Raw genomic sequence first — 72,089 nt, 5'->3', positions numbered from 1 at the left:
TAAGACCGGACACTATAAACTCTTAGAGGAAAACATAAGAAGAACACTCTTTGACATAAATCACAGCAAGATCTTTTTTGATCCACCTCCTAGAGTAATGGAAATAAAAACAAACATAAACAAATGGAACCTCATGAAACTTCAAAGCTTTTGCACAGCAGTGGAAACTGTAAACAAGATGAAAAGACAACCCTCAGAATGGGAGAAAATATTTGCAAATGAATCAACGGACAAAGGATTAATCTCCAAAATATATAAACAGCTCATGCAGCTCAATATTAAAGAAACAAACAACCCAATCCAAAAATGGGCCGAAGACCTAAATAGACATTTCTCCAAAGAAGACATACAGATGGCCAAAAAGCACATGAAAAGCTGCTCAACATCACTAATTATTACAGAAATGCGAATCAAAACTACAATGAGGTATCACCTCACACCAGTTAGAATGGGCATCATCAGAAAATCTACAAACAACAAATGCTGGAGAGGGTGTGGAGAAAAGGGAACCCTCTTGCACTGTTAGTGGGAATGTAAATTGATACAGCTACTATGGAAAACAGTATGGAGGTTCCTTAAAAAACTAAAAATAGAAGTACCATATGCTCCAGCAATCCCACTACTGGGCATATACCCAGAGAAAACCATAATTCAAAAAGACACATGCACCCCAATGTTCATTGCAGCACTATTTACAATAGCCAGGTCATGGAAGCAACCTAAATGCCCATCAACAGATGAATGGTTAAAGAAGATGTGGTACATATATACAATGGAATATTACTCAGCTGTAAAAAGGAACGAAATTGGGTCATTTGTTGAGACATAGATGGATCTAGAGACTGTCATACAGAATGAAGTAAGTCAGAAAGAGAAAAACAAATATTGTATATTAAGGCATATATGTGGAACCTAGACAAATGGTACCGATCAACTTGTTTGCAGGGCAGAAATAGAGACACAGATGCAGAGAACAAACGTATGGACACCAACGGGGGAAAGCACAGGGGGTGGGGGTTGTCGTGTGATGAATTGTGCGATTGGGATTGACATGTATACACTAATGTGTGTACAACTGATGATTAATAAATAAGAAAAAAATTTAAAAAAAAAGAAAGCAGGGAAGTGGTTGTCAGGGTGAGGGCTTGACTGCCAATGAGAACAAAGGAAATTTGGGGCGGCAATGGAAACATTCTATATCTTGATTTTTGTGGTAACTACACTAGTGTCTATACATTTATTGAAACTCAACAAGCTATACAACTTTCAGTGAGCTGTGCATTTTATTTTGTATCAATTATACCTCAATAAAATCCATAAAAAATTCCTAGCAGGATGGGTGTCATCTATGTGAAATCTGTGTGAATCTATGTGAAAACCCCCTTGCTACTTGTTCCTCTCAAATACCTTCACCTTTCTGAGAGTAGAGGTAGTTTTGCTGTCAGCTAAACCTGAATGAGAGTTATCCTTGCCACAAAATGCTATGTTAACATTTTTCTGAAAAAAAAAAAATGTAGGCTCTGCCATTGACTTTCTGTGTGACATCAAGCATGATCCTTCACTTCCCTGAGACTCAGTTTCCACATGTGTAATGTAGAAACAGTATTACAGGGAAAGTTATACAACAGAGCTTATTTGAAAGTAGCCAGCTTGGAGCTGGCCAAATGGTGCGTGCTCAATATATTTGTTTGATTTCTCCATTCCATCAATGAGGATTCTTTTGACTGCAAGTAGCAGACAATACAACTCAACTTATTTAAGCAAAGGGGAGTATATTGGCTGAACAGCTGAAGAACACTGGTTTTAGGGAAGGCTGGATCCAGAGGGTTTGCATCCATACTACACCCTGGACTTCTCTCCCTCTCTCTGTTCTGTATTCTACCACATCCAGCCTCATCATCTGTCTCCACATGGTCCACTCCCTCCCAGCACCTCCAGCCACTCTCTTTGGGCCTCATTCTCATATCACAGCATCCTGGATGCACTCTCTTGTGTTTCAAATTGGGACCCATGCCTATCCCTGAGCCAAGACCTCTAGCTAAGGAGATGTGCTATGCTGATAAGCCAATCACCCTGGAGCTGAAGTCTGACTCAATCCCACCTAAAACAAATGGCTGCTATGAAACAGTATAGAGGTAACTGTTCCAAATCAGGGTAGACAATGGATATTGTCAGAAGAAGGAGGACAATGGATATTGAAAGGCAATAATCAAATGTCCACTGAATGCATTCTATCAGTCAGGGTCTCATTCAGGAAAACAGAAACTACACACGTTAGTTTAACAAACAGGATTTAATCTAAAGAATTTTTAACTGGGTGGGTATTAGAACACTGGAATGGAAAAAAGAACGCTAAGCCATCAGAATGTAGCCACTGCAGGAATCAGCCTCAGCCCTATGCAGCGGGGGAATGAAGGGAGGGGTCTGCGTTCATTAAATCTTAGAGAACTGGGAGAGAGAGCACAGATTGGATAGTGCTGGTGTCTCAGAGCTTGGAGGAGATGGCTCTTGGATCTTGGACCCAGAACTCTGAGGAGGGGCACCCCATCTGCAGTGCTAGTATCTCTGAAGAGGTGCAGTGAGTCTGAGTTTGGGAGTGTCTAAAAAACTTGGCCTCTGAGATGAGGAAGCAAGACTGTGATGTTGCCAAAAAGAATAGGAAGTAAACAGGAAGGGACATGTCCCTCCTTCCTTGTTCAGCCTCTCATTTCCCCCAGACCCTGGCAAAGCAGAAATGTGGCTTGCAGAGTCCTAGAATCACAAAGCAGAGTACAGAGAAATTGGGTTTGGTACAGAGAGATAATTGCTAGCACACAAACAATTCACAAGATCAGGGTATCAGTGAGAACAGTTTGGCTGCAAGCAATGGATAAAAACTAACTTAATTAGCTTAAACAATGGCAAAATTTTCTTACTCACCAAAATATAAGTTCCCAAGAAGAACAGCTCCAGGATCACTTAATTCAACTATTCAATATTGCCATAAGGGATAAAGTTCTTTCCATCTTTCCACTCTGCCATCATTTTTTTTTTTGGCTGTGTTGGGTCATTGCTGTGTGCAGGCTTTCTCTAGTTGCAGTGAGCGGGGGCTACTCTTCATTGTGGTGCGTGGGCTTCTCATTGTCGAACACGGGCTCTAGGCGCGCAGGCTTCAGTAGTTGTGGCACGCGGGCTTAGTAGTTGTGGCTTGTGGGCTCTAGAGCTCAGGCTCAGTAGTTGTGGTGCATGGGCTTAGTTGCTCCGTGGCATGTAGGATCTTCCTGGGCCAGGGCTCGAACACGTGTCCCTTGCATTGACAGGCAGATTCTTAATCACTGTGCCACCAGGGAAGCCCCCACTCTGCCCTCTTTAGAATGTGGCTTTATCTTCAGTTAGTTTTCCTCATGGCAACAAGATGACTGCCAAAATTCCAGACATCACACAGGAAGGCATTACAGAGCCAGACATAGAAAAAAGTACTTTGTGAAAAAAATCTCTTTTTAGTGGAAGGAAACTTTTCCCAGAAGCCTCCCGGCCGAGTTCCTCTTATATCTCATTGGCCAGAACAGAGTTACATGGCCATATGGAATCAATCATCAGCAAAAAAAGAAACTGAAATAGCAAATAATGGCATAGAGTAATTAAAACTTACTCCTGGGTGACATGTGGGGAGAGTAGATAGTTAAATAAAATTGAGACTTGAGCCAGAGGTGTAGGTTATATGTTTAACAACCAGTACTCTGAGAAATATATATATACATATATAAAATAATTTTATTATAAATACACTGATAGAAAGGATGTGTAGAACAAAATTTTAAAATTATAATGAATTATAAAATACTCTATTATATCACATAGGCAACTGATTCTCATAAGATGTTACATTGGTTTTTACCAAATTCCTGTATTCTTAGCCAAACTATGATTGCAACTGATCAGCAAGTTTAGTTCTAAAAAAATATTGATTGATACATTAAGACAAAAGTGAAATAACAAAGATGTATATTTGAGCTTCACTCAGCCAATAATGTGAGCCATTTCTGTAAATGAACTAAATCTCTATCTCAAGCTCCCATTTCACTGAGGTGGTTGAAATTTTATCTTAGTTAATTAAAAGTTCACCTACCCTCCCATTTTCTTGGGGTTGAATCCAAGTCCCAAGGCATGTTAGAAGGGCCCATCAATCTTTCGTTAATTCAAAGAGGTTGCTATTTTCACATTCACATACCCCTATGTAAATGTCAATATTTATATATCCCTCATTTCTGTCTGCCAGCACTGTTTGGATCTATCAGCTCTGTTTCCATAATCCATACCTGAGAGCCTGAGAATCTCTATGAAGCTAAGACTCCATCTCCCTAGACTCATTAAAGTCTGCCAGGGAAGCAAGAGGCAGGTTCCCACTCCCTGGAACATATTAATATCTGGATTTTCAGCATTTTCCTTCTTCTCTGCTCTTCCTTCACCTTGATGAAATCATTCCCAATCTGGGGAAGGAGTAAATCCTACACTCCTTAAATCCCCTGATCCACCGTTTAGTAGACAGTGTAGTGAAAACAGGCTCATTCTTTAGAGAAAAATGAAGTTGAATCCCTACATCACACTATATACAAAAGTAGATTCTAGATTGATTAAAGACCTAAGTGTGAAACATAATATTGCACAACTGAAGAATTAAATATTGGAGAGTAATTTTACAACCTAGCATTGGGGGAGACCTTCTAAAACCAGACCTCAAAACATAAGGTAACAAGTAAGTGGCTTTAATTACATTAACATTAAAGATTTCTGTTCAACTACTGTATAGCACAGGGAACTCTGCTCAAAGCTCTGTGGTGACCTAAATGGGAAAGAAATCTAAAAAAGAGGGGATATATGTATACGTAAAACTGATTCACTTTGCTGTACAGCAGAAACTAACACAACATTGTAAAGCAACTATACTACAAGAAAAATTAATAAAAATAAAATAAAACCTTCAGACAAAGAAAAAAAATTCTGTTCAACAAAACACACTGTAGACAAAGTTAACAGAAGGATGACGAGTTGGGAGAAGATATTCACAGTGTTTACAACAGACTAGGAACACATGCAAAGGAACAAAGACAGAAAAACTGCTTTCAAAAAAGAAAAGCCTGGCTTCCCTGGTGGCACAGTGATTGAGAGTCCCCCTGCCGATGCAGGGGATGTGGGTTTGTGCCCTGGTCCGGGAAGATCCCACATGTCACGGAGCAGCTGGGCCTGTGAGCCATGGCCTCTGAGCCTGCGCGTCCGGAGCCTGTGCTCCGCAGCAGGAGAGGCCACAATAGTGAGAGGCCAGTGTACCGCAAAAAAAAAAAAAAAAAAAAAAGGCAAAGAATATGATCAAGCAAGTGCTAAGTAGATAAGAAGATTCTCAAAATCACTGATAACTGAAGAACTACAAATCAAAACAATAATATAGAACTTTATTCCCATCAGACTGGCAAAGATCAGAGAGAAGGATAATGGTAATTCTTGGTGAGATGTGAGGAACAGGAGACTTTTTGCACACTGCTGGTGAGTGTTTAGATATTGCTGCCATTCTGGAGAGTTCTCTGGCAGTACATATCTAAATTAAGTGTGCTTGTATGTGCAGAAATCTCACCCCTCCGTACGTTCCCAGAGTCTTTATTAAATAGGACCATAACTGGACATATGAGAAGGCGTTTATCACAGAGTTGTTTATGGCACTGAGAAGTAGAAGGCACCCTGGTGCCCATCATCAATAGTGGATGAGTAAAATATCGTGGCTTTACTCCAAGGAATTGTATCCACAGTTAGAAGGAACAAAAAAGATATGCACACATGGATGGACCTAGAGATTACCATACTAAGTGAAGTGAGTAGGAAAGAGAGAGACAAATGCCATATGATATCACTTGTATGTGGAATCTAAAATATGACACAAATGAACTTATCTATGAAAGAGAAACAGACTCCCAGACATAGAGAACAGACTTGTGGTTGCCAAGGGGGAGGGGAGGTGGGGGAGGGATGGATTGGGAGTTCGGGGTTGGCAGATGTAAACTATTACATATAGAATGGATAAACAACAAGGTCCTACTGTATAGCACAGGGAACTGTATTCAGTATCTTGTGATAAACCATAATGGAAAAGAATAAGGAAAGAAAAATAAAGGAAGAAATAAAGGAAAAGAATAAAGGAAGTTGGCCCAGAACAGCTTGGTCGTTTGAAGGGGACCAGAAAGGGGGTTGGTGGAGGAGACCGGTTAATCAGCCAACCAGCTGATCTCTCAAAATATTATCCCACTGCAACTGTTTCAGTCTTCTTGGTAAGCATTTTCAAACCCATAAAAACTATTATGTAGAGAATGGATAAACAACAAGGTCCTGCTGTGTAGCACGGGGAACTATATTCAATATCCTGTGATAAACCATAATGGAAAAGAATATTAAAAAGAATGCATGTGAGGGGCTTCCCTGGTGGCGCAGTGGTTGAGAATCTGCCTGCTAATGCAGGGGACATGGGTTCGAGCCCTGGTCTGGGAGGATCCCACATGCCGCGGAGCAACTAGGCCCGTGAGCCACGACTACTGAGCCTGCGCATCTGGAGCCTGTGCTCCGCAACAAGAGGCCGCGATAGTGAGAGGCCCGCGCACCGCGATGAAGAGTGGCCCCCGCTTGCCACAACTAGAGAAAGCCCTCACACAGAAATGAAGACGCAACACAGCAAAAATAAATAAATTAATTAATTAAAAAAACCTCCTACCCCCAACATCCAAAAAAAAAAAAAAAAAAAGAATGCATGTGTGTGTGTGTGTGTATATATATATGTATATGTATAACTGAATCACTTTGCTATACAGCAGAAATGAACACATCTTAAATCAACTATGATTCAATAAAGTAAATTAAAAAAAAAAATCCAGAAAAAGAAAGTCTATTCCATCTTATCATTTTCCTATGACTTGGGTGAGTCTGTTTTAAATGAACCTCAGTGGCTGCTACATGCAGTTGTACAGTCTGTGCACTGCACAAAGATGCCCCTGAGCAAGGGAGTGAGGGGGAGCTAGAATCCATCAGGGACTCTGCTTATAAGCTGGGCCAACCTGGAGCTGTTTTAATCACAGGTAGGAGAGCCTTTCGGTAATTTGTCTGCCAGACAGAGTGACCTTTTGTAACTTCTACCAAGGTATTATATGTGCCAGCTGGGGCCCTGAGTCTCAGACTGATCAACATTATATCAACTCAAAGGTTTCTTTGTAGCCTCTGCTTTTAGGACAGTCCTGAGGCTATTTCACTGGCCTTTCCCTCTGCCTGGAACACTCTTCCCTGATCTGGACTAGCTCCTTCCCTCCTTCATCAGGGTCTCTGGTCCAATGTCACCTCCACAAAGACGCCTTCCCTGAACATGCCCTCTAAAATCAGCCCCCTCTCCATCCTTACCTTGCTCTATCCTCTTATCCAGCTTTCTTCATTCCACTTTTCACTCCCTGAAATCCTGTATGTATTGGATTATTGTCTGTCTCCCATGGGAGTGTAAGCTCCCCCAAGCAAGGGACTCATTCTCATTCACTGGTGCCTGTCCAGTGCCAGCACAGAATAGACGCTCAGTAGATGTACGTTGGATGGATGAATGGATTGGACCTAAAGGACGAGCAGGATGTCATATTCTTCTCAGAAAAGTTACAGAAAAGGAACGGCAAGTCCTTAACCTGAGCAAAAAGAAATGTGAAGTATTATTTCTTCCTTATTTCTGCCCTATTATGTTAAGATTAATTTGACTAATGAACCAGTTTCTTAAAACGCATAATGGAGTGACTCAGCTTTCTCAGAATAATCAACATTGTGTTTAGCCTCCAAAACCTGTTTAAGACATAATTGGCTTCCAAGTGATATTCAGCATTGCTTTATCTTAAAACAGAGCCAATTCATGATGTGTTTTTCAGATGCTTTGTGTGTGACACACTGCGTTTTCACTCCCAAACAAGAATGCTTTTAGGATTATTGTCTGCATATTTGAGGTACAGAAGCCTAAGACCTGTCTGCCTGCTGCCCACAGGCCAGCCCCCATCTTGGGCAGATGGCAGGTCAACTCTGCAATTACCCACAAAGATCCCTGTAGCCAACCCCCCTCACCTCAGGAACAGGAGGGGCCACTTTTAATCAACTGAAGGATGAATCTGTGGGTTTGCTGTTTGGTCCATCCCTTTACTGCCATGACCCCCATCCCTGGCTTCACACTGAAGCATTAAAAATCCAGATTCCAGGTCCTGCCTTTTAAGATCCTGAAGTCATTCATCTGGGTTGTGGCCCAGGAAATTGGATAAAATTGGGAATTTTTTAAAGATCCCCAGGTGATTCCAAGCTACAGCCTTTTAAAAGATTCCTCATAGGACTTAGGCAAACAGCATGAAATCCCACTCTGCCAGCACTCTGCCTCCATAAATGCCCTAAGCTGCTCATTTGTCCATTTTGCTTTGCTGGTCCCTTAGTTTTCCCTTCCTGGGCCCTGGCCCTGGCCCCATTCTCTCCTTAATCTCTCCAGTGAAGGAACCCATGAGGATACTCTTTCCAGCTTTGACCTCACCCCTCCCCGGGAGGATTCCTACATGCCCTCTAGCTATTCACCCCTCTCCTGTCTGGGTGCCTCTTCTCCACCTATCCCCACCCCTTGAGATCTACAGGCAAGCCCACCCCATGCCCATCGTTCCCCACATGGGCCACAGCTCTCCCACCCATGCCCAACAAGTTGGCCTCTATGTTACTGCACATACTGCTCCCCCTGCAAAGAATGTCCTTTCCTGCCCCTTTACCTTGCTTTCTCCTACTTGTCCCTTAAGCCCTGGTTCACCTATTACCTCTGTCAGGAACCCTTCCCTAACATGTACACAGAAAAGGCCAGTTGGTCCTTCCTCCAGGCTCCATGTCTGCTGCTGAGACCACCTGGCCCTGCCTGTGTTGGGCCCTGAGTGTCTTACCAGCAGGGGGACTGTGTCTAACTCACCTCGGTGGCTGCTGTACCCTCATGGGCCTTAACCTGATGCAGCATCAGAGAATGTGGTGAGTAAACCAACAAACAAATGGGACATCAGAGAAAACTAGGACATTTGCCTTGGTTTTCAGGTGCATCTCTGTTTGGGCTACAAGCAGTCATTTAACATTCCTATTTTTAACTTTCCAAAGTAAGAATGATCAGAATGCAGATGTTGCATGAAGAAGTTTGAAGTACAAGAAGCAAATGAGTGAAAAATGTCCTGAATCCATCCCACAGATGTTTTTTGATTGTCTTACCTTGTATTTAAAATAACTTACCAACAGTCAAGAATTAGGAAACTCTACATATTTTGTGGATTTCTGGTTTTTCTTGAAACAAATCAGTAGATGTGGCCCCTCCGAGCTCATACTACCATGGCAACAATGTGCTGGGCTGGGAGGACTCTGCACTCTCTGACAGATGTGCCCCGACCACTCGGCCCAGCTCCATGCTCTCTTCTGTTCTCATCACCAAGACGAAGACCAAGACACTCAGGCCCTTTGAGCTCCAACCCCTGGTCTCCTTTAACCTTGCGATTAGCATGTACTCCACCATGCACTGTGGTGTTAAGAGCATTTAACCTGGAATCAGGCAAACCTGCAGCCATAGAAGCTGTGTGGTGTTTAGGTACATTACTTCACAGCTCTGAGCGTCCTTCTTTGCCTTCCAGAGCTCACAGACAAGAAGAGGAGACAGACCATGATCATAGAAATTTATGTGATGAAACAAGTCCTCCTACAACATTAATACCAACCATTTATACCAAAGTGTGTACCCAGTGGAGAGTACAATAAAGTGCCTGACAAACTGAAGGACAGCTCCCTAGAGGAGGTGTCTTTCACCTGGGTTTTGGGGGATGTGTAACAGTTTGTCCAGGAATCAAGACTCTCTGGGGAAAGGCATTCCAGACAAAAGCTGTACAAAGGCAAAGAGGAAGAAAACAACCTGGTACATTCTAGAAACAGTGAGTTGGTCGATAGGCCTATATCAGGGTGTAAGGCAAAAGATGTAACGGATTGGAGGTTAAGGTCAGTATCAAAAAGCCGTGAATACCATACCAGGGAGGTTGGACTTTATCAGGAGGCAAGAACCAACTTTCACATGGGGAGTGACGTGAGCTTCAGATCTTGGTAAAATCACTCTGGAGGCAGAAATTAGGTGAAAACACATGCCCCAAACATGTGAACCAAATGCAAAAAAAGAACTGCTCTTTTATCCATAAAAAGATTGTACATGACTGTTTATATCACAGCTGCTTTATTCATAATAACCCCAAACTGGAAACACTGTAAATGTCCATCAGTTGGGAAATGGACACAAAAATTGTGGTCTATTCATATGAAGTGGAATTCTACACATTAGGAAAAAACAAACTACAGCTACATCCAACAACATGGATGCATCTCAGAAACATGCTGAGTGAAAGAAACCAGACACACATGCAAAAAAGCACATACTCTATGATGCCATTTAGGTAAAGTTCCAGAACAGACAAAACTAATTAGAACTTAGTGCTAGACATCTACAGAAAAGTTTTGATGTGGTGCCGGTACATGACCACAGCTCAGCCAATCAGTCACGTGTGCCCAGGAGGTGGAGCATCCATTCCAGCAGTGGCTGTAGTAAGCAGTTCCAGGAGCATGAGTAACCCTTGTGTAAGCTGCAGTGTCCGACATCCGGGGTGGAGGCTGTAGGGTCCTCACCACAGTGGTGCTGTGGCGTGATTTGAGCGGAGAGGGTAACTGAAGCAAGCATTGTTCAAGGAGCTCAGAGCACAGTGGCAGATAAGGCAGACAGGATCCCTGCCCTTATGGTGGAACATTCTAGTGGAAGAGACAGAGAAGAAACAAGTCAACAAATAAGTCAACAAGGTGATTTTGGATAGTAATAGTGCAGTAAAAGAAATAAAAGGGTGATGAGCTCCAGTGGGAGTGGGAGGGGCTACTCCTACTCAGGTGGTCAAGGAAGGCTTCTCTGAGGAGGTGATATTTGACCTGAAAGCATTCCAGGCATCTAGACTAGCATATGCAAAGCACCTGAGATAAGTTGGCCTGTTCAGAAGTCAGGAAGCTTAGTGATATTAACATGAAACCACAGAAATAGTACAGGACAGATCATGAAGGTCCATAGGCTATGATGGAAAGTTCAGATTTAATTGTAAATAAAACTGGTAGCCATTGAGGATTTTTTTTTTTATTTTTTTTGCAGTACGCGGGCCTCTCACTGTTGTGGCCTCTCCCATTGCGGAGCACAGGCTCCGGACGCGCAGGCTCAGAGGCCATGGCTCACGGGCCCAGCCGCTCCGCGGCACGTGGGATCTTCCCGGACTGGGGCATGAACCCGTGTCCCCTGAATCGGCAGGCGGACTCTCAACCACTGCACCACCAGGGAAGCCCAAGCCATTGAGGATTTTAAAGCAGGGCAAGAATTGATCTGATTCACATTTTCAAAAGATCAGGGGATGACTTGTTAGAGGCAAGAGTGAATGGAGATATAAAATCAGGGGAAGTGTAATATGATAGTTAGTTTTATGTGTTAGCTAGGCTAGTCTAGAAACCCAGCTATTCAATTAAGCACTAATCTAGGTGCTGCTGTGAAGGCATTTTGTAGATATGGTTAACATCTGTAATCAGTTGACTTTGCATAAAGAACATTGTCCTCCATAATGTGGGTGGGCCTCATCTAAGCAGTTGAAGGCCTTAAGAGCAAAAATTGATTTGCCCAGAGAAGTTCAGCCTTTCAACACTGCAGCATCAATAGGAGTTTTCAGCCTGCTGGTCTGTCCTATAAATTTCAGGCTTGCCAGCTCCCACAATCATGTGAAAAAATTCCTTAGCAAAAATAGATAGGTAGATAGAAAAATAGATAGATAGATATAGATAGGTAGATAGATAGATAGCTATAGAGATAGAGATGTATCCTATTGGTTCTGTTCTCTCAGTGAACCCTGACTAATACAAGTAGTTAACCTCTCAGTGTTTCTCTGAGGACTAGAAAAGATGTTTGTGAAGGTGCCTACTATGTGCCCAGCTCACAGTGGGCACTCAATGACTGTTATTCCCCTATGTTCCTTCTCCTATAAGCCTCAGGAAGAACAGAAGTTTGATTAGGTCAGAAAAGAAAAGAAAATCCTAGAAGGAAACATACTAAAAATCTCCCAGGGAGAGAGCTGAGGAACAGCATGGAGTGTGAACATGAAGTTTTCCGCACCTCTCAAATTCATATGATTATGCATTTCTTTTATCATCACAAATAAATTTGCTAATTGAATCTGGAACTTAAGGTTTTCATTTAAATATTAATTTAAAAGAAACATATTAAGTCTCACTGAATTCCCTGTTCTACCATGAGGAAACTTTCACCTTGTGATATATTCTGCAATATCTTTGCAGCTCATGGAACTTTTGCTATGCTCAGAAATGTCCCCCTATCTTTGCTGACTTAAGCGTTGTTTCGTTTTTGCCATGCCCTGAACAGTTCAAAGTCCATATTAAAATGCCAGGGTTTTGCAACCTTTGTCAATGCTAGACTAGCAAGAATACCCAAGCCCTCAGTTTCCTTATCAACAAAGGTGAAAAATACTACTTTAGCTTCCTTGGAAGCTCTTTCTGAAAGATGTTTATTTAAAACAATGGTAGGAACACATGTGGACACCTGCTTTTTATTCTTTAAAACTTAGCTCATTTCTTCTTCCTTCATCTGCCTTCTTTTCCTTGATTTTTCAAATTTGATTTCATTCAGCTCAAATGTCACCACTTCTGTGAAGCCCCCAGTCAGTTAGAGACAGAACTCCAACTCAAAAGAGCTTATGATTTAAAAAAAAAAAATCTGTATGTGGGTGGATTTATTGGCTCTTATAACTGGAAGCCTAGGAGGTAGACCTAGCTTCAGGATTGGCTGAGCCCAGGGCCTGCAGTGATGTCATCTGAACTCTCTCTCTTGCCTTCTTTCAGCTTACTTTCAATTCTGCAAACGGGCAAAAAGAGCAGCCCTGGCAGCCCCTGATCCACATTCTCCCAGCTTAGCAACCCCTATAGGGTCAGAGGAGGGTGATGACTCCTCTTTTTCCCAGTGTCTACATATAAATTCAGGGCGGGATTCTGTTTGGCCGAGCTTGGGTCACATACCCATGGCAGTGGCAGGCATGAGAAGAGAAAAGTCCCATGACTGACAATCTGACCAGGATCAAATGAAGTGAGAGAGAGGAGATCCCCAAAAGAAACTGGGATGCTGGGAAGGCAAAATACACACAAGAAGAATTTTTGAAAAAGAAAGCCCCCAATTCTCCACTTATCTATATATCACATCTATTTATAATGTCACTTTGCAGCTTATCCCATCAAGAGATAAAGAATCTGGGCTGGTCTTGTGACTTGGTTTGACCAATAGGCTAAAGCAGAAGTGAAGGCAGCCTTGAGTGCTCTCTCTCCGTAACTTTGCTGGGAAAATGAAACCTGGAACAGAGCCAAGTCAGTCTACATGTCCTAGCTGGAGACCCAGACAGTGCGAAAACCCTGCCAAGACCCACAAAGCCACCAACTGAGGAAGACTTGCAGAGCCCAGCTCTGATCAGGCCAACTGCCAGCCAACCCATAGACACAGAAACAAAAATAACCTTTTCTTTTCTGTATACTCCTGAGGTTTTTAGTGGTTCTGCTATAGCATCACTGTGGCAACAGATAACGGATACACTTTGTACCTACCAGACCTCTCTCACATCACCATTCTGCGGGCAGAGCGGGGCATCCCTCCTGTGCTCACGCACTTACATAACCCAAAGTATGCTGTTGCAATGTTTATACTGAGTTGTAATCATCTATTGTAACTACTTGCATATATATATATATATATATATATATATATATATATATATATATATATATATATATATATATATATATCCTTGACACTAAGCTCTTTGAGGGAGGAATTTGTTTTAAATCTTTTTGAGCCCAACACTTGGCACAGAGTGTAGTAAAGAACAGAAACCAGTTAAACGTTCCAAGGAATTCTGAGGATGAGGAGTCCCACCAAAAAACTATCTGTGAAACCTATGCTGAGTGCTCAAATCCCTAGTCAGGTTGAATTATTTTTTTTAGGTATCAGGGTCATTTGTTTTTCCTGCTCCATGAGTTGCATGTTTCTTGTTTTTTATTTGTTATCTATTGGATTGTTTCTCTTTTTTCTTATTAATTTGAAAAATTTTAATATTTTCTCCATATGTATTCTTTGCCAGATCCATGTATTGAAGATATTTCCTGCCAGTCTGTGAACTCTTTCCCTTTTATTATGCTATCATTGGTGAACATGACTTTTTTAGTTTTAATGAGGTTTAACTTTTCAATCTTTCCTTTATATTCCATCCATTTTGTGTTTATTTAAGAATGCATCCTTAGCCTCAGTCATAAAGATACCCTCCTATATTGTCTGCTAAAAAGTTGGGAGTTTTGTTTTTCATATTTGGGTCTTTAATCTGCCTGAAGTTCAGTTTTTTATATGGTTTAAGGTAGGGGTTCAATTGCCCCAGCATCATTTAATGAATATCTAACCTTCCCGTTCACTTGGGATGCAGCTAATAGAAGGTTTCTGTATGTTCAGGGTGTGTGTCTGGTACCTCTTATTTGCCTGCACAATTTGTTGATCCCTGCACAAACACACAACCTCTCTGTGTTCATAGGATGAGTCACTCCATCCTGCTCTTTTTCTTCAAAATAGTTTTGGCTATTTCTGGCTCTTTATTTTTCATATACATTTTACAGTCACCCTGTCAAGTTATACACCAAACTCTTATACCCACTAAAGTTGACAGAATTTTGTTTGGTATTGCATTATATTTTTAGGTTAATTTGGGGAGAATTTACGATTTTAAAAATGGAATCTTCCTATCCATGAACATGATGTAATTTCACTACTTATTAAATTTCACCTGTCTTCAAGATATACCCGGAATCCAATAATTCTCACCGCCTCTCCTGTTACCAACCTGGTCCAAGCCACTGTCATCTCTCCCCTGGTTAGCCCCGGGTAGCCTCCCTACTACCTTCTCTGCCTCCACGTCATCTCCTCTACAGCCTATTCACACAGCAGCCAGGATGATAATTCTTGTTTAGACATAAATCAGGTCATGGCCCTTGTACCACCTAAAATCGCCTTGTAGCCCCAGTGGTGCCAAATTCCACACTTTGGGAAACAATGGTTTGAATGAATGAATGAATGAGAGGATGCTGACTCTACGTAAGACCCTGGGAATTGAGAAATGATCAAGTAAGGGGTCGGTCTCGGGGAAACCAAAATGGGAAACATGGCAGAGCCCCGCACCATGGTGAGGGTGAACTTGGGAGTTCATGATGGAGCCAGAAGCAAAAGCGCGGGCACAGAGGATCGCGCCTGGACCAGGCGGAGGCTACTTCCAGAGCGCAGCGACTGCGAGGGCGCGTCCGGGGCCTCCCGCGCGCGGCCGCCGCCCAGCCCAGCCGGGCCTCTGGGCTCCGCACGGGGACGCGCTCTGAGGGCGCGCTCCGGACGGCGGCGGCGCGCAGGGCCGCCGTGGCGGGAGAAGCGCTTCCGGTGGCGGCGGAGGCGGCGCTGAGCGGGTCCCGAGAGCGGCGCGGGCGGTGGCCGGGGGGGAGCGGTGAGTCGTGGGCCGCGGACCCGGGTGCTGTGGGTTGGAAAAGTGCAGGGAGCCTGGCGGAGGGGCGCAGGCTGGAGCGGGGGCGCGCTCCCGCGGCCCGGCTGCCGGGAGACACCGGGGCTGGGAGGTCAGAAGCCCCCTCGCCATGCCCGGGACTTCCCGGGCCAGGGGATCCCTGCACCTTGGAGACCCCTGCCATCCCAATGCCTGAGCTCCCCACCTCCAACAGCCTGACCTCCTCTGAGCTCCCCCTGAGCCCCCGCGGTGGAGTGGGTCTCCCGGCATGGGAGGGGGCTCACCCATCCACGCCCACACGCGCCCTGCCACGCTGTCCCCGCGGCCGCGTGACGAAACTCGCCGCGGGGAGGACACCCAAGATGGCTGCCGCGGGGACAGGCCACGGCGGGGACTGACGCGAGCGATTGCTAGGTGGTCTGGTGGCACCGACCCCCACGCCCGTCAAGCTCCTAGCTCCTGGCTAATCCTCCTGGCCCAGAGGGGGGGCTCGGAGATCAGAGACCACCTGGCCCCTGCCCTAGAACTCGCAATCTAGTAGGGAAGAGAAAAGCAGGTAATGGGAACAGGAGTGATCCTGCCCGGACCTTGCATTTCCGTGCTGACCGCCTGAGCTTTCCCACTTGTCACGAGTCTCTAACCTTCTCAGAATGACAATAGCCACAATGCCTAAGAGTTTGCAGGTGATAAAGGTCCATCTACTTTTACATTCCTCCAGCCCCATGAGGTACTTGGCCTTGCCTTTCTGATCCAGATGGGGAAGGAAACTGGGGCTCAGAGAGGTTGTGTAACCTGCCTAAAGTCACACAGTTGGTCATCTGTAGTCTCATCTTACATGTTACTTCCTCAGAGATGCTCTCCCTTGGCTGTGTTGTTTGATGCCCCTTCATGCACACATCCTTTGTTAGATTACCCCTGTGATTTTTCCTTAAGAGAATTTGTCACCGGTTGAAATTAACTGTTTACTTGCTTGTTTGATTCTCTGCTTGAGATCAGGGCCTCTGTTTGTCTTGCTCATTTGTCTGTTCCCTGCACCAGGGACACCCTCACTGAATATTTGTTGAGTGCCTGAATGAAAAAGCTCAGTATGAGTGACTTCAGAGCTCGGGCACTTAACCACTCCATGGGCAACTGCCTTCTGAACCCCCATGGCATTTTGTTTTTACTTTTCTCAAAGTCATATCTCTCTTCTGCCTCATCTTCTAGATTTTTACTTGCGTGTCTCTAGCTTTTCTCTTCCTTTGCCCATCCCCAGTTTTCTGAGCTAGCTGCTTCCATGTTCCAGGCACTGTAATAGGTGCAAGGCAGGTATACAGGTAAATAAGGAGACTTTGCAGCTCTTGTGGTGCTGAACTTGCCATGTAAGAGCTGTAAGCTGAGAGGGAAATCTGGGAGGATAAGTGGAGGCTCCACCAGGAGGTTCTGGGACCTCAAGCAGCTCCTTTCTCCCCTCAGGACTGCAGTTGTCTAGTTTGAAAAAAATGATGGTGTTTGGAGAGGAGAATATATCTGTTTCTATCCAGCTCTGACATATGATTGCTTTAAATATGTATTCAAGGCTTTGCTTGAGCAGGCAAACATTTAAGTCCCATGGGCTTTCAAGAAAGGGATATCTGTGGTTGCAGTTGTCCGAGAAGAAGCTGTATAGCAAGGAGTAGATGTAATTCAGGATCAGGAAAATACTTAGAATGCTTTTAATATTCTGTAAAAGTTTTATGAAATCCCATGTGGATGAGTATAGAAAGATGTTGTCAGAGGGAGGGGACCCCTTCCCCCTCCTCACTTCCTGCAAAGGAAGCTGAGAAGACAACCAGAGCAGCAGTGACCCTTAGAGCAGATCCATCATACAACTTCTTTGCTCTCTGATGCTTTAGAATGAAATATGGCATCTACATCCTACTAAGCAAGCTGTGGTTAGATGCATTCTGTTAGAGTATAATTGTGAATAGAACCAACCTTTTGTTTGAGGTTAAAGGTAAGAAATCAGCACTAAGTCATTTTTTTTAAAAGGCTGACTCTTGCCTAGACAGTGAAAAATTATTGTCAGAATACATATCAAACCTATACTTAATTATACAAAGTTCAAAGTTATTAAGTTTTTAGTTAACTGCTATTACTTTGTGAAATATTTTCATACACAGTATATATAATCTGTTACTTGATTCTTTAAAGTAGGTGGGAAAATATTCAACTGAATATGTTCAAAATACTACAGTTTGGGAGTACTTTATTATTTTTACAGGCTGATACCACCATCTCAAGTAAAAACTAATAGAATTTTTTTAGAAAAATGGATAAGAACTTCACTCATCATAAGAAATTGATTAAGAAACCCAAAGTTAATCTTGAGGTTCACCAGAATATGAACAATGATTGTATTGTTACCTGGGTGTTTTAAAGTTCATAGAAGAATGGGATCTGCCTTATGGATGGAGAGTGGAGGCAGGGAGTATGGTGGCAGGGAGACAGACAGAAGGCAGTCATTCCCCATGGCTTCCTGATTCTACACAGGCCCCATGTCTCCATGCAGACCTGTCCCTGGAATAAAGGAGGGTATGCAACAGAAAGCCATTGCTGAGTGGAAATGCCCTTTGAAAGAATCTACTTCTTAGCACAGGATTCAGCTTTCTGATCTATAATTTGATCTCTTGTGTGGCCATGCCCATAAGAAAGGAATGCTGTGTGTGGACGACCAGCACAAAGCCAAAGTAGGAAATGTGCTCCTTCAATGAACGTGATTGCCCTTGCCAGACACATCACTTCTGGCCCCACAAGGGTAAGAAGTGGGGTATAAAGTCAGGCCGAACTGCCTTCTTGGGCATGGCACTTGATTTCTCTGAGTAACTCTGCAAAATAGGGGGAAATTTCTTAGAGAGCTGAAGTGAGAATTTAGCAGTCTAGTAACGCATGGAACACCCTGTGTCTGGCACACAATGGACGCTCAGCCATGTCCCCCTATAGTGACCTTGATAGGGTATATCACACCTCTCTGGCCCTAACTAAATAAACCAAGAGCGACCAGACTCTTTTTCAACTCTTTCAAATGCAGTAAACACTGCATTGTTAGTTAAAACATAACTAACAATAAGTTTCCAGCTTAATAATTTAATTATCATTGTTAATCTTTAGCCAGGGTTAAAGGTCGTTCTTACCAAGTCCCTGAGAAAGCACATTCCCTGCTAGTTTGTTTTCTGCGAAGTTTTGGAAAATTCTTCTTTTTTCCAGTAGCTAAGCATTTTCTTGTCATGTAGCTAAAAGTTTGACATAAAGCTTATCTCAGAGAAAAGTCATTTTTCTTAGGCATCATGTTCAGGAAGCTCAGGAAGCCAAGTGCCACTCCATTCCCCACCTCACCACCCCCCCCACCACCAACCCCACCAATACTACCAGCCACTGTGTTTCTGGGCAGGACTAGAGCCAATGAGGGCAGGAGGTTCCTTGCATGGAGAATGACATGTTAGTAATGACCCTACCTTTGTTTAGCCCTTTACACTTAATAAAGGTCAAAAAAGCCCTCTTGCACACCTCAGTTTCCTAATTCTTCCAACTGTGTCAGCCAACTCTCATCTCCATCTTACAGATGAGAAAATTGAGGTTCAGAGAGGTGAGATGACTCACCCAGTGACATGCTTAGACAGGAAGAGACAGAGTCAGGACTCTAATCCAGATTGCAGTGGTTCGAGTCCAGTTCTCAATTCCGTGGGTTGTCAGGGTAGGTCCTCAGCGGACCAGGCTACAGGGCAGGGAGCCTTCCTCGACAGAACCCAGCCAGCAACCAGCCTGAGTAGCCATGGAGTCATCTAAATGTTTATATTGCCCCTGAAAGAGGGTAAGAATCTTCCCTTAACTGGTAGGGCATTTGGTTGTTTATCTATAAGTTTTATATTCTTTCCCACATAGTGTTTCCCAAACTTAGCTGATCATAGGATACCCCTGGTGTATTTCTCTTTTTTTCTTTTTTTTTTTTTTTGTGGTACACGGGCCTCTCACTGTTGTGGCCTCTCCCATTGCGGAGCACAGGCTCCGGACGCGCAGGATCAGCGGCCATGGCTCACGGGCCCAGCCGCTCTGCGGCATGTGGGATCCTCCCGGACGGGGGCACGAACCCGTGTCCCCTGCATCGGCAGGCGGACTGTCAACCACTGCGCCACCAGGGAAGCCCCCCCTGGTGTATTTCTTAAGGATCGCCTTCCTAGGCTCCACCCCCGCTTTACTGAATCAGGATTTCCAGGAGGCTGCTTTCCAGGTCAGAACCACCTCCCCAAGGAGCAGGGATTCTGGAGCCAGTTAATAAAACGTCACAGTCTGGCAGCACCGCTTCTTTGTAACCAAACCCTTATGAGGGTTAGATGGGGTAATATAAGGAGGGCTCTTAATGATATGTGGTTATTAAACATTAGTGTTATTATTAAGCAACATCCTAATTTTGCTGATAAAGATGCAGAAACTTGGGGCAGTGGGATAATGTGTACAAGGTCACAGAGTCGTCGGTGGAGCTGTCATTGGAACTCAGGTCTGTTGCCTCCACAAGCATAAGCCCCTAACCACTACACAACACCCCTTCCCTCATCACCTCCATCGGAGGATTCCAGGTTTATAGGGCAGTTAGGGAGATGCGGCTTGGAGCCAGAAATTCAAGTTCCACTAACCAACTGGTTCAGTAAACTTGTTTGGCAGTGAAACTGATCACCGTTATCTAATTGGAACAGACTGTTTACCAGCCATGAAGGCTTGTATGTGGTAGGAAGTGGTCCTGGGCCTCTGAGTCAGGGGGTGGTCCTCACCCTTGCATAGCTGTGCACTGTGTAACATCTAACCTAAAAGGGAGACAGTATTGCCCTCCCAGAATTGGTGATGAAGGTTGTGATATAACTTAAATAATGACTTGAAAAAAGATGGAGTTAAGTACGTTTCCAGTAGGCCTATAATGTGTAATACAGTATTATGACTAGAGAATCTTTGTCATGGCACTCATTTTGGCTTTAAAAGCTTATAAATTTTGTGACTGAGTTATTGTGGATGTTAAAGCAGGTTTACTTCATTGAAATAATGGATATTTTTGAAAAGTGTGTACAGATTTGGATATGAGAACCATTCATATCACAGTCTTCAGTAAGGTTTACCCAGGTTACTAATCTGATAACTCAGTTGAAGACTGCATGGACAGAGGTGGGTGATGTCCACCCATAATAAGCTCTATATGAGAAGGGTGTCTATATGTACATTTGGGGAAATTTAGGCTGTATTCATTAGAATGTGTTTGCTTTTCTGTTTATTTACTGCATGTTGGGTCTTTCCAAATCCAGGGCCAAGCCAGTGCTGGGTATAGGAGAGGCCTTCAGTGCATATTGAATGCATATATTAATTTTGTTTATGAATGAATGAATAAAGAAAACTTGGGGAAATTCATTTTGATGAGTTTTGATGAGGCTTCATGATACTATATTTTTACCCAAAACCCCTTAGCCAAGAGATTGAATTTTAACAGGATTTTTTTCCCCTCTAAGAGATTATTTCTATCCCCTTTGAGGGGTTAATTAATGTATTAATGTATATAATCTGTAAAATAATATCTTTAGGAATGACTCATTTAAATGCAATCTAATGCTATAATTATTAATGGCCCCAGATAGCTGTCATTCTTAGTTTATGGATTTTGTCTTTAGGTAACAAAGCCTTGACTTTATTTCTTAGCCTAAGTGATGTCAGTCACTACAGAAATTTTTTTTGAATCCCACTTTTTTTCTCATACAAAAAAAATTTTCATACCTTTACAATCCAAATTTTTCTTTGAAATCATTCATTTAAAAAAAAGATTCTTAAGTCAGAATTAACACCTCAGTTGGTCAAGTGTCAAAAAGCAACATTATAACTATTTAAATATACAGAGACCTCCTTTCACAGGTCGGTTCCTGTTATCGCCTCTGTTCCAGAATCTTCCAGCCTCCTTTGCTTCTCTACACCCCCTATTCCATCATTTCTTCAGGTCATGGAAACTGAGTTTGTTGAACATCAGAAATCTACTGATATGATTATGTGTAAACCATAACATTCCACAGTTGACCATCCACAGCTATTCAGTCAGCTGGTCACTGGTTAGTAAATTTCTCCTTGGGAAGCTCTTCACTTAATCTATCTGTAGCTGTGATATTTCCACCTTTCCTGTGTCTCCTGTCTCTCCTTCTATAGCCTCTCTAAACTTCTGAAGATATTTCTGCCCTTCTGCATAACTGTCAAAGCCTCAGATAGACGTGGCAGAGAGAAGATCCTCCCACTGATGTCTTCTAAGTGCATCCATGGCATCTTTCACTTGCATGGCTTGTTGTAAAGCTGATAAACTCGCACATCCTTGAACACATTGTTTGGTGTCCCATGTAGTCTGTCCCTTGGAGGTGTAACATTTTCCCTTATCCCTGCCACCCCTGAAATTGGACGATATATACATATATGTATGTATATATATACATGTATATACCTTGTTCTCGGAAACTTTCTTTTGAGCCGTTGTGGCTTCGCAATCATCCGTATGGTCCCCAGTATCATCACTAGGGCTGTACAGCAGAATGACTTACCCAGTCTACTTTGCAGAAATTCTTAGCTGAGAAGCACTTGTTCTAAACTGTCACCATATATTGTAATGAAATACTGTCAGAACTGCGTGGTCAGTGGTGCTTAAGAACTCTCTGGAAAGGTATCTGATCTTTGACCAATGTCAGCCTTGGTGAGGAGACAGAGAGGAAAGTCCAGGAGCCCCAAGTTCAGGGATGGCTGTGCTCTTCATGCATAACCAGACAGTGGGGAAACCAAATCCATTTCTTCCCCTACCACCCCTGGGACTTCACTTCCTTCCCACGAAGGTGCCCGCGGTGGCCCCAGCCCCACAGCCTGGCCCACTGCTCGGTACCGAGTGTATGGGGTGGATGACCCCAAAGCACAGACCCCGGCAGCCGGTGGGCGCCCTGGATGCTGCAGGTCGCCAACCAAGTGACCAGCCCACCAAGCCCTGGCGATGAGGCAGGTAGGAAGGCGATGTACCCCAGGGACCCCCACATAGCAGCCAAGGCCATGGGGGTGCCTTGGCCCCGGAGGCCGCTACTGGGTCAGGAGTCCCAGCCGTGGCCCCCTGCCTCTTGGCCGGATGTGCAGAGCTGCTCCCAGGTCCACAACTGGAGGGAGACCAGTGATCCAGGGCAGCAGCGCCTGGATGCACTGGTTTTTTAGTGCAAAATAAGAAATAGTTTTTTTGAAAACTTGACCCCTAATTATAGAAATTGATTATTTTTTTAGACTGGGAAAAAAGTGAAAACTGTTCCTGGGCTTGAAGGTTGGTGTGTGAAAATACTTGTCTAATTGGAACATGGCAGTCCTAGTCAGTAATTAAAATTTTATCTGGTTTGAGATCAGCTGTTTTTGTAAGAATGTTCGTATGGCATTCCTGATTAGCCTTATGGTTTTGAAATTGGTGGGGGCAGGACAGGCTCTCAAGTCTAGTTGGTATTACTTATGCCAGTATAGAGTTCTACTAAAATCCTTTTTAAATTTTTTTATTTATTTATTTTTATTGAAGTATAGTTGATTTACAATGTTGTGTTAGTTTCAGGTGTACAGTAAAGTGATTCAGATATATATATATATATATATATATATATATATATATATATATGTTCTTTTTCAGATTCTTTTCCCATATAGGTTATTACAAAAGACCAAGTATAGTTCCCTGTGCTATACACACAGGGAACTATAGGTGTAGGTCCTTGTTGTTTAGTTGATATATAGTAGTGTATATATGTTACTCCCAAATTCCTAATTTATCCCTCCCCCGCCCCCGCTCCTTTCCCCTTTGGTAACTGTAAGTTTGTTTTCTAAATGAACTTATTTACAAAATAAAATCCTTTTAAGTAGGGAAAAAGAGTGCTGAATTAGTAGCCTATTGCTATTTAGCATATTACCACAAGTGTACCTTAAAACAAAACAACTATGTATTAGCTTACTGTTCTGAAGTCAGAAGCCTAAAATGATTCTGTATTGCTTCTGGAGGCTCCAAGGGAGAATCTGTTTCCCTGCTGTTTCCAGCTTCCAGAAGCTGTGCACCTGCCTTGGCTCGTGGCCCTGCATCACTCCAAGCTCTGCTTGTCCCTTGTCACATCTACTTCTCTGCCTCGCCTGCCTCCCTCTTTCTCTTATAAGGACCCGTGTGATTATCAGGCCCCCCTAAATAATCCAAGGTGGTTTCCTAGTCTCAAGAGCCTTAACTTAATCATACCAGCAACCCCCTTTGCTGCGTAAGGTAATCTATTCAGAGTCTGTGGAGGTTGGGAGGTGGACATCTTCGGGCGGGCACGATTCTGCCTACCCCAAGTCTATACGAAGTGGATCAGTATGAGCGTTCAGTGTTGGAGTTTTGGTGGGCTTGGCCTGTAGCCTGATGATAAGCCTGCTTCCTCCCTTGCCAGGGAGATAAGGGGGTAGCTGTGAGTGACATCTCAGAATCTTACTTTCCTCTTCTGTGAAATGTGCACAATATGCGTAAAGCACAGCGTTGTGAAAACTGACATAGACTATTCTGCCACTGGCACATAGTAGGGGCTTGCACTCTTAGGCAAGCATCCAGCCCAGTTCCTTGTATGTAATAGCAACTCCGAAAATGTGGGGTTTCCTTTCCCCATCTATCTCCTTTTTCTTTGCCTTTTTAAGAAGTGACTTTGTACACACTACTCTATATAAAATAGATAAATAACAAGGTCCTACTGTATAGCATAGGGAACTGTATTCAATACCTTATAATAACCTATAATGGAAAAGAATCTAAAAAAGAATACAGACACACACACACACATACATACACACATACATACATACATAGGTATGTCTATATATATATCTGAATCACTTTGCTTTACACCAGAACCTAATGCAACATTGTAAATCAACTGTACTTCAATTAAAAACAAAAAAGAGACTTTGTGACACCTCCACAACATTCTTCTCACATATACTATGGAGGCACCAGAGGGTTAGCGTAGCACAGAGCTTCGTGGTGTGAGTAGAGCTGTTTTTATTTAAAGGAAAAAAAGAGGGCTTCAAAGATACCAATTCTGTGCAGACATTAATTGCTGTACTTTGGCAGGGGGGTGGGGTGGGAGGGGAATAGCTAAAAGAGAGTAATAGAGTAGAAAGAGTGAACTGGCTGACCAGTGCTCAGGAGTCCAGTCTGGCTTTGCATCCTCGCCCACTTCCTTCTGCCACCAGCACCAGGAGCACACCCTGGACAAGTTATTTCCCCCTCCGTGCCTCTGTTTCCTATATGATGAGAACATTGGGTGGATTATTCTTAAGATCCTCTCCAGCTCTTATGCAATAGAACATTTTTATTTTATGAAGCACCATGTTGTGAAACCAGATCATGTTTTCAACAGCTTGACCTAAAGTTTGCCCTATGTTTAACAAATTGGAGATGGTTTATTATTAAGAACTAGAATTCTATGAAAGCTAAATTTTAATTTTTTGTTCGTGCTATTGTTATATAAAGTGTGAAGGGGAAATAGAATTATACTTTAAAAGGAAGATATATTGCTTGGTACTTAATTTTATGAGAAAAAATCAGTATCAGATATCCGCTGGGAAGCATTGCAGATTGCTCAGGCCTGGGGGAAGGCATAGGCAGCACAGAGAAAGATGCAGGGAAGGAAACAGCTCCCAGCTTCATGTAGAGTCACAGCTTGGTGCCCAGAGAGCTGGAGGTCCAGACCCAGAGTGCCTGCAGAATCACATGCCCAGCCTTATGTAAGACCTCCTAGGTCTGAATCTCTAGAAGGGGGATAGTATTTGTCTTTTTCAGAAGCTCTCCAGGTGATTTCAATGCGTTCTGTTGGTTAGGGACCACCAGTCTGTGCCGGTGGCCTTGCAGGAATAAACAGTGCCCCAGAGAGGGGGCATTTAATGTGCTGTGCATTCACTCCCTACTTGCCATCACCATTGCTAAGAAGTTTTAGAATTTGCCAAGATAACCATCTTTGCAGCGTTCCCATTCCCTAGATGGCCCTTCAGAAGTTGTATCCCCCTCTTCACTAGCCCAAGATGGGAGTAACCAACTACCAAGGTGTTCTTCCTTTTGGCCGATGGGACTACAGATAGACTTACTCCACCTGTCCTCCAGGACACCACACTCTGCTGAGTTCCTACCCACTGGTCACTCTTTCTCAGCCTCCTTTGCTATATCTTAGTCTTTCCTGACCTCTTAACATTGGAGGTCTTGGATCTCTTCTCTGTTTACGTTCACATGCCTGTTGCTGTCCCATTGCATGAGTTTCAGTCGTCTCTGCTCACAGATGAAGATCTGCAGACTAAATCTCTCCTCTGAACTCTGGACTCTTGTATGCAACTGCCTCCTGGACATCTCCACTTGGAAGTTCCCTAAGCATCACAAACTCCATCCATCCAAACCTGAACTTGCTGTTTGATCCCTGACCCCTGCTCCTCCTCCAGTCAAACATCTTGGGAGCCATGGCTTTTCTTTCTCTCACTCCCCACATCCAAGATTTCAGGAAATCCTGTTGGTTCCATCAACGAAATATCCAGAACGTCAGCACTTCTTGCCCTTCCTTGCTACCACCTGCGCCACCATCAGCCCTCTCCTTGATGCCTGCAGGAGCTTTACAATTGCTCTTCCTGTATCCACTCTTATAGCCCCACTGCATTCTCCACACAGCAGCCAGAGACATCCTTTAAAGTTGTAAGTCAGATCATTTTAGTCCTCTGATTGGAACCCACCAATGACTCCCATTTCCCTCAGGGTAAAATGCAAAGGCCTCACGGTGGCCACGAGGCGCCAAACAGTGTGATTCCAACTAAACGCCTCCCCATACCTCTCTGACCCCTCATCTCCTGTCTCCCTCCCTCTTCCTCTCTCCACACCAGTTGCATGCCTTCTTGCTGTTCTTTGAAGACACCTGCTGCAGGGTCTTTGCAATGTCTGTTCCTTCTCCCTGGAATGCTGCTCCCCTGGATACGCACATGATTCAGTTCCTCACTTCTTTTAGATCTTGCTCCATTGTTATTTTTTCAATGAGGCCTACCCCAACTTCCCTGTTTAAAAGTGCAGTCTGTCCTCATGATGCTTCCCATTGTGATTTTTCCCCAAACCATTTATTACCTACTAATATAGTGGATACTTGGCTTACCTTGTTTATTGTCTGTCTACCCTTCCATTGCCAACACCCAACATCAGCTCCACCAAGGCAGGAATTTTTGTCTTTTGTTCACTGATTTAGCCCAAGAATCTGTCACATGGTGGGTGCCCAGTCAGTGAACACTAAAGGTAGGAGCACTTTCTAGACCTTAAAGAAAAAACAAAGCTAAAAGTTGTGTCCTGGTCAGAATTTCATCTGTTCTGTATTTAATCTGTGATCTACTAGAGGGTAGGAATTATACCTTCTAGTGGTCCATTCAAAAACAGAAGTGAGTTAGACCAGATTATCTGTCTTTTCTAGTTACATGATTATATGTAGCATTTATTTGGTGACGTTTAAGTATAGAAACAAATTGTGATCTATACGCCTAAGTGTAAATTCAAATTATGACCCTTGGACGAGGCCAGTGTCCTCATATTGGGGAAAATACAGAAATTGGGGGTAAGCATTTAGGAACTTTCATAACAGTATGATAGAGTTCTAGTATATCTGCTGAACCTAATAATAAAAAATGGGGGCTTTTATACGTGTCCCACTTTTTTATTTTATTTTTTCAAAATTTATTTTTAATATAGTTTACAAAAGTATTGGTTCATGATGGGACTGGAAATTAGAACAACCAAAGCAGGTCCTTCACCTCACATAGTTGAAGAGGCACTAATCAAATGGATGCCAGGGCTGACTTAGGAAGCTGGAGTAAAAAAAAAGGCTTGAAACCTTCTGGACCTTTATGAATCATCTCATAGATCTTCAGATTGTCCTCTCCTATAGTGATTTTCAACTTTTTCCGTTTTTACTTTTTCTTCCCCGCCCCCCCAAGCATTAGAACCCTCCCTTTAAATGATCATTGCCATAAAACCCAGATGTAGAGAGCAGATGAAAGCAGACCTGCTCTAGCTGACTATAAACTCAAGGGCTCAGAACCCACCTGCTTGAATCCCCTCCACTCCCTGCAGGTCACTAACATGCCTCAGCAGAGCCCTAGGTCCCTGTACACAAGTCTGAAAACTGTTCTCCTGGATGTGAATTCGAGTTTTTGTTCTACTTTTTGTATGTTTTATAAATAATACATTTGATACATTCTTATTCAAAATTGAGACATTTCTTCATACAATGACACAGCTCTTTGAAGTGCATTATATCCTTACATCCCTGGACTTGACGTTCATGACTTAGAGGTGTCCTAATTTGAAATTTAGACACTTCTCTTATCATAGCCCAGCTGACTGAAAACCAGCAGGGACAAACCTTAGTTAAACAAAGTCATGTGTATTTCAATGAGGGAGACCACACACTGGAGGAACTGGGAGTGTCTCACCAACAAAGGAAAAGATAGGTCTTTCAGAGCATCTTGGAGAATGGTGGAACTTAGGGAAGTTTAATGAAGCAATATTTTGATTGGCTCAAAGCAGGGCTGGGTGTACAGATCTGAACTGTGAAGTAGCCCATGACCTGGAAACTACAAAGTTTCCTTGGAAACTACAGAGTTAAGGAAGACATGGAAGGGGCTTCCCTGGTGGCGCAGTGGTTAAGAATCCTCCTGCCAATGCAGGGGACACAAGTTCAAGCCCTGGTCCGGGAAGATCCCACATATTGTGGAGCACCTAAGCCTGTGCACCACAACTACTGAGCCTGTGCTCTAGAGCCCGCAAGGCACAACTGCTGAGCCTGCCTGCCACAACTACTGAAGCCCATGTATGTAGAACCCGTGCTCCACAACAAAGAGAAGCCACTGCAATGAGAAGCCCACGCACCACAAGGAAGAGAAGCCCCCGCTCGCCACAACTAGAGAAAGCCCGCGTGCAGCAACGAAAACCCAACGCAGCCAAAAAAATAATAATAATAAATTATTTTTTTAAAAAAGATAAAGACATGGAATGTTGTGTCCAGAAACTCCCTAATCTGAAACTCTGCATCTGGGCTGGAAATCCAGGCTCCTTTTCTGTGTCAAAGTGGGATGATTCATTCTTCCTAGTATGATTTCAAACAACAAAGTTTCTGGCAGTCTGTGATTGTGGAGAACAAGGTTTCTCAATGAGATAAGAAAGCAGTGGTCACCCAAAGAAGGGGGTTGTTAGGACACCTTTTAGCTTCAGTGTGACCTTGGGAGAAATATGGTTTCCTGTCAGCTTTGCAGCTGACTTTATCTGTGTTTGTCATCCCAGCCTGATGGGGCTGATTTTTACTTTCTTACTCTCACTGACCAGCCGTTTTACATATACTAGATTCCTCACATCTCTGGGCCTAACATGCTTGATTTTGATCCAGTGGGCCATGAAATGTGTTAATTTGAGATTCTGATAAAGTTCAAATGACAGGTGACTGCACCTGACATCTTAATAGACCAATGATCTAGTGAAGCACTGAAAAATAACTTAATGAAAAATACCTGGAAAAGAAAGCCACTATAAGAACCAATATTAGAGGGCTTCCCTGGTGGTGCAGTGGTTGAGAGTCCACCTGCCGATGCAGGGGATACAGGTTCATGCCCTGGTCCGGGAAGATCCCACATGCCGCAGAGCAGCTGGGCCCGTGAGCCATGGCCGCTGAGCCTGCGCGTCCAGAGTCTGTGCTCCGCAACGGGAGAGGCCACAACAGTGAGAGGCCTGTGTACCTCAAAAAAAAAAAAAAAAAAAAAAGAACCAATATTAGAAATATAGAAAGAGGAAAGAGGTATGAGAAAGCAATTGTTTGAAGTCTTAATAGTGATAAGATTCTTTGACCTGCTAATATCACATAGATCTAGTTTAAGGAAGTCACCAGTTATGAGGAAAAAAATTAATAGGCAAATATACAGCATTATTTTTCATGGGGGAAAAACTGAAAATAACATAAAGGTTGAAGGTGTTGCTAAATACCTGAAATGAATATTTAGTGTCATAGGGAGTGCTCGTGAAATAAGTACAGCAGGAAACAATCAGGATATTAAAATATAGAGTATGATATCAACTTTATTTTTTTAGTTAGAGGATAATATGTATAGAAAATGTCTGCAAGGAAATATATCAAAACATCAACAATGTAATTTAATTATGTAATGTAATGTAATTTCAGCAGGGCTAAATTATAGCAGATTTTGTTTCTTTATTCTTTATTTTCCACAATAAGCTTATATTATTCAAAATACTACAATAAGCATGTATTGCAGCAATACAAAGCAGCTCTAAAAATAAGCATATATTACTCAGCGAAAGAAACTAGTTACTTTAGAAAAAAGTAATGGTTCTTAGCCAGAAAATAAGTATTTTATGAGGAAAATAATATGCTCTATGTTATTACTATTTATGGGGTTGTCAAAATGTGTTTTTCCCACTATGACTCTGTTAGATTGAGGAGGATAATTTTTCATTTTTGATTGGTGGTTTATACGCTGAATAAGGCTGAATGAATCTGAATCTTTTTTTAATTGTAGAATTTTTAGCATGTAAGCCTTTTTGCATAATTAGTCACTTCTACTTGTAGGAAAAACCAATTTAGTAAACCAGAATGCCGCAGTAGTTTGACGTTGGTTCTTTCATCCAGGAAAAGTGTTTCAGACTTCAGACCCTATTATTGTTGATGTTATTTTTAACTTTTTATATTTTTATTTTTTTCTGAAGAATAGATTTCCAGAGTAAGGGATGATGAAATACTATGTCCTTATAAAAAGAACTATGTGGGAAATTATTGAAATTTGGTTAAGATAAATTAAGATTTACAGACAAATTTAGCTTTGGATTTAAATAGCCTTTCTGCCATTTATAGCAAAATTATTTTCATAAATAGGAATGTACATAATTCTTTATTTGAAGATTAGTGTGACTACAAAGTTTCTAAATGTGTAGTGACTTTGTAAGTCTTAACTAGGCCTGTCCTTTTGACCCTCTACAGTCCAGGACAATGTCTGGAGAACTTCCACCAAACATTAACATCAAGGAACCTCGATGGGATCAAAGCACTTTCATTGGACGAGCCAATCATTTCTTCACTGTAACTGACCCCAGGAATATTCTGTTAACCAACGAACAACTAGAGGATGCAAGGAAAGTAGTGCATGATTACAGGTAACATTAACAAGTATGCTTTGGGGCTTAATATATTAATAGATCATCATGTTAGCCTATTGTCTTTAAACCTTCCCTTAGTGATTTTTCAACTTTTTTTTTTGCAATCGAATCCTTTTTAAAAAAAAAAATGTAAGAAATAGGAAGACGTGTTTCATTCCCCACTGTTGACCCTTAACACAGATATCCAGGGTTCGTAGTAACCTGAAAATAAGCCAGCCATCCCTCCAACTCACAGGTGCCAATCCATGAGGTCCCCTTTCTAGAGCCCTGCCTTCTGCTTGCCAATACAACCACACCTGCATCCACAACTTTCTGTCACCAGATGGAGACTGAATCTTACAAAAAGCAAGTCGTCAAGAATTAGGGTAGGTTGTTTGCTTCTTCTCAGATTAAGCCCCAGTGTATAAACCCCACATATAGTAGCTCAGATGGGAAGGATGCTGGTGGCACAGTCTGTAGGTTTGGGATGGACTCCGTCAGTTCAAAGAGCCAGGCATGAAGTGAGAGAAGAGACATGCTCTAAGGCAATGGTCACAACTTTCTTTTTTTTATTATTTATTTAATCTTTTAATACAATTTTTAAAGGTTACACTCCGTTTACAGTCACTACAAAATATCGGCTATATTCCCCGTGTTGTACAATACATCCTTGAGCCTATCTTATATCCAATAGTTTGTACCTCCCACTCCCCAACCCCTATGTTGCCCCGCCACACTATAACTGCTAGTTTGTTCTCTATATCTGTGAGCCTGCGTCTTTTTTGTTACATTTACTAGTTTGTTGTATATGTATGTATATGTTCCACATATAAATGATATCATACAGTATTTGGCTTTCTTTGTCTGACTTATTTCTCTTAGCATAATGCCCTCCAAGTCAATCCATGTTGCTGCAAATGGCAGAATTTCATTCCTTTTTATGGCTGAGTAGTATTCCAGTGTGTGTGTGTGTGTGTGCCACATCTTCTTTAGCCATTCATCTGTTGATGGACATGCAGCTTTCTTGATAAAAGACCATATAAGAAATATTTCAGCCTTCGTGGACCACAGAGGATTTCTGTCTTATTCTGCATGTTCTGCCTATTCTTCTTAGTGTCTTGGGGGTTTGTTTGCTTGTTTGTTTGTTTTCTAGGGCTCTTTTTTTTTTTTTTTTTCAGTACGCGGGCCTCTCACTGCTGTGGCCTCTCCCGTTGTGGAGCACAGGCTCCGGATGCGCAGGCCCAGAGCCATGGCTCACGGGCCCAGCCGCTCCGCGGCATGTAGGATCTTCCCGGACTGGGGCACGAACCCGTGTCGCCTGCATCGGCAGGCGGACTCTCAACCACTGCGCCACCAGGGAAGCCCTCTAGGGCTTTTTGTTTGTTTAGTTGTTTTACAATCCTTTAAAAGATGTAAAAATCACTCTTAGCTAGCCAGCCATACAGACCACAGATAGTAGTTTGCTGACTCCTGCTCTCAGGGAAAGTCAGCCAGAAGCTGAGATTTGGATTAGTGGGAGCTATGAGCCTAAACGTGCCAAGAATAATCCATGCAAGGTACGTATTTAACTGTCACATGTCAGTGAGGCCACCAAGGGCGGTCTATAAACTTTGTTACCAAACACTGAGTCTGGCCAGGTCTTAGCATGTGCAGCCGTGCAGAAAGAGGGCTCCTGAGAAGCAGAAGATCATGGAGCCCTACGAGCAAGTCCTGAGGAACGAGGCAGAGGAAGGCAGCAGAAGCGCATTTCAGAATTCCGGCAAGTCAATGTTCCATGATTCTGGAACAAAAGCCATAAAAAGAGGAGAGGTGGAGATGTAAAGACAGCTAGAGGAGTTGAAAAGAAGCCATAAAAGAGATTGCAAAGCCCCTAAACTTGTAAGAGCAAAATTAAAATCTTCATTGGAGGCAGTGGTGGAGAAGTAATGACAGCAATGGTACCGAGAAAAAGTGGAAACAGAGATGCTGGGGATAAACCTGAGTCACTCTCCAAGGATGAAGATCTGAGGTCGGCACACTTTTTCTGCAAAGGGCCAGATGATAAATATTTTCAGCAGTGCAGGCCCTACAGTCTCATTCTGTGTTGTTTTGCTTGTTCACCACCCTTTAAAAATGGAAGAACCAGTCTTAGCACACCAGCCATTCAGAAATAGGCGTGGGCTGTAGTTTGTCAACTCCTGATATAGATGAAAAGGTGAGAGTGTGAAAAGGATTATATTTCAGGGGGCTAGAGGATGGAGATATAATTTATTGATATATACATTATAATATTGATAATTTATTGATATAATTTATTGATGCTTCTCAAGGAGAAACTAGAAAAATGTGAAAGATGTCATAGTAAGTAGATAAAAGAATTTTCCTGTAATGAGGACAAACATCCACAAATTAGGCTCACCCTGTTTCAGGCAAAGAGACCCACATATGGAGATTTTTTTTTTCTTTTTTCTACAAAGCAACTTTTAAAAATTTCATAAACATTCAAACAGGGGAAAAAAGTTATTAAAAATGAACAAATGACAGAGAAGTCTCAATCTTCTTATCTATGCACTGAGTGCCAGAGGACAGTAAAGGAACATGTGCCGAGTTTCCAGGAGAAAGCATGTAACCCAGAAATTTTATACCAGAGTGTCTCTGTTTACAGAGGCAACAGAAAAATACATAACAACATCAGAAATAAACTCCTCATAAATCCTTCTTGAGAGGTCAGGAGATGAAGCGAAATTGAGTTCAAAAATAAGAAATCCGTAGTATATTGTGATTCCTCAAACAGTTCAAAATAGAATTACCATATGATCCAGCCATTCTACTTCTGAGTATATACCCAAAAGAATTGGAAGCAGGGTCTTGAACAGATATTTGCACACCCATGTTCACAGTGGCATTACTCATAATAGCCAAAGGTGGAAGCAACCCAAGTGTCCATGGATGGATGAATGGCAAAATAAAATGTGGTATATTCACACAATAGAATACTATTCAGCCTTAAGAAAAAAGGAAATCCTAACACGTGCTACAACATGGATTAACCTTGAAGACATTATGCTAAGTGAAATAAGCCAGTCACAAGAGGACAAATTATTGTACAATACTACTTATATAATGTGCCTGGAGTAGCCAAATTCATAGAGACGGAAAATAGAATGGTGGTTGCCAGGGCCTAGGGGGCCGGGGAATCAGGAGTTATTGTTTAATGAATACAGTCTCTGTTGGGGACGATGAAAACATTCTGGAGATGGATGGTGGCAGTATTTGGACAATAACATGAATATGCTTAGTACCACAAAACTGTACAGTTAAAAATGGTTGAGATGGTAAACTTTGTTATATATTGTATTACAGTAAAAAAAAAAAAAAGGAAGGTGTAATATAAATAGACTAGTGACGAATGTCAAAACTGTTAAAATAGAAATAGTTGTTGCATTTCTAGTTATAAAGCAATGTATAGGCAAAAAGAAATTGTAAGTGTTTTGTAAAAACTAGTAATAGCTATCTGAATCTAAAGCCCTAGATTGTAGTATCAAAAAAATTTTTTTTAATTAAAAAAAAGGAAGAGGAATTAAAAGTATACCAAATATTTATCTTAAATAGGAGGTGGACTCAAAAGTATGTATGGTTTGGGTCTTTACCATGTTAGAGAAACGTATTGTAGAATGCTTTTGAGAATCTTTTTTTTTTTTTTTTGCTGTACGTGGGCCTCTCACTGTTGTGGCCTACTCCCGCTGCGGAGCACAGGCTCCGGACGCGCAGGCTCAGCGGCCATGGCTCACGGGCCTAGCCGCTCTGCGGCATGTGGGATCTTGCCGGACTGGGGCACGAACCCGTGTCGCCTGCATCGGCAGGCGGACTCTCAACCACTGCGCCACCAGGGAAGCCCAGTTTTGAGAATCTTAATGGTAACCACTAGTCAAGTTAAATCTTAGTATATATCTTCTAAAACCCCAAAGGCATAAAAACAAAGACAGTGTAATAAGTGTAACTAAAGGTAAAACGAAAAAACTGTCATAGAAGCTTTTAAAATAACGTAAAACGAGATGGAGGAGGCCAGACAACTTAGTAATAACAGTATGTGTAAAAGGGATTAAAACCCTCTATTAAAATCAGAGACTTTACAATTGTGTAAAAACACTTAAAAAGCTCAACAGTGACATGGCATCTCAATCAGAATGCATGAGGGTTGCTAGCTACATGACTTATCTCTGTATGAGGTCATTGTGCATGGAAAAATTCCTTCAAGAATCATTGAGCACCTCACCTTCTTTTCTCTTCACCTTTTAGGGAATATAAAACCCTTAAAGTCTGTGTCATAAATTGCTCCACTGGGGATTAAGGGTAATGCTGCTTTTATCATGTCTGCTCTTATATTCATTATATATCTATATCTATATATATCTTTATATATTCATCAGTAAAACCAATTGGTGAATTAATGGATAAGAAATACCCCAGAGTTCTCCTACCCACTAAGAAACAAATTAGCTGTGAACTCTCAGAGGAGAATAGCTCAAAGGGTTAGTTGGAGTCAAGGAAGTATCATGTACAATGTACCTTCAAGGAATATGAATACCAATAATCTATAGTCCTCATGGGATACCAACGTGCTATTTTAGTATAAATCCAAAGGGAAGTAATAAAAATGGCTGACATTACAAAGCAGGACGAAGGTAACTTCAAATAAAAAGGAAGCTGTATGAAAACCGGACAAAATTCAGTTCAGAGTGAATAGATCAGAAAAATTTGATATTTATAAAATGACCATGTTCGGTATTCATGAACTAGTTAATGTTACATCAAAATATACAAAGAAAAGACTGTTAGAAATACAGACAGAACTTGATTAATCACATCATAATTGTTCAGTACTTTCCTTTAACTGTACAAAAAGAAAAACCAAAAGTAAAATTACAAAGTAAAAATAATGAGAAAATTTAATATGAAAACGTAAGGGATTGTGCCAGAATTGTACTCTGAGTGGAAGTTTATAGTTTTACATGTCTCTGATCAAACCTTAAAGGCTTACAACAAATGAACTGAGACTTCAGCTTAAGAGATTAAAGAACAGCACAAAATAATAAAAAGAAAATAACAATAGCACATGCTGTGTAATGATACTGCCTGAATCACTTCATGTGCATTCATTTAAGCCTCAACAACCCTTGAAGGTAGGTGTTCTTGTTATGCCCATTTTTCAGATGAAAGAACTAAGGCAGAAAAGTCAAAGTCCTGCCACTGTTAAGTGGCAGAGCCAGCATAGAAACTCAGACAGTCTGACTCCAGAGTTCATGTTGTTAACCACTATATAGACTGTTTTTCAAAGAAAACAGAGAGAAGGTCATTTTTTTAAGGTCAGAAATTAACAGAACTGAAAAATACATGAAAAACTCGTTCTCTGATAAGCCCAGAGAAAGATAAGCCTCTGGCACATCTAGTCAATATAAATAAATAAATAAAACTCAAAATATGTAACAGGAGGATAAGAAAGTTGCCTGTGAGAAATAGAAATATAAAAATGAAGGGGATTCCCTGGTGGCGCAGTGGTTAAGAATCCTCCTGCCAGTGCAGGGGACATGGGTTCAATCCCGGGTCTGGGAAGATCCCACATGCAGCAGAGCAGCTAAGCCTGTGTGCCACAGCTACTGAGCCTGCGCTCTAGAGCCCACGAGCCACAATTACTGAAACCCGTGCGCCTAGAGCCCGTGCTCTGCAACAAGAGAAGCCACCACAATGAGAAGCCCGTGTACCGCAATGAAGAGTAGCCCCTGCTCAACACAACTAGAGAAAGCCCATGCGCAGCAACAAAGACCCAACGCAGCCAAAAATAAATAAGTTAAATAAATAATTTTTTTAAAATGAAGCCTACTATGTAGCTCTTTGCTAAAACTTTTAGAAATATTAGTGAAATGTCTAGCCTTCTATGAATATATAAATTACCAAAATTGACTCAATCCAAAATAAGGCAAGGAAAGAGAAAAAAAAAGAAACAAGGAAGAGATGAGACAAATAGAAAACAAAGAACAAGATGGCAAAATAAATAAATAAAAATAAAACTTTCCCACAAAAATCTCCAAGGCTAATTAGCATCACAGGTGAAAGAAATTATTTCTTCACAGAAAGAAACTATATCAATTCCATCACAAACTCTCTCAGAAAATAGAAGAGGGGGAAAGACTTCTTCATCCATTTTATGAGACCACTGATAGCAAAACCAAAGGGATTACAAGACAAAAATTACAGATCAATATCCCTCATAAACATAGACACAAAAAATCCTCAACAGGGCTTCCCTGGTGGTGCAGTGGTTGAGAGTCCGCCTGCCGATGCAGGAGACACGGGTTCGTGCCCTGGTCTGGGAAGATCCCACATGCCGCGGAGCAGCTAGGTCCGTGAGCCATGGCTGGTGAGCCTGTGCGTCCGGAGCCTGTGCTCCGCAACGGGAGAAGCCACAACAGTGAGGCCTGTGTACAGCAAAAAAAAAAAAAAAAAAAAAAAAAAAAAATCTGTATGACTTTGGGATAGGCAAAGGTTTCTTAGATAAGACATAAGCATGAACAATAAGGGAAAAGATATGTCTCTCCACTTCGTAAGACACTGTTTAGAAAACAAAAATGCAATTCACAGACTGGAAGAAAATATTTGCAAAACGTATAGCTCATAAAGGACTTATGTCCAGAATAGATAAAGAATTCTTTTCATTCCAACCCAATATGTTTAAATGGTGAAAAGATTTGAATAGGCTGATGACACTAAACCAAAGAAAATATAGAAATATCAAGTAAGCATATGGAAAGATGCTGAGCATCATTAGTTGCTACGGAAATGCAAATTAAAACTACAATGAAATATCACCTCACACCTGTCAGAATCAAAAAGACAACAAATAACAACTGTTGGTGAGGATGTGGAGAAAAGGGAATCCTTCTGCCCTTTTAGTGGGAATGTAAATTGGTGCAGCCACCTATGGAAAATAGTATGGAGGTTTCTTTAAAAATTAAAAATAGAACTACCGTATGATCCAGCAATTCCATTCCTGGGTATTTATTCAAAGAAAACAAAAACACTAATTAGAGAAAGATATATGTACCCCTGTGTTTATTACAGCATTATTTACAATAGCCAAGATATAGAAGCAACGTAAGTACCAATCAATAGATGAATGGATAAGAAGATGTGGTATATATAGATATGTAAAACATCTCTTACTCAGCCATAAAAAAGAATGAAATCTTGTCATTTCCAACAACACAGATGGACTTGCGTGTATTATACTAAGTGAAAATAAGTCAGACAGCGAAAGACAAATACTGTATGATTTTACTTATAAGTAGAATCTAACAAATAAAACAAATGAACATAAAACAAAAACAAACTCATAGATACGGAGAACAAACAGGTGGTTGCCATAGGAAAGGGGGTTGGGGGGAGGAGAGAAATTGGTGAGGGAGAATAAGAGATTCAAACTCCCAATTACAAAATAAATGAGTCACATGTATACATGAGGTACAGTACAGTGTGGGGATGTGTCAATAACTATAATTTTAATATCTCTGTAAGATGACAGATGGTAACTAGACTTAATCGTGGTGATCATTTTGAAATGTACAGAAGTACTGAATCACTATGTTGTGTACCAGGAACTAACATAGTGTTGTAGGTCAATTGTACTTCAAAAACAAACAAACAGACAGACAAACTCATAGAAAAAGAGATCAGATTTGTGGTTACCAGAGGCGGGGGTTGGGAGAGGGGGAATTGGCTGAAGGCAGTCAGAAGGTATAAACTTCCAGTTATAAAATAAATAAGCACTTGGGATGTGATGTACAACATGGTAAATAGAATTAACACTGCTGTACGTTATATATGAAAGGTGTTACGAGAGTAAAGTCTGAGTTCTCATCAGCATGACAAATATTTTTTTCTGTCTTTAATTTTGTATCTGTATGAGATGATGAATGTTCACTAAACTATTGTGCTGATCATTTCATGATGTATGTAAGTCAAGTCATTATGCTGGATGCGTTCAACTTAGACAGTGCTGTATGTCAACTATTCTCAACAAAACTGAAAGAAAAGAGTATACATTGTAAAGTCTAAAAATGAAAAACAAAACAAAAACCACAATGAGATACCATTTTATACCTACTAGAATGGCTAAAAAGAGAATTGATAAATACCTGTGGTTCATTCACTGAATGGAGTACCACCACTCAGCAATTAACCGGTCACTGATACAGCAAAGATGCATCTGAAAGCACTATGCAAAGTTGAAGAAGCCAGACACATAATACTACTCACTCATATGATTCCATTCATGTGAAATTCTCAAAGAGGCAATACTGTAATGGTAGAAAGCAGATCTGTGGTTGCCAGGAAGTGGGGGAATGACTCCTAAGGGGCCTGAGGGAACTTTTGGGTAGGTGAAAATATTCTATACCATGATTCTGAAGGTGGTTACACCACCGTGTACATTTTTCAAAACTCATCAAATTGTATACTTAAATGAATGACTTTTATAATATTTAAATGATACCTTAATAAAGAGATTTAATTTCTTTTAATGTTATGGGAGCATAGAAAACAAAAAGAGATGCTTTCCCCTTTGGTAACCGTAGGTTTGTTTTCTGACAGTATTTTTCAATTTCATTCCTAAGAACAATTATGTTTATATATATATATATATTTTTTTTTTAATATATATAAATAAATAAAATACCTGGGAATTAACTTACCCAGAAGTAGGAGGCAAGTACAGACCACTGGGCGACATTAAAAGATGCCTTTGGGGCTTCCCTGGTGGCGCAGTGGTTGAGAGTCCGCCTGCCGATGCAGGGGACACGGGTTCGTGCCCCTATCCCGGAAGATCCCACATGCCGCGCAGCGGCTGGGCCCGCGAGCCATGGCCGTGGAGCCTGTGTGTCCGGAGCCTGTGCTCCGCAATGGGAGAGGCCACAGCAGTGAGAGGCCCGCGTACAGCAAAAAAAAAAAAAAAAAAAAAAAATAGACGCCTTTGAGTAACTGGAGAAATATGTGGTAGGCCTGGATAGAAAGTCTTATTGAAAAAAAAAAAAAAAGATGCCTTTGAGTAACTGGAGAAATATGTGGTAGGCCTGGATAGAAAGTCTTATTGCTGTAGAGAGCAGTTCTCTTCAGCTTAATATAGTTTTGGTCAAAATACAATTCTATCCCCTATAAAATTAACAAAATAATTCTAAGAGTTATCTGGAAGAACAAATTACTGGGTGTAACTAAGGCACTTTTGAGGAAGCAGACGAAGAGTAGTGGAGTGAAGGATCATTGCTCTACCAGGTATTAAAATGGACCCTCAGATAAAATGGTGGGCTTGGCAACAGGAGGTGTAGATGATGGGCACACTGTAGAAAGTCCAGAAATCAAGCCTAACATTCACAAAAGTTCATGATGGTAAATATAACATTGAAATCTTGGTATTGGAAGGGCAGACCAGCCAACTGTAATCTAAAATTAAGCAATTTCACATATTCATATCTTAAGATAAATTTCCAATAGATTAAAACTGTGACCAAAAAAAAAAAAAACTATTAGGAAAATGCAAAGAAGTATATAGGTGAACATACCTATAATCCTGAACTGGGTCACGCCTTTCTAGGCAGAAACTTCCCATTTGTTCCTACCTGACTGCATAATAATAAAAATTTTCAGGGTGGCAGATAACATAACTAAACAAAATTATCCACATTGTATAAAGAATACAACAGGTCACCTAGATAATAATAATGGGGCTTCCCTGGTGGCGCAGTGGTTGAGAGTCCGCCTGCCGCTGCAGGGAACCCGGGTTCGTGCCCTGGTCCGGGAAGATCCCACATGCCGCGGAGCGGCTGGGCCCGTGAGCCATGACCGCTGAGCCTGCGCGTCCGGAGCCTGTGCTCCGCAACAGAAGAGGCTACAGCGGTGGGAGGCCCGCGTACCACAAAATAATAATAATAATAATGATAATAATAATAATAATAATAATGCTACTGCTGCTGAGGATTAAAAAAAACATACTCAAGTAGAGAAAAAGGAAAAAAGATATATTTACAGTTTTAATATTTTACATAACTTTTGTCTCAGCAAATGTACTCATTTCTTTCTAAATAATCTTGGATGTGGGAAAAGTTTTATTTATAAGGATATTTACTTCCTTATCCCGTACCAATGGAAAAGGTTAAAAGCAATTAAAGTGTCCAACAGTAGGGGATTGGTATAATTTCTAAGGCTGCCATAACACATTACCACAAACTGAGTGGCTTAATACAACAGAAATTTATTCTCTCACAGTTGCAGACTCTAGAAGTCTGAAATCAAGGTGTTGGCAGGGCCCTCCTCCCTCTGATGGCTCTAGGGCAGAATCCCTCCTTTCCTCTTCCAGCTTCTGGTGGCCCTAGGCTTGTAACTACGTCACTCAAGTAAGGTAGATAGCTAGTGGGAAGCAGCCGCATAGCACAGGGAGATCGGCTCGGTGCTTTGTGACCGCCTGGAGGGGTGGGATAGGGAGGGTGGGAGGGAGACGCAAAAGGGAGGGGATATGGGAACATATGTATATGTATAACTGATTAAATTTGTTATAAAGCAAAAAATAAAAAAATAAAAAATAAAATAAATTAAAAAAAAAAATCTCTGCCTCTGTCATCACATGTCCTTCTTTGTGTGGCTGCACTTGGTCGTATAAAGGCATCAATCATTTGATTTGCTCCCTCCCGCCCCCAGCCGATCCAGCATGACCTCATCTTAACTATGTAATTACATCTGCAAAGACCCTATTTATAAATAAGGTCACATTTTGAGGTTCCAGGTGGACAAGAATTTTAGGGGGGACACTATACAACCCAGTACAAATGATATAGAAGAATATCTAAAGATATAGAGAAATGTTTACAAAATATTATTGAATAAAAAAGGTGATTTGATACAATGCCTTTAAATTAAAAATTCATGTATAATAGATCCAATAAAAGCCTGAAAGGGCATTTACCAAAGCAGTGCCAGTGGTGCTAAGTTGGGAAAGGCTTGAATGATTTTAATTGTGTTAATGAATTCCTGTATTTTCTAAATTTCTTGCAATGAATATGTCTTTCTTTGATACAGAGGAAAAATAGTGAGCCTTTCTTATCTAGGTTTTCAAACTATAGGTTTAAAAATGAATTCACATTCTGATTGCTACAGCTTTTGTCTAATGAGTTAAAAATATCTTAGCATTTACAGAGTTCAAAGTACATTTTTAAATGCCATTTAAACAAAGAATATTTCAAAGTTGAATACTTCCCTATTATACAAGATGCTTTTGTTTTTCCAAATTATGGGCAATTTGAGGTTTATGGGTTTGACATGCTCATTTTAAGTGTTTATTGTCTTTTGTATTATTAGAATTTCCCTGACTCTGTAATAGTTAGATTTGTCACTCCAGACACAGATGTTCTAGGTAAACATAAACTTCAGAATATTCTAGCTACATGTCTTTAGAGCACTGGTGAGATATTTGGAATGAATAATTGCCATGTTATTTGTTGCTGTTTTCCTAGGCAAGGAATTGTTCCTCCGGGTCTCACAGAAAATGAGTTATGGAGAGCAAAGTACATCTATGATTCAGCTTTTCATCCCGACACTGGTGAAAAGATGATTTTGATAGGAAGGATGTCAGCTCAGGTTCCAATGAACATGACCATCACAGGTTGTATGATGACATTCTATAGGTGAGTTCTGGCAATGTAACGACAGTTTGTTTGCTTTATATTCCAGAAGCTTAAAGTACATTTTTTTATGTGAGTGGTTTTATCGAAATAAATGTCATTTCATGTGGAGTTTCATTTTGTATAAATGTTGCAATTCTTGGGGGTTCTTTTACCTTTTCCCTCTGTTGAATAGAACTCTCCTTCTTGCCCAAAAGGAGGTTGAATTTCTCCCTAAATCTTAGACCCAAAAGAAAATGAGAAAGAAAATAAAAAGATCCTCTAAGCAGATTTTGTTTAATCCATTCATATAATATAGGTATAAGTATAGGTGTAGGTGTAGACAGATAGGCTTATACATTATATATGTAGTGAGGAGGGACCAGAAATAGCCTACAAATGGCTTTTTTCCCTAAGAGAAGGGACCTAACATTAATCACATTAATTGAGTGCCTACTCTTTGCTGGGCTTCCTTACAAATTTAAGATAAAATTTAAATAAGTTAGCTCCATCCTCACCCTAACCCTCTTGAGTTTGTTGCTATCCATATCTAACGAATGAGGAAACTGAGAATCAGACAAGATAAAAATCTGCCCAGCCACACTGGTCCTCGGCCTTTGACCCAGAACACACAGTCCTGGACCCAGCGTTCTCCCTTCTCCAGTCCATCTCCTCTCTGGTTACTGATGCTCACGTTGTCCATTCTGCATGCGGCTAGCTCACAAGCGCTGGTGGGTATGTGATGGATCGTTCTGTTTCAGGACCACACCGGCAGTGCTGTTCTGGCAGTGGATCAACCAGTCCTTCAATGCCGTGGTCAATTACACCAACAGAAGTGGAGATGCTCCCCTCACTGTAAAGTAAGACTGGAAGATTTAACTGTCCTCTGCACTTCTCTGGTGTTCATTTGATTCGCTGGTGTTGCTCTCCTGGTTAAAAAAGTATATTCGTACAAATTGTTTATATGGTTTGGAATCCTAGGGAGCCTATTTTTCAGTAGTGTTTCTTTTCCTCCCTTTCTATGTAGGTAACGGTTTTTTGCAGCCTGCCTTTTCAGACATTATCCATGCTGTTAGTGGCTCTGGTAGGAGGACATGGCTCCCACACCCTAGGGCGCATCCCCTCCCTCGCCCCCGCAGAACACACAGCAGGCAGCTCAGGGCTGGCTTGTGTGAAATGACACACTGTACCCCCATCCACCCTGTGGGTGTAGACAGATACCAACATCAAAAGTAGCAGAATCAACAGTGTGATCTCTGCAGAAATCCAGGGGAATTTTATATCTGATTTGTCTTTAAAATAGGACGCCTCCGGAACCCAAAAGAAAGTGAATGGATTTAAAATTTTGCCTCCTGTGAAAAGATGTTCAGATAGGCTAAAGTGATTAGTTAACCAAAACTTTGAGCCTAACTTAATAACACTTCAAAGCATTTTCTTTTTTGTTTTAACTCTCAAATTTCTTTTGACCATCTGTAGTCTTCTATTATCATCCTAGGGAACAAAGAATATTGAAATCTGCAACCCAGCAGTGCTGATCACACCTTCATTTCATCCAATCCTTGAATTAAAATTTATTTTAAAATAAAAGAGAACTGATTGGGCTTAATTGTATTTTGAGGATGAGACTTATAGTATTTTTATACCATAAGATGTCATTTTTAGAATGGCAGCACTGCATTTTTACTTTCAGTATGTATAGTGATATTTTGAGAAGTCTTTTTTTATTTAAGCAAATATGCTACAAATATTTAACCTAATATGCATTTTCCCACATTTGTAGCTCCCTGCACAGTCCCTGCTTCCTTCTCCCCCCACCTCACCACGTATACATGTTCTCTATGTCTACTCATTTGGTGTGGTAGTTAGGTTCTATGTGAAGAATGCCATTTTTGTATGGGTCTGCTTGCTTTTTCTCTGAATATCTCTACTTGTAGAGTGATGACGAATGTTGTTTTGTGGGATCTCCTTTTTTTAATTTATTTTATTGAAGTATAGTTGATTTACAATGTTGTGTTAATTTCTGCTGTACAGCAAAGTGATTCAGTTACACATATATACGTTCTTTTTCATATTCTTTTCCATTATGGCTTATCACAGGATGCTGAGTATAGTTCCCTGTGCTATACAGTAGAACCTTGTTGTTTATCCATTCTATACATAATAGTTTGCATCTGCCAACTCCAAACTCCCAATCCATCCCTCCCCAACCCCGCTCCCCCTTGGCAACCACAAGTCTGTTCTCTATGTCTGTGAGCCTGTTTCTGTTTCTTCGATAAGTTCATTTGTGTCATGTTTTATGGAATCTATTCTTAATCTTCATTTCTTCCAAAAATGTTGGGCTTGAGTTTTCTGACATACACTTGTTGTTTATGTACTATTTTCCCTCTTTTCAGTGAATTGGGAACAGCTTATGTTTCTGCAACAACAGGTGCTGTAGCAACAGCTCTAGGACTCAATGCATTAACCAAGGTACTCAGATTTTTATTTCCATAGCAGTAAAGCTTCTTAATTTGTTCTCACCTGCCTGGCTCTAAGTCTCTCTGTTAATTTCTCAAAATAGTTCAAGTCCTATGACTCTCTTATTATAGTCATTATCTTCGACTGCTTTCTTAAAGTATATCTTTCAATACGTTTGGGAAGGAGTGTCACTAATAACATCTGCCAAGACCCTGGTCTGTACCTGGCACTGTGTATTCAATGCTAAATGCTCACCCACCCATACATCCCACCAGAGGCTGGGTGCCGGGCTGGGTACCTCCAGGCACTCCCCTGAAGAGGTAGAGGAGTCAGCATCTGAACCCAAGACTGTGGGACTCCAAAGCCCCTGCTCCATCAGCCACATAAAGCCATCAAAATATCTTGGAAGTCTGCCTTGTCCCAGTATGCCCAGGCTGGAAATAGAAAAGTACCTCTAGGAAACCAAGTTTTGAACGTACTCTTGGCCCAAGTTTCTATACAAATAGGACTCTGCATTTGTAGAGGTTTTCAAGAAGAAATAAGTACTTGCATTCAGTACTACAGGAAAAATAAGATCTTGCTTTTGGAATTATCTTTTCTGCAGCATGTCTCTCCGCTCATAGGACGGTTTGTTCCCTTCGCTGCGGTAGCTGCTGCTAATTGCATTAATATTCCATTAATGAGGCAAAGGTAAGGTTAATATGCCCTCTTAGAGAGGACTTGTGCTTGACAGTAGGGTCTTATAATAATCTGCTTTGTTGAAACTTAAATAAATTTGTTTTATTTTAATATTTACAGATGAAGTTTTATGAGATCTGGGATCTGCTTCCAAATAATCTGGTTTTGGGGGCGAGGGTGGGTCCATTGATGAAACAAGGTCAGCTCTGAGTTGCTGATTATTAAAGCAGGCTGATGGCCTTATGGGGTTTAGAATAGTCTTTCTACCTCTGTATAATAAAAAGTTTAAAAATAGATCTCAAACTTACGTCTATGCCTAGAAAACTTCTTCTGTACAATAGGTTCTTCCCCCGTTCCCCCAAATTTTCTCTTGAAGTTTCAAATAATATTAATCGATATCTCTGGAAGTATTTTTTAGTGCTGGCAAAAATTAAAGGAGAAGAGAAAATGAGAAAAAAGCATTTTGGAATGGATAACGAAAAACAGGGTAACAGTAGGAGCTATAATTGTAGCAGTAGTGACCATAGTTAAATATCCAATAGTTCCGTGTACTTGTGACTCCTGTGTCCATATAGTTAGTTTATTTTTTATTTTTTTATGTTATTTTACTTTTTTTTTGCGGTACGCGTGCCTCTCACTGTTGTGGCCTCTCCCATTGCGGAGCACAGGCTCCGGACGCGCAGGCTCAGCAGCCATGGCTCACGGGCCTAGCCGCTCCGCGGCATGTGGGATCTTCCCGGACCGGGGCATGAACCCGTATCCTCTGCATCGGCAGGCGGACTCTCAACCACTGCGCCACCAGGGAAGCCCTATATTTTAATAATTATATCTATCTCTCATTTGGAAAGTTGCTCAAATTTGCACCTGAGCTTGGAAATCAGCCTTATCTCTAAGTTAGTGTATTCACCTGTTGAGTCCTATTGTTATTCAAAATGCTACACCTTTTTTTTTTTTACAAAGTTTACTAGCATTATTTTACTTGTGTGTCTATCACGCGAGGAATAAACATGTTTGTGGTTTTAAAAATAGACTTATTAGTGCCAAAAACGACACTGGAGTGGATTTTTGGATTAAGTAGGGACTTGGGCTTTCACAGCTTCAGTAGTGTTTCCAGCCATTCCACGAAGGCACCTTTGAACTTCTTTGCCCGTGTCTTGCTCTCTAGAGAACTCAAACTTGGCATTCCTGTCACAGATGAAAACGGGAACCGCCTGGGCGAGTCGGCAAACGCTGCCAAACAAGCCATCACGCAAGTAGTCGTCTCCAGGATCCTTATGGCAGCCCCCGGCATGGGTGAGTAGAACTTTGCCATCCATTCATTTATTCGGTACGTTTCAATCAAACAAGCGTTGGTGCACCAGTGAGCAATAACCGCAAAGGATCCCTTCCCTTAGTGGAAATTACTTTCTGGCGGGGGAAGCAGAAAACTAACAAAAATAAGTAAAATATGAATATGTGAGATGGTTATAGAGCTAAGGGGGGGAAAAGAGGGTTGGGGATCTTGGGGTGGAAGTGCTATCGAACGTAAGTCCATGTGCCCGACATATAGTGAGGCCAAACGATGCCAAAATGTTGGAGTTTGGAGCAGAGAAAGGTTTATGGCAGGGCCATGCAAGGACAACGGGTGGCTCATGCCCCCAGAAACCCCCGAAGGGTTTCAGCAAAGCATGTTGAAAGGCCAGGTGAGGGAGCGGGGGCACAGGGTGTGTGCTCAACTCATGCACAATTCTCTGATTGGTTGATGGCGAGGTAACAGGACAGTTAACATTATCAATCCTTAGGCACCAGAAGGTCTGGGGGCTACGTGCTCATGATCATCAAGTAGTTAATTTCTTCCATTTGGTGGTGGTTTTTAGCATCTGAAAAACTCGGGAAATATCCATGAGGTACTGTTAGCTGGGTACTTCAGAGAGGAGATGCAGCAGAGGATATGGGGAAGGGGTCTGTCCCAGGAAGACCCCGTGGGGTCCTGCTTGGTTACAGAAGTAGACTAGACAGATTGGAGGGAGGGAGCCAAGTGGTTCCAGGGTCGAATATTCTGGGCAGACGGAACAGCAGGAGAGCAGGGAGCTGTGCCCGGTGTGATGGAAGCATCACAGGAGGCAGGTGAGGCGGGAAGAGAGAGAAGGGGGTGGGAACAGTAGAAAGGAGTAGACGAGGCCCCAGTGCGCAGAACGCAGATGGCCCTGCAAGGATTTGGAGCCCTGGCTTTTAGTCTGAGGGGTAGGAGGCCGTGGAGGGTTTCGAGCACAGGAGTGGTAATAATAATCCGGCTTAGGTTTTAACTGAGTGACTCAGGGTCCTGCGTTGAGAGTAGGCTGAAGAGGGACCAAGAATGGTGGCTGGAGACTGTTCAGGAAGCTGTTGACTACTGCAGGCAAGAGATTATGGTAGTTGGACCAGGGCAGTGACAGTGAAGGTGATGACAATTTGAAGGAAAATAATTTGATCTTTGTAAATCTTGAAAAGAAACTTCCAAAAGTTCTTGAATAGGAATAACTTCTACTGAAGATTTGTTTGTGTCAATTGGAAACCCTTAGAGCATGAACCAAGTTGGGTTAGTTATAGCAGATATTAATATGTGACTCAGTTTTGTCCATAGGGCTTGGACTCAACATGACCAAAAGCAGAAAATCTCCATTGTGATTTAGTTCCGCTGAGAATCTCTGGTCCACTCCTAAGGCTTCTTCAGCTACCCTCAGACCAGGGCTCTCGAGAAGGTTCTCAGACTTACTCAGAAACCAGAGGGCCCGGGAGTACATAACTCTTTGCAGAAAAATATAAATATATATTTTACAGAGAGAAATGAGTATGTTTACGTTCCTTGTCTAAATCAAATGCAAACAGCACTTGGCTATTAACTAAACTGTCAGAAGAAGCATACTTAATCAAGTGCTGTCAGCTTTTCTCACTAATATTTTTTGTTGTCTTTAAATTCCTTTTGTCACTGGGAAAGCTCATCAGCAGACAAGTAGGAGTGGGCAAAGGAAAGTTGAAGCAAAGGGCATGAAAGAAAACTTTGAGGCGCATTCCAGCTAATTGCACTCCAGCTATTTGGTCATCTGATTTAACCACCATTAAGTGATTTAACAAAGAAGCACCTCAGTGCCCTCATGAGACAGTTGTGTGCACCGTAGGGGTGAGTGAATGGTGGAAACCACAGTCGTGAACTGTAGGCCAAGAGTCCCCTGAGTCCAGGACCAGCACGTTATCACTAACCTATGAGGAGGCTGGGGAGGCTGCCCCAGAACACCTGCTGAGCCCAGATTTCCAGTTTGCCGAAATCAAGGTGGCCATTCTGGCTTCTACCCTGTGTGGGCTTTTGGTTTTGTCCTTTCCCATTTTGAAATATGACGCTCCTCTGTGGAGTTCAGCCAGCCCAACAAATTTGTTTCCAGTGGCTTGGTTACTTTCAACATTATTTAGTGCCTGGAGAAGGAACACGGTCTTTCTATCCAGTGAAATCTCTAAAGGTAATTGATATATTGAAATTGATGTGTCAGTTTAGTCTGATCCAAATCATGAATAACTGAACTAACGCTATCCAATGTTTTACGTGCATCATTGCATCTAATCATCCTGGCTAGTTTGATACAATTGTCCCTATTATATAGATGAGGAAAACGGAAAACTGAGGCTCAGAGAAGTGTTTTCCAGGATCACCCAGCTAGCGAGTGGTCTGCGTGACTCAAAGCAGGAATCTTTATACTGGACTCTACGTGGGATGGACACCCCGGGAAGGCTGCATTTGTTTCATTGGTATAGGAGGGAAAAGTTCCTGATGTTTGTACCGTTGCATATTTAATGTTAGATATAAAGTTCTCTTCAAGATCATAAAATTTTCTGGCTGGCAAAGAGCATTGTGTTAGTTTTCAAAAATCTAGAGAATGGAAACAATGGATTTTTTAAAAAAACACTAAGGTATTTTAAAGAATTATTGCAATTACTTTTACTCTGCCCGTGTGAAAATAGCCTAAAAGTAACATAAGCCTTTTGTGAAATTGTTGGGGGAAACAAAAAAATAGTGAGCTGAAAATAGACATGGAGATTTAAGTGGATCTGTCTTTACTTCCAGCCATCCCTCCATTTATCATGAACACTTTGGAAAAGAAAGCCTTTCTCAAGGTAAGCCCCAGTTCTACGCATCCTTATCTCAATCCTTTCAATTTGTTTTCAGACTTCAAACTGAAATATTTCCCACGTGAATAGTGAGGCCAGTGGCAATTGGGCACTTCAGGGAATATTTTATTTCTGATATCAGATATTTGAAAAAGCTCTCATAAATCTTCATTTATTGAATGCTGCCCACTCCTCTTGAGAGGTTATAACCCAGGTACACATTCATTGTAGTCATCAGTCGGATCCCTAGCTAGGTAATAATGAGGAGATGGTGTGAATTTGGAATGATTTGTTTGTAAGTCCCGATACATACTATCAGAAAGGAAAAAATAATCTGGAGTAGTAGCTTCACAGAACACTGAATTTAGTGCCCTGATGTATTTTTCTTTGGTGATCATATCTAATAATCTATTAATCTATCAGCCGCCTCCCCTCAGGGTCTGAAAATATTATAGGATGAAACTGTCACTGAGAAATCTCTGTGCATTGTCTTCATTCTTTTTGTAACTTCCGTGATTTAATGCAATCATATTTATGCTTCATCTTAGCTTTCCAGTTCTTATAACAAGTAGGAAAGAGTGGGATAGGGTGACTCATTTGGCTCCTGCTGTGTTTAGAAACTGACACCATTACACCTGCGGGGAGGAATGGGTCCACTTCCTTGCTGGAGGAGCAGGTGTGTTGTAAACACTGCAGCCCTCTTGGGGTGAATTGTTTTGGGTCTTAGCGACAGAACTCTCACACTGAGAGGACAGTATCGGACTTTGAAAAAAGGACATGGTTCACAGACCAAACACTTCCTGAATGATTTCTGTGATTAGGAGAATTCTGAGTGTCCAACAGGTAAATGTTCATTGACCTATATTCACCCTGTAGGCTCCAGGAGGAAAATTAAGGCCAATACTAAATACTTTCAATACAATCACATTCTTAGAAAAATAAGCCAAGAAAGTATGCTTTGAAAAAATAGTAGTGTTGCGTGCCTCATTTGACTGGCATGTCGATGCACCAACCCCATGTGAGGGAAAGGGGACCCTCTCTTCAGCAGCCCCCTCACAGTCTTCCTTGGGAGATTTGGGTACGTGAGCAGATTATATTCCCTGAGCTTCTTCCTCTGGCAATCTTACATGTCAATGTGAATTGCAAGATAGGGTGTCACAGTGGCTCTGTAGTGATTGAACTATCCCATTGCTCCTGGGAATGTTCCCAGGGGGGGATCCACAGACCCCCGGGCCACTCCAGGAGGCTGCATCCTCAAATGCACTCTGAGTCCCCGTCCATCTCCTGTGAGGGTTTCTACAGCCTTAAGTATAAGATTAAACAAAAATATAAAACAGTTACACTGATTTAATCAGTAAAGCTATTAGTGATGACCAAAATGTAAATGTGACCTCATTTGACATAATTTACCTACTTCGATAAGCCCTTATTTTGAGGATTCATGAAAAGGCTTTGCTGAAGTCTGTTTCTGCTGCAAAATTTAGAAAAGGTGAATTCTTTAAAGCTGCTCAGGGATTAGTTTATGTACTAGAACAGGGACTAGCTCTTGAAATTACCAAATTATGTAAACAGATGAACTCTTTAAAGCTGCCAAGGAATTAGTTTATGTGCTTGAACAGTGACTAGATCTTAAAACTACTAAATTATGTAAACATCTAAAACTCACCAACGTTGACATTTCAGTGATTTTCAAATAATCTAAAAGAAAAAAAAATTAATGCTCCTTCCTCTATCCACCCCTGCTTTCCTTATGGGAAGTAATTTAGGCTTTGAGGGAGAAAACCTATCAATGAACTTAGAAAGGGGGCCATCAACATAATTCTCCAGGATGCTAATAGGAAGTGACCCATCCAGTGGATCCATAACTTTGCAGACATGGAATTGATGCCCTGGGTTCTTCTCCGCTGGCTCTTGATCTGATAAGTCATTAGGATTATAGTCTTTCTGCAAGGGCATATGTTGACCCAGGCAACCTTTGGATTTGCCTGGTTGTTAATTTCTTAAGGTATTGGCATGCCAACTTTGGGAGCAATGGAGAATCAAAAACCATGTTTAATAAACCCAACTTCCCCCTCCCATGGAATTTAAGCAAAATCAGGTTTTTAAAGCAAGACCAGATTTCTGGGTAGATACAAGTCTTGGAAACTGTCATCTCATCATGTTAGTTTGTCTGGCATAAAAGTGAACTTTTGCAAGAGAGGAATACTTTTGCAGGTGTGGGTCATTCCATCAATAATATATGATTGTCATGAATTTGCAGGTGACTGTGAGAGCAGTTGGGAGGCCACCTTCAGTGGCAGTGTCCCCACCATTGAAGCTTTCCCATCCCCTTCTCTCTGCCTCTCAAACGTCACCCAGCACCCAGTAAGCAGAGGTATGTCAGCAGCCCGGCTCTGGAGTGGAGGCTCCTAATCTTGCCAGCTGCCACTGCTGGTGGGACATTATTCCCCGGAGTCTCCCTCCAGGCTGTGGATATTGAGCACACATGGCTGCTTACATGTGAGCTGATCGTGGTGTGGGATTCCAGAAATTCTGTAGGGAAGTCTGCATTCGAACCTACATTCATGCTAAAGAGTTAGGTCACCAGGGAAGACATGTGAAATGAACTTGGTCCTTTACTCTCCCAACTGTCATGCCTTTGAACTCCTGGGGTCTCAGTGTTGTCGGAAAAGTTGCCACGGTTACTCTAATATCTTGGTGACAAACACTGGGCAGGAGACACAGCTGGGCATATTGCATCATTTTCTTGCTGGGACAGACAGAAATTGCTGTAGATACAGCCTGGCATTTTCTTCCATGAAGCAACCAGCAAATGATACAAGCAGTTAGCCACTGTTGCCACACTGCCCTAGGCTTTTCACAACAATACATGAATAAATATTTTGTTTTCCTCCCTTGTTTTTGTTTGTGGTTTTCAGCTTTGCTTGGTACCATACCCTTCAATAATCATATAGAGGTGTGCCACCTCGATTCCCCTCTGCCCACCCCACTCCACCACTTAAGGGCCTCATGTGGAACTGGAAGGGGCCGCTGGCATCAGAAGCCATGGGGCAGGGTTGGGGGAGGCGGTCAGAGTAGCTCATGGGTCAGTCCGAGCGCCTCACTAGCTACAAAGGGTCTGGCTGCAGCTGAACTCGTTCAGACCTCTGTGGAGGATGATGCTTTGAAAAAGCAATGGCTAAACGTTGAGCTCCTCAGACGTAACATCCCATTCCCACGTTCAGGGTTGCTGTTACACTGAAATACTGCATTTTGCCCATGTAGTGAGGACTGTAGGACTTCACTGATACCTATGGCCATTCCAGAAGCATAGGCAGAGCAGCTTATCTTCCTATCCATATGTTTCCATCTGCAAAGCACTTTCACATGCTATTTGGAAGGGCAGGCTTTTCTGAGCCCTTTTACAAAGGCTTAGAGGTCATTTCCTCAGCCGTTCATCATGTCCACGTGGGTGGCATCTGCCTGGGTCGGTTAGCCCTCTGATTGTTCCCGCAGCTCCAGCGGCCAGATGTGCCTCTCTGCAAGGATGTACTTATCTGGGCTTTTACCTTGAATATGACCAGACTCCTCTGCAAACATGAAATGAACTGAATGTTTCTTGGCTTTTTTAAACCGTGAGCTTGGGGAGCCTTTGGCATGACTCATCCTTCCCCCCATGCTTTATCTTTTCCCAAATGGAGCGCTGGCAAAAAGCATCAGCTGTGGGCAGGTGACTCACAGAAATCTTTGCAGTAAACCAAAAAGTTCACTGCTTAAAATCTGGTGCTTTTCCCAACAGTGTTCTTGAAGAATAGCTCCTGTGGTCTCTTTACTCTGCTGGCACTTTCATTGGGAATAAAGTTGATACGGTTTGGGTCAGATAAGAGCTGCTCATTCCTTAAGTTCTAGTTCATTTATATTTTCTTTAATAAAAGTGGACGGCTCTGTCTACTCAGTAGATTTTCAGGATTGTCTGCTAATGGAGTGTGAATGTAGTGTTTATTTGTGCATTCATTTATTTTATTCAGCAGCCCTTTGTTGAATGCCTGTTGCATGCCAAGCAATGTGCTAGGTCCTAGCATCAGAGAAATAGGGCTTGGGCCCTGCTCTCAGGGACCATATAGCATGGTGGTGGGGAGAGGCACAGGGCAAATGGTTCCAATACATGGTGAGTACAGCGTGAGGCACAGAGGGAGCATAGAAGAGATTTCGCCCCCAACTGCCATAGGTGGGCAGAGGCTTGAAGACAATTGGCCAGGGACATCTGCTTTGCAGAAGTTCAGAGAAGACACAGAGCATGGCTTGTTGGGAGACTTGTAGATGGTCAGGTTGCCTGGGGTGTGGGCCATGTGTAGGGAACTGACTGTACCATATATAAAAATCAACTCCCTTGGGGCTTCCCTGGTGGCGCAGTGGTTGAGAGTCCGCCTGCCGATGCAGGGGACACGGGTTCGTGCCCCTATCCCGGAGGATCCCACATGCCGCGGAGCGGCTGGGCCCGCGAGCCATGGCCGCGGAGCCTGTGTGTCCGGAGCCTGTGCTCCGCAACGGGAGAGGCCACAGCAGTGAGAGGCCCGCGTACAGCAAAAAAAAAAAAAAAAAAAAAATCAACTCCCAATAGTTCATGGAATCTAAATGTAAAAATCTACAATTGTCAAACTTCTAGAAGAAAATATAGCAGAACATCTTTGAGATCTAGACTTGGGCAAAGATTTCTTAGACATAACACCAAAAGCACAGTCCATAAAAGAAGAAAATGACAAATTGGGCTTCAACAAAATGTTAAAGTTCTGTTTTTTGAAAACTGTAAAGAGATTGAAAAGACAAGAAACAGACTGGGAGAAAATTTATGCAAAGCATGTGTCTGATAAAGGACTTGTATCCAGAATATATAAAGAGTCCTCAATACTTGTTAAAGAAAACAACCCAGTTTTTTTTTTTAAAAAGGGCAAAAGGTTTGAACAGACATTTCACCAAGTATATATAGATATAAAATAATATCACGTGTAAAGATGCTCAGTATCTTTAGTCATTGGGGAAATTCAAGTTTAAAACCACATTAGCTACCATTAAACGCCTATTTGGCTAAAATCAAAAAGACTAACCATAACAAGTGTTGACAAGGATGTGGAGGACCTGAAACTCTCATTCCCTGGTGGTGGGAATGTAAAATGATACAACCACTTTGGAGAATAGTTTGGCAGTTTCTTAAAAAGTTAAACATATGCTTACCATGTGACCCAGCCATTTCACTCCTAGGTATTTACCTAGAAGAAATGAAAACATATGTCCATAAAAGACAAATGTTCAAAGCAGCTGTATTTGTAATAGCCCAAAACTGGAAACAATCCAAATGTTCATCAACGGGAGAATGAATGGATTATCAAAGGAATACATTCCATGCAGTGGAATACCTAACCCAGCAATAAGAAGTCCTGAACTATGGATACATACAACAGCATGAATGAATCTCAAAACAATTACACAAAAAAGTAGATACTGTCTATAAAATCCTAGAAATTATAACCTAGTATATAATGACAGAAAGTAGATCAGAGGTTGCCAGGGAATGGGTACAGGGTTTAGGGAAGGTGGTGGAATTGCCAAGGGCACAAGGAACAAGGAAGACATAAGGATGATGGCTGTGTTAATTATTTTGATTGTGGTGATGGCTTCACAGCTGAATATTTATATCAGAGCTTTTAGCATACACAGTAAGCACGTGCAATTTACTGTATTTCATAAAGTTATTGGAGGAAAAATCATTGGGAGGAGAAAGAATTTACTCATATTAACTTTTTGAGCTTTTACTTCATTGAATATATATCTTTTAAACTTGTGATTACTGTGTTTAATTTGTTTAAACTTTTCATTTACAATATCCTGTTTGCACAATTCTGTGCTAAATAAGGTGTGTCCCTCCCTCACGGAGTTCTGTGATTATCTAGGGGAAAACCAAACATCCTCAGCTCACTTATTTAATCTCAGACTAAGTTCTATGTAAGAAGTAGGGATGAACGAGGCAGGATGGGATGCTGGGAAGGAGTCGGGAAGAGGGATGACATCCAGGTTGGGTTTCATGGGAGAGAGCAGAATTCTCCAGGATCCTTGTCGTTACCGAGAGCCTTTCCAACAAAACCCTCTGCACAAGCCACCATCAGCCTTTGGTTTGTACACATCCATTGTTGAGATTACACGCAGCTGTTCAAGAGTCCACCTGACGTGAGGATGGGCTCTCATGGGTTCATCTTCCCTCAAGATCTCATTCAGGGCTTAGCTTGCCTTCCCATCGCCAAGTCTGTGTACCCGCACAGATGACACACATCTGGGGGGTGCTAGGAAGAGGATTTACCATCTCCTTATGAAAATCGTTCATCATCAGACAGAGCCAGTTGTCCCAGATACAATATTCCCTTTTCCTGCTTTCCTCTGAGGGGTGGGGCCCCTCTGTGCGAGCTCCATGGTCTGTCTCTGCTTGATGACATCTCTCCCTTCCTCTCCAGTCCACGTCTCTCTCCCTTCACGTTCACCCATGTGATGTACCTCTTCGCCAGAGGAGTCTGCTCGGGGACCAGGGTATGCCTGTCACGCAAGCCTCCTTGGGGTCATGATCTTTTAACAGCTTGTGTTGACACTTAACTAAGTTGGCTGATTTCATTACAACCAGTTCACAACTTGGTTGCAGCTGTTTCAGTGGCCTTATTTATATAATCTATATATTCCGTTGCTCTTTATATTGCAAATTATGCTTTTTTAAAACTCCCTTTTGAAAACTAAAAATCTAATAGCACTTATTCTCTAGAAGACCAACCAACTCATTCATTTCCATTAACAAAAAAGTGACAGGCAAAAATTTGTTATGCCAGCAATAGTTTTAGCCATACCGACAGCAACTAAAACCAAGAAAGGAAAGGTGCAGAGGAGGGGGGGATCCTTGTTGGGTTTCTGCTGCGTTACGGCCACGGTACTAGGTGCTTTGTGAATGTTATCTGGCATATCTTCACCCACACGGTTCTCGGAAGCTGTTGTGATCCTCATTCTACAGAGAAGGAACCAAAGGCTGGAGACCGTGCCCTTTTCCCACAGTGGGGATGAACTGGTAGGGCAGAGATCTGATTGCAGCTTTGTTTGTCTTCCAGCCTTGGAACCACGCTTTACAGACCCCCAGCCAGGCGAGAAATTATAGCTAAGTGATAACGATTCCTCCAGCTCCCGTATAACCAGGCATCTCTCAGATTATATGTGCAAGGGAGAAAAATGAGAAGCCGCTTAATCTTTGCATGTGCATTCATGTACAGATCGAAGAGGGAAGTCAGGACTAACTGTAACGCTGTTATAGTGTTACCCCTGCATTTCACTAATTACATTCCAGCTGGATCTTGTAATGTGGCGAGGTTCCTGTCCCAGTTAACCAGCAGAAGAAATGTTTCTAAGAGCCTGTATAAAAAGTACTCAAAATAATTTATTTCTCAACACAGAGGTTCCCATGGATGAGCGCGCCTATTCAAGTTGGATTAGTTGGCTTCTGGTGAGTAGAATTACTTTGATGTCATTAATTTCTTTTTTTAAGATAAATATACAGCATATGAAATGTGAGGGATAATATGGGACACACATTTTGAAAATGAGACCATCCCAGAACATCTGGAACTTGTGTTCCCAGTCATTAGCTAGACATAAGCTGTCTTTAGAGAAACCTACAACATTTGGGGCTATTTGTGTGATTCTTTTTTAAACTCCTTTTATCTCTTTGATTTAAAAAATAGATATTTTGGCAGTCCTTGGTAGTAAAATTTTACAAACAGGACATATTTTTGTGAGGCAGCATAATACTCGAAAGAAAGAAAGGGGATTGTTATCAAAGTAAAATAATAGAAAAAGAATCTGAAAAGTCGACCATTTCAAAAATGCTCTGATTTTTTTCTTTTTTTTTTAAGTTTGGTATTTGCTACACCTCTGTGCTGTGCTCTGTTTCCTCAGAAAAGGTATGTATTTGTTATTCTTCAGCGTGATCATGTGTTTTAATCCTAAAAACCAGTTGAAGACACAGGTCCATTTCACTAGTAGGAAAGTTGAGTCTCAAAAAGATAATGAAGCCAAGCCTCTAATTAAAAGGAAGAGATAAGAGGCAGAAATCAAATGCGTGTCTGTTTAATATCAAAATTCTCTTTGCCCAGCTCTTTTCTACCTGCTACTGTTACATTTGAAAATTCTTTATTCTTGTGTAAGACTCAGGTTAACTCTGGTGCCAATTTGCTCTTATAAAAATTTAAATATGGCTCGTTGTCCAATCCATTGGCAAATGCATCTATAATGCAGATATATTCGAATTTAAGTTCCACCCCCAGGGACAGCAGTTATATGCACTTAGCTTTGGTGGTTGGTATATTTGCTTCCCTTTTTCCCACTTGGGTTTTTTTTTTCTTTTTTTTTTTTTTCTTTTTTTGCCTTAAAAGCTTGATTGTGCATGTGTCTTTCATCACAAGCTGCCCTTGAATCCTGCCTTTGATGTAAGAACTGTACTGACAGACATTAAATCAGCATCACATAAATCTAAGGCTTCAGCTTTTTTCTATTCTAACATCAAGGCACAGAGGAGCAGCATTTTGTTGTTTTGCTGTGGTTTGCGTTACCAGACTTCTGCCCTTGTAATATCCTTCGTGGGCCAGCAGGCCCCAAACATATGGCCTTTAATGCCCTAGGCTTTCACAGTGGGTTTGGGATGAGGTATTCTGTTCTAGAACTAACTTCATCAGGTCCCTCTACCTGATAGAAAAATCCATCTTTTATCTGGTCTTTCACTTCTGCCTTTGACCCCCACTGTTCTTAGTTGGGGATTTAAATTTCAAGGAGAGGGAACCTTTATCACCTTGATGCCTATAGCTAAGCCCCCCTTGAAGAGGGCGGGACCTTCAGAACCTCTGCTGAAGCCCAATACAGATGAATTTCCTAAAGAGGAGCACTCATACCTATTTAATTGTACAAATCCCAGAATCTCAGGGCTTAAGATAAGAAATGTTTATTTCATTAGTATATCGCACTGGAATATGTGTTTAGCCCTTGACCTTGCACTCGGTGACATAGGAACATGGCATTTGGGTTGAGAAAGATCTGACTTCAAATCTCAGTTACACCTCCAGTTTCCTTATCTGTAAAATTAGGATAATACCTGACTTGCCAGGTTTTTATAAGGGTTAAACTGCATAATGTCTGACCCAAAAACTGAGTACTAAGTCATACCCATTATCATTATCATCATCAACATCATTTTAAAATTACCCAAGTTCCCACTATATGAAAAAAAATAGCCATTGTGGTTTTTTCTCGTTTTTTTCTATATTCATAATTTTTCTCTTTTTTGCATATGTTTATAAATCTATATCCTACCTTTTTTACCTCGTAGTTTACCACATCTCAACTATATTAAAGAACAAATCTTTTTAAAAGACTAATTATATAGTGTTACCAAACCCAGGTTCGGCTGCTCACTGCTCAGAAGCCAATAATTCAAGAGGCAAGTGTCAGTAGAAAGGAAAGATGCTTTAATCATAAAAGCTGGCCATCTGGGGAGCTGGTGGACTTGTGCCCAGAGACCAGCTCTGATGATTCTGCTCAGCCATGACAGTTTTTAAAGGGAAAAATGGAGGGGGAAGAATCTCAGCGATCGAGGCAGGAGGTTGGATTCTGCATCATTCTCTGTTGCATGCAGACTGGCTGACTCTCTCTTCAGATGTTATCTTGCCCACATGATCTGCCTGCGGGATTGCTTAGGGGGATTCATGGGGGGTAGAGAGCTAGTCATTTTTTTAACTGCTTACTTCTTCATTCTTCTTTTTATCTAGGAAAAGGATCAACAGGTTAGACAAGGCATGGTGTGCATTCAGGACAGCACAAGTCAGGAGTTAGGTTAATTGCCTAGTGATCTCATCCCTGTAATTAGGTTCTTTTAAGATTAGAGGGGAACAGAAATGGGCGAACAGGAAAGGGGCAAACGCGTTGCCTTCAATAACAAAACGTCCACAGTTTTTCTGGACAGTTTTTCTTCATCCTTAATACATATGCGCATATAAAACATTCAAGTACATTTTTAAATGCATAAAGCAAACACTAACAGTGGTCATCTCAGTAGTGTGACAACAAGAGATGTTTTTTCTCATACATTTTAGTATTTTCTGAAAGCTTTAGAATAAGTATGTTTTACTATACAATGGACAAAAGCAGATTAACGCAAGTGAACTTTTAGTGCTAAAAAATTCCACTGAGTGCATATATCTTTTTTTCTTTAACGGTGAACATTTATGTTGTTCTCCTTGGGAAGTGGTGTGACCACAGGTTGTTTTCCAATACCATCAGGGTCTAAGAGTGTCATCACCATACCTCCTTGCTGGCAAAAGTGGTTTTTAAGGCTTTTAATAAGATGAGAGGTAAAAAGGGTATCTCAGTGTTGGGTTCTGCTGGTGCCTTTCTTTGATACTTAGTGACAGTTTTCTGAGAGGAACAGGATACTCATTTTCTGGGCACGTGAAGCATTTTTCAAACAGGACTCTGTTGCCCCAGTCATGGGGGTGGGTGGGGCTACTCTCTCTCCTCTCTCCAGGTTCTAATTCCCACCTCTGCCCGTGGAATGACCCTGTCTGTCATTTCTCTCTTCTCCCAGTTCCATGTCTGTGACAAGCTTGGAGGCCGAGCTGCAAGCCAGGATCCGAGAGACCCATCCTGAATTACGGCGCGTGTACTTTAACAAGGGATTATAAAGTAGGGAAAGAAACATCTTCAGAGGATCCTACCAACTGCAAGTGTGGTGTAGCCAAGTTGGTAAGGAATATCCTGGTCCTGGTCGACCGGTGACAGAAACCTTTTAACGATGCACATTAGCCTTTTAGAGTCAAGCTGCTACTTATAGCACAGCACCTGGGGTGGCCTCCCCTTACATTTGAATCATGGTATAATTTACAGAAACACCCTTCCTGTAGCTTTTATAGTCACTGTTTTTTCAAAGACAATATCCCAACCCTCACCCAGAGTTTTCAAAAGCACCGCTAGGCATAGAGTATATTCAGTATATTGACTGTCAGTCATTGAAGAGGAAATCTGTTTAAAATACTGAATTTTTATCCTACTCTTGTTTCAAATCAAGGAGAGCTCAGTAGTGAGTTGAGAAAACACAAAAGCTCTGAAGCTAAACTGTAAAAGAAAATGACTCATAAATATTAAGGACAGTTTACTTTCCTGCCCAGTTCGGGCTGGAGGCGACCTGAAGTAGATGATGAATTCTTTGCATTGTAGGATAAAAGCTCCTTCATACACCTCCCGGAAGTCAGAGTGATAGACAATTGTGAAAGGTCCCTGCTGTCAACAGCTGTGTGCTTTCGTATTGCTGGTGGATTTCTTCGGTTGAGTTTGAAATTTATTCTATTTTACATTCTTATGAAGATATCAATCTTACCTTGCACTTGTTGACTTTATATTCAATCATTTGAATCAACTAATCAAATAACGGAAATGCACAAATGTCAAATTCTGGAAGTATATTCGAAACCAACGCTGTATGACTGGGTTGAATCTGGCGTGTTTGATTTTTATATTTTTCCTTTTTTTTTGCGGTACACGGGCCTCTCACTGTTGTGGCCTCTCCCGTTGCGGAGCACAGGCTCTGGACACGCAGGCTCAGCAGCCATGGCTCACGGGCCCAGCTGCTCTGCGGCGTGTGGGATCTTCCCGGACCGGGGCACGAACCCGTGTCCCCTGCATTGGCAGGCGGACTCTCAACCACTGTGCCACCAGGGAAGCCCGATTTTTTTTTTTTAGAAGCGAGAGAACAGTTCCATCTGCCTACATGTCTTTTCTTGTCATCCTCGTAGATCTCTTTGGCTTTCAGAAAGATACGGAAATAATGTGTATGTGAATCAATGACTCAATGAGTTTTACTTGAATGTTGTATATTACATTCCACCCTGTTTGAAAATAATGAACCCGTGGACCACTGTTTACATCATCTGTAGTAGCTTCACATATAATATATTTAATGTTAACAGATTATGTTTCAATTCTGTAGAGGTTCAAAGGCATATGTGAGGTGGTCATTTCACTGAGTGTAGACCACTCATTTCAATTTGTAATTCAGAGACTTATAAGTGGAAAAAAAAATGTAGAAACTAGTTTGGGCAAATTTTTCCTGACAATGTGACCAGACTGAATTTCCTCATAAAGAAAAAATTGTGTGCCTCGTGTCTGTGTTTCTCTTTTCTCTAAAACGATGAATGGACCTGAAGCTTTTGGGCCACTCTGAGCCTTCCTTTATACTGCCAGAATGTTCTCATTTAGATTTTCTGTCTTAAGCCATTTGAAGCAAAAGAGCTTCCCCATGACATCCTGGCCTTGGGTGTCTTTTGTTGCCATAGATGCTTCTCTTTAAAAATGGGTAAAAGCAGGAAATTCAAGGCAGAGCTCCACGAGGTGCTTAAAGGGCACTTTTAACAAGAAACTAAAGCACTACCCCACTGCTATCTCAGTGAGGCCTACCCTACTCGCCCCAGCTAATCTCAGAATTCTTACCCCCAGTCAAGTGGCAGCTCCATGTCAAAATCTTAACCTTCGTTGAAAAATTAATGAATACCTGGTTGGAAGATTGACATACTAACCAAATTGACAAACTAACCAAAATTTTAATACACACCAGGATAAGATGACCAAAGGATCATTATAAAAGGGATAATGAGCCTGGAGATGTGTCTTTTTAAACATTATCTGTTGAAGCTTCTGACTCTTGATGCTTTTATAGAGAACTATGAACTGTATAGTTGAATCATGGTTTATGAAAAGGAACAAAATGAACCAAGATTGGCGATCATTGCTGATCTCTTAGGAATACCTCTTCTGGAGAAAAGTTCACATGAAGTGCAATATGCTTGTAAAGATAAATAGTTATTAATATTTCTAGTAACATGATATAAAGAATTATGACTGTAAGTATTAACTGACTGGCAGCTTTTTTTCAGTATTAGCACAGTGTCTGGCCAGTGTTGGAGTCAATGTATTATTTCAGTTCAACTGGATGAAATGTTAAATAAACTCAGAATGAAAAAAAATTCTCTCTTTTATTTGTATGTAAAGGATGATACAGTTTAGATGTTGTAGTCAATGGTACCTTTCATTCTAACTTAATATCTGGGTACCATCAGTAACTCCTGATGAAGAGATATTTTTGTATCATACCTTTAGCAGGAAATAGATGTCTAGTTTTGGCTACCAGTTTTCCACCTTCTTGAACACCACAGAGGCTCCCACCCACCACCACCCCCGGCAGCCCCACACAGCGTAATTCCAGGTACGTTCATTATGACACAGGGGGAATGAGATTCTGCCTTAGACCCTGATGACTGACACCCTTACACATGGTGGTGAGGTCAATTTGCTTTTATATTGTTTGTCAGGTTCTAATCTGGAACTAGCGTTTACCATAGTTCACAGAGAAAATCTAAATGTAACCCAGAATTGGGGAGTGCCTTATTAACAGACGTAAAAAGGAACTGAGCACTTTACCCACCTTGGTCACGTCTCTGCTCTGTTTTGCTACAGGACCTCTGTTCATCACTTAAATTATTGAAATATATTCAAGAGCTTGGGTCTAGGAGTCAGACAGAGCCAGTACACTCTTGGTTGTACCCACTTTTAAAATAAACGTATATGGGCTGCTGACATTTTCTGTGACCTTCAGTTTTATTAGTTTGGTTTGTTTGGAGAGAATAATTGAATCTACCTCATAGAATGGTTGTAAACAAGATAATTCCAGCACAGCGGTTTACGTAGTGCCTGGCACAGAGTAAACATTCAGTGGATGATTGCCAATTGTATATTTGTCTACAGATGCTGGCCATGCATTCAAAATGCCAGTATATCAATATACTGGTAAGATTTCAGAATCTTGGCAGCTTCCCCAGAGATAACCCACAATCTCACTAAAAGTAGCAGCTTAAAGTGGCCACGGGGAGACACTTGAATCCATCCTTTTAAAAGTCCAACAATTAAGGTTTTGCCTAAATGAGACAGAGGTAGGAAAGTCTCTGCTCACAGATGAGAAAGCTGGGGCTTCAGTAGTACAAGTTCAAGGCTGCTCCTGGTCGCTTGAAAACTATAGTGGCAGCCAAGGTCTGACACCTGAATCTACAGCCGTGCCCAAAAGTATAAACAACTGGAATACTCCAATAAAATTAGTTTTTCAAATTGGTGTATTCTTGTGTATTCAGAATTTCACTAAAAGCCAAAGAAAAATCAGGTTACATTTGTTAGTGATGTTATAAAGTATCACTTAAACTCTAGATATTCAAAGTATGGTCCATAGCCCAGCAACATCCAAGTTTGTTAGAAATGCAAGTTCTTGGGCCCCAGCCCAGACCTGCTGAGCCAACATCTGCCAGATAACAGGAGCCCTGAGATCCCTGTACGCATCACAGCTGGAGAAGTTCTGGCTGTGCCACATCTCCGATGCTCCCAGGGACCCGAGCTCCACTGGGTCAATTTCAGATCAACTTCTAATACTCTGTGAATTTGCATATTTACCCCTCAGCAGATTCCAAGGAAGCTTCCAGATTCAATGTTGACGTCCTTAGGGACATAGGATCAACAAGCTTACGAGGGCAGGGATTTCTGTTTTGTCCACGGCCGTAGCTCCATCACCTAGAACAACTGGCACCAGCCAAGGGTCCCCATGGTCATCGGGTTCATCCTGGGCTCTTTCTGGGAATCTGAAGAAGGGTCTTCACATTTCCGATTTCCAGTTGTGGAAAGGAATCCACTTGGTGTCACGGAGAGGTCATCACCAAGATGTGGAAAGAACAGGGAATCTGAGGGTTTCTGGGACCAGACAGAGCTGGCCATGAATGTTATCCTTGGGAACCGAGAAGCAAAATGAGCATCCAAGTTGTAACCATTGTTCTGGAGCCAGCCCAACTGTCACAGAGGACACCACTGCCCCTGTAGCTTTTGGAGAAGAAGGAGCACTTGGGACAATACACATAGGGGTTTGTTGAACCTCAAGGAGACCACGATATGCCCAGTTTTAAAGTTTTTTTGTTTTGGGGGGGATTTTTTTGCGGTACGCAGGCCTCTCACGTTGTGGCCTCTCCCGTTGCGGAGCACAGGCTCCGGACGCACAGGCTCAGCGGCCATGGCTCACGGGCCCAGCCGCTCCGCGGCATGTGGGATCCTCCCGGACCGGGGCACGAACCTGTATCTCCTGCATTGGCATGCGGACTCTCAACCACTGCGCCACCAGGGAAGCCCTATGCCCAGTTTTAAAGAGAAGGAATTTGAGGCTCAGAGATGTGGGCTGATTTGTCTAATGTCATGCGGTGGCCCAACTGCTATCTCAGTCCAGGCCTGTCAAACTCCAGTGTCTTCCACTGTACTTCACAACTTCTCCATCGATAGGAATAATTAGAACTAGCTTCGGTACAGCATTTTACAATCTTCAACATGTTTTTATTTCTGCATACATTACTCCTTGTAATACCCCCAACAGTTCCTCTGAGCATCATCTCCATTAAAAAAGTGGGGAAACAGTCTTGAAGAAGTGAAATCACTTACCACCAACCTAACTTGGTGGATTCAAAGGATTATAAAAGATGTGTTCACGTTCCCACACACACACCCACAAACAAAAGGTTTATGGAACACACAGAATTCCAATAAGGACCCAACCAAGGTCAAAGGCAGATCAGCAAGGTCATTTCCAGATAGGATCCCCTATTAGAGTAATAGGAACAATGGTTTTCAAAGTGTGGTACCTGGTCCAGCAGCATCAGCATCACTGGGAACTAGAAATGCATGTTCTCAGGCCCTCTCGTACTGAATCAAAAACTTGAAGGTGGGACCCGGCCAACTTCTAACAAGCCCTCTGAGTGATTCTGACACAGTCCATTCAAACTGGAGAACCACTGGATGGATGTTAGGATGCATGCTAGAGTCGCGTTCAGCTCCGTTCTATGAACTGAGGCAGGCTAATCTCTCTAAACCTGTTTCCCCATCTGTAAAATGATGTTAATACCACTTCCATCACTGGGTTATTGGGAGGATTCAATGAGAATAAATGGACAGCACTTAGTCTGGCATGGGGCACACTCAATGCATTGTAGCTAAATTTATGTGATCCCCAGGGCCAGAAGTTTGACAACACTGTTGGTGATCCTACAGGGAAACAGGCAGTCTCGTGACTGCTGGTAGACATCCAAATTGCTGCAGTTTTCCTGCAAGACAGTTTGGATGTATCTATCAAAACTTATAAAAGCACGTACCCTCCTTAAAGCAATTTCACGTCTAAGAATTAATCCCACAGATGGATACACTTGGGTTCACAGGAGACCTGGCTACTCCTGAGAGGGAACCATATGAATGGAATGGTCGGGGGAAGTGAGGGAAGGGGAAGTTGGAGAATATTTCCAGAAGATGGTGAGAAACTGCCAGGTAGGAAAAAAAAAGTGTACACTATTGTGGGTAATCCCAAGTATAGGAATAAATTTTCCCTTGGGAAAAAGAATTTTTTAATTTCTGAATTGGATTTTTGCAAGATAGAAGGATAAATAACAGTTGATTGTCACAAATATAAGCTAATTTGGGAAGAAAGGCTATCTCTGGATGGTGGGATTTTAAGTGATTTTAAAATTTTCTCCTTTATGCTTTTCTAGTTTTACAGATTTTCTTGTTTCTGAACTCAGGACATATTAAATGCTACTTAAAAATAAAAACCTGTAGGTTATAGTCCCAATTTTATAATAATATATGCACTGATATGTATAAAAAGACATATTAGAGGAATATATACCACAGTGGTTAACAGTTGCTATCTCTGGATTTACAGGTAATCTTTATTTTCTTTATAGCTTTCTGTTTCTTAGATTTTCTGGAATGTACCTGTATTTGGTTCTAAAATCAGAAACACGTCAAGTTCAGGCTGTCGAGTGACCCCAGCTCAGGCTTGGAAGCGGGTGCCTCTCAGCTCCCAAGCCCTGGGATTACCGAGCCAATCATTGACCCTCCCCTTGATTCCATCTCTCTCCTGGAAATGATGGAAACAGTATCTACCTTATAGACAGGCCTGAACCTGTGGTTTTGGAGCTCCAGGCCGGAGAGATCCGCAGCGCCGAGAGACGCCACCGGGGAGCAGCATTGCCTGCAAGATCGCGCGGCTGGAGCCCACCGATCCCCAGAGCTGCCGGCAGGTGGCGCAAGGCAACAGACTGCGGCCCTCGAACGTGCATCTCTGGATTTCCAAGGCCAGGTCGGGAAGATGGTGCAGGAAGCCAGGAGAAGGACATGATCTCTCCAGCTTCAGGAAGCTGAAAAGATGCCAACAAGCAGGAATGGGGCTTATTGTACAGGGCACCTGACTCCCGGTAGGAGGGGGGCAGTGCGGAACACAGAACAATTGTAGACCAGACCCAGTCCCTGCCCTCAGGGCCATCCATCAGTGCTGCGACACAGCCCAATCACACCTGAAGCCGGCTCAGGGAAAGGGAGATGGGAATCAGTGAGGGCTTTAAAGAATGGCATCTCAACTGATACCGGGAAGAGGAGTAGAAATTTCTCACTGGGAGGAGAAAAGGGGCAGGAAGAAAACTAGGGCTTCTCTGTACCGGAAAGGGCTTCCCTTTCCATGGAAAGATCTGGAAACCAGGGAGAGTGTGGCTAAATGGTGTGTGCAAAGGAGGGAACTTTGGGGAAGACGCCACCAGGATCTCAGGGTCGTGAGGGCCCTTCAGTGTCCAGGGAAGGAATGTGGGCTTCATCCTGAAAGCAGGGACTCCTGGAGGCTTTTGTCCCGGGGAGGAACAGCAGTCAAATCCTAACTCTGTCACTTACTGTTTTTGTCATATGGGACCAGCCAGTTCCCCCTCTCCAATCCTCAGTGTACTCATCTGTAAAATGGAGACAATAAAACCTACATTACAGTCTTGCTGTGAAGCTTAAAATGGGTAAACGGAGAACCTAAAGTCATGACTTTCCTTCCATTGTCCTTTTATTTCTCTGCAATAAACCAAATGGAAAAGGCAGACAAGCAGGCCATTTCCAGGATGTCACAGTGTCGGATTGGCAAATGTGAAGTTTCCAGGGGCCAGGAAATCGGTTCATCTTGTGTGATTGCAATCAAGAACAAGTTCTTTCCTCGTATTCTCATTTATGATGAAAATGTATTTTAATCATGTGCAATCTCCAAGAAAGATGGTAGCAGGAGAGAACAAGGTTTTTAATAACGAAAAGCTAAAAATAGAGACAAAGATGACGATGCTATTGAAATTCCAAAGGATGCCACCTCCTGATACAATCCCTGCATAATCATTTCTGTCCAGAACTAGGAGTGGGGTTGCCGGGAACGCTGTTCCCCAGGGGAGCGGCCTCACGTGCAGCCGGGTGGCTTACCCGCTGGACGGCTGACACAGGAAAGAAGCAGAAAGTTTTCTTCCAACGGCCTTCTCACTGGGCAGGGTGAGTCACGTCGGCAAATCTAGTGAGGATGACCCGATGAGGAGGAAGAGGACGCTGTCACCGAAAGAGAAGCTGGGACTGGATTCCACTTCTGCAGTGCACCTCCAGCTTCCCAGGGCTCCTTTGCAAGGAAAAATCTGGACAACGGGGAAACAAAAGAAAACAAAGCAAAGGACTCCCAAGTAGAGGCTGACAATAGAAAATGGAGAGAGGAAGAGGAGAAGGCTGGACAGAAAAGCTGCTTGCACCAGATGTAGACAGCAGCTCTCAAGTCTGGGAGTTGAGAGCGGGGAAGACAGGGTTTGGGGGGAGGGGACACAAAGAGGCAGCAATGGGGAGCCCCCATCCTTGATGCTGGGCATTAAAAGGGCACCCCCGTTTGGGTGTAGGGTAGGGTTTCTCCCCCTTGGCTTCACTCCAGAATCACCTGAGGAGTCTTTCTCAAGTCTCATTGCTCAGGTCCCATCCAAACCAATCACATCCCAATATGCGGAGGTGGCCTGGGAATCGGCATTTTAGGCTCCCCAGGGCTCAGGTTCTAAATGCCGCCAGGGTTGAGAACTGTTGTTCTCAAGACCGAAGAGTACGTTAAAGTGATTGCACAGCTTTGGAGGTGCTGGCGAGCAGTGGTTAGTGCTCTGCGGTGGTGGACGTCCCGCAGTGAACTAGGAGTGTGGACACTGGGAGTGCAGACCCGTGTTGTCGTTTATTTGCACTCGACCACCGTCGAGCCTCCATTACAGACAGTGATGGCTAACAGGCACTGAGCAATTATTTTACCCTATCGCCGCCTCATTTACTGTCACAACACCCTGTCAAGTAACTGCGACTCTAGTTGCTCCCACTTCACACATGAATTTATTCACTATCCCATTTGAGCCTCTCATCAACTCTATAAGATAAATTCTCTTATTAGCCTCATTTTTCACACAATAAATTGAGGCCTACAGAGGTTGAAACCCTTGCCCCGAATCACCCAAGGAGTAAATGGACTGTCCTCCAAAAAGGTATTTCACTCTAGCAACAGGGCCCACACCCTCCCCAAGATAGGATATAGTTATCTTTGTAAGAACGAACTATCTAAAGGTCACTTTTTAAAAATTTACTTCTCATCCCTTGGGGTAAATCTTTTGAACCTCCACTGTTACCATGCTCTTTTGGACCATTGTCTCCCCTACTTGGACCAGAGCCTCCACTGGCTCCTGCTGCCAGGCTTCCCTCTTTTAGCCCATCCTCCACACTTGCCTGAGCAGGCACACCCTCCCCTGAAGCCATTTGACAAAGTCCTGGCTCCTCGGTCTGACATGTGAGACGCCCCATGACTTCCTCCCTACCAGACTATCCAAATGAATATCCTCTCTCTGGCCCTCCTGTCCTTTTCCCGTTGGCTTTTGCAAACCATATCCATGTACTTTCACATCTCCAGGCCTGTGCACATGCCATTTCCTCTTCCTGGAAAGCTTTCCTATCTTTGATATGCCTGATGAACTCCTACTCATCCTTCAAAGCCCAGTTAAAATGGTCCCTCTTGAGACCAGGGTAAAACCAAGAAGAACACCAAAATATTAATATTGAAGTGAGACTGATATTTATTTATGTTTTATACTTTTTTGTGCTTTCTAAATGTTTCGACATGAGTAACTATTTCGTAATTAGAAAAAACTAAAATAACTTTAATCTTTGAGCATTTTTCAGTTGAAATGTCTTAGTCTGTGCTTTCTAAAGTAGTGCTTTAGGGCCCTGACCTAGATAATTCTAAATTACTCTCTGAGAGGAAACTTGGCCTTGCCTCTTTGTTCATATTTGGGTCCAAGTAGGTGTCTTTTTCCTCTGAGAGAATTTCCAGGTGCCTGGCACATAGGTGACACTCAATAAGTGGCTGCTAAATACATTAATTAATTAACTAACTAACAAAAATTCAAGTCCACACACACACCTTGGCTGACTTCAAAAGCATAAGCTTCTCATGCATTCAAAAGAAGATTCCTTCCTGGGCTCCTCTCCCCCAGACACAAGGACAGACATGCCCTCAAGAAAGTCCCTACATATGATTGCTTCTGGGTTCCTCTGGGTCTTCGGCAGCTAAGAGAGCAGACATTACATATTTGGCTCAGTGTTGGACCGCTGTCTCATTCCCCAAAGCTGGGAGACACAGTTTAAGAGCAGAGGCATTGGGACTTCCCTGGTGGTGCAGTGGTTAAGAATCTACCTGCCAATGCAGGGGACACAGGTTCGAGCCCTGGTCTGGGAAGATCCCACATGCCACGGAGCAACTAAACCTGTGCGCCACTACTGAGGCTGCACTCTAGTGCCCGTGAGCCACAACTACTGAGCCCACATGCCACAACTACTGAAGCCCACGCACCTAGAGCCCATGATCCACAACAAGAGAAACCACCACAGTGAGAAACCCACACACTGCAACGAAGGGTAGTCCCCGCTCCCGCAACTAGGGAAAGCCTGCGTGCAGCAATGAAGACCCAACTCAGCCAAAAAAAATAAAGTAAAAAATAATAAAATAAATAAATTTATTTAAAAAAAAAAAAGAGCAGAGGGATGGAGGAGAGGGTCAGGGGTACTCAGGTCTGGCTATTTCTGTCCAATGCAGATTCTTCTAAAAGCAACCTTTGCTCTAGAATTTAATGCTGCCTTGGCTGAACGTCAGAGCTGCACCACCGTCTGAAACTTTCCCTGCCTCTTCTCCCTTTTATCTTTCATGGGCATTATGCCCATTAACCTCTTTGCTCTGCTAATTTTTACCAAGCCTTTAGCACACATCAGGCACTGATGTTCTCCGTGCACTGCTATTTAGTCCCCACAGGAATCCTCGGCTGTAGGAAATGATATCATCCCCCTTTTATAGATGAGGAAACCGAGGAGTGGAAAGATTATGTGGCTCCCCCGGAGGCCAAAGCCAATGGGAGGAGGAACCAGGCTTGGACTCGGAGACGGTGTCTGCATCCCTCCCAAAGGGAGGATGCCGAGCAGCTTTCCAGCATTCTCATTGCTCCACCCTCTCACCTGGATGTTTTCCAGACTCTCATTAACTCCAGATTTTTAAAAATACACTTTCCTTCTTGGAATTTGTCCAATTAGGAAATGACGTTTACTGGTAATCTGGTCATAAATTCCTTAGCAAGAACTGAAATGAAAGGCTTCTCCTTGGTAAAGTTGCATCAGAAGTCCCACCTTGGAGACGAGAGTCAGAATGTGGGAAGGAGAGCGGTTGGTGTGCACAGAGTGGAGGAGGATCTGCCTCGGTCTCCCCATGGTTGGCACCCCTCAAAGGCCAGAGACCCAAGTTCGGGAGATGCTGTAGTTTAGAGGAAGAGCAGGGGCTGACCCCTTGCATCAGAAATGCACCTCCAACCTACATTGTTGGTGGGAATGTAAATTGGTGCAGCCAATTTAGAAAACAGCATGGAGGGTTCTCAAAAAACTAAAAATAGAACTACCGTATGACCCAGCAGTTCCACTCCTGGGCATATATCCGGAACAAACAAAAACTCTAATTCAAAAAGATGCATGCACCGCAGTGTTCATAGCAGCATTATTTACAATTGCCAAGATATGGAAGCAACCTAAGTGCCCATCAACAGGTGAATGGATAAGGAAGATGTGGTGTATATCTACAATAGAACACTACTCAGCCATAAAAAAGAATGAAATTTTGCCGTTTGCAGCAACATGGATGGACTTGGAGGGTATTGTGCAAGTGAAATAAATCAGGCAGAGAAAGACAAATACTGTAAGACCTCACTTATATGTGGAATCTAAAAAATACAACAAACTAGTGAGTACAACAGAAAAGAAGCAGACTCACAAAAAAAG

General features: G+C 42.2%; 1 protein-coding gene across 2 annotated transcripts; it reads left to right on the top strand.

The window, feature by feature from the left end:
• The first annotated feature begins 15,539 nt into the window (after positions 1 to 15,539).
• On the top strand, positions 15,540 to 62,008 carry SFXN1 (sideroflexin 1). 2 transcript variants are annotated; one of them, XM_081233365.1, is made up of 12 exons: positions 15,540 to 15,632; positions 30,710 to 30,882; positions 42,399 to 42,569; positions 43,307 to 43,405; positions 44,939 to 45,014; positions 45,607 to 45,692; positions 46,846 to 46,973; positions 49,295 to 49,439; positions 49,756 to 49,805; positions 57,257 to 57,306; positions 57,716 to 57,763; positions 60,436 to 62,008. In XM_081233365.1, the coding sequence occupies exons 2-12, from the start codon at positions 30,719 to 30,721 to the stop codon at positions 60,496 to 60,498; spliced, it is 1,080 nt and encodes a 359-aa protein (XP_081089491.1). In that variant the 5' UTR covers positions 15,540 to 15,632; positions 30,710 to 30,718; the 3' UTR covers positions 60,499 to 62,008. The 2 variants fall into 2 exon arrangements, with proteins under 2 accessions (XP_081089491.1, XP_081089492.1); XM_081233366.1 differs by lacking the exon at positions 49,295 to 49,439.
• The last annotated feature ends 10,081 nt before the right edge of the window (positions 62,009 to 72,089 follow it).

Source organism: Mesoplodon bidens, assembly GCF_964165515.1.
Source record: "Mesoplodon bidens genome assembly, chromosome: 4".
NCBI classification, from domain to species: domain Eukaryota; kingdom Metazoa; phylum Chordata; class Mammalia; order Artiodactyla; family Ziphiidae; genus Mesoplodon; species Mesoplodon bidens.
The sequence above is the reverse complement of the archived record's forward strand: the minus strand, read 5'-3'. Positions and strand labels throughout refer to the sequence as shown.

Bases quoted from the DNA above. Each gene is read 5' to 3' on its own strand.
- SFXN1 (XM_081233365.1), top strand. From the start codon at position 30,719: ATGTCTGGAGAACTTCCACCAAACATTAACATCAAGGAACCTCGATGG. The intron at 45,015-45,606 runs GTACTCAGATTT...TCTTTTCTGCAG, and splicing joins GACTCAATGCATTAACCAAG to CATGTCTCTCCGCTCATAGG. The intron at 45,693-46,845 runs GTAAGGTTAATA...CTTGCTCTCTAG, and splicing joins ATTCCATTAATGAGGCAAAG to AGAACTCAAACTTGGCATTC.